The following is a 72,089-nucleotide window of genomic DNA, read 5'->3' as shown; positions in this document are numbered from 1 at the left end:
TAAAAACCTATAGTTACTTTCTTAACTTGTCGCTTTTCATTGGATGAATTGATAGGTATATCACAGTCGTCTCATTGTTTCATCTTTGTTTGCCTCAGTCTTTATGAGCTCCATTTTTGCATCTGCTATGGGCAGTGCACTTGTGATCATGTCCACGTAGGCGTTCACTTTTTCATCCATTGTGGTGTTTGCGGGCTCACTTGGGTCAACAGCTCTGGACAACGTGTCTGCTGTATACATCAGCTTACCCGGTGTGTACGCAACATTCAGTTCATCATAGACTGTCTCTCTTTCACTTTCCACAACGAGGACTCTCTTTACCAGGTTCAGTCTCTCACAGGCTTTTAAACCTAGTATGGCTTGCACATCCTTTGGCACCACGATTAATGCTAGCGTATGCTCTCTGTCCTTGTGTGTTACTTTGACAATGCATTTTCCTTTCACTGGTATATCAGTACCTGAGTATCCGGTCACTTTCACTTGTATTCCATGTAACTTTGGTCTGGGTCTAATTCTCTTAAAATCGGTCTCTGATATCACATTAACTTGTGCTCCAGTATCCAATTTAAATGGAATGTGTATGTCGTTCACTTTTAGTGTCAACAACCAGTCTCTTTCTTCTCTTTTGTTTTCAGACACAACATCTACATAGAATTCCTCTATGTCACTTGCATCTACTGCATGGACCTTGCTTTGTTGCACTTGGTTCTTGCAGCAACGGGCATAATGGTTGTTCTTGTTGCAACTATAGCAAGTTTTACCATATGCTGGACACTTTCTTGGTGGATGCTGTGTACCGCATCGACTACATGACTTCCGATTGTCCCTTTCATTTTCGTTTGCTGGCCACGTCTCTTTTTTCACATTGGCGCTCTCTTTGGTAAACGGTTTGTATCCGTGCTTTCTCACTGCATCCACGTTGCAGCTACTGTCACTGAACAGCTCCTTTGCCTGCAACTTCACAGTCTCTGTAACCCTACACAGTGCTATGGCTTTTCCCAGGTCTAGATCTTGCTCTCTTAGCAGCCTTTCCCTTAGATCATTATCTGGAATACCACACACCAGTCTGTCTTTTATCAGCGAGTCTGTGAGTCCCCCAAATTCACACGATTTGCTCCGGTTTCTCAGTTCAGTCACATACTGATCAATAGTCTCGCCGATTTTCTGTGCACATGTAAAAAATTTGTGCCTCTCAAAGGTCACGTTGCGTTTAGGTATGCAGTAGGCCTCAAACTGTTCCATTATTTTATCTAGCTTCATTTTGTCTCCATCAACGGCAAATATGAAATTATTATATACCTCCAGCGCTGCATCACCCACTACATGTAAAAACACGGACGATTTCTGTTTATTACTTTTATCGTCAGCTCCGATTGCTGATAAATACAACCCTACATGTTGTTTGAATCTCCTCCAATTTTCAGCCACATTACCGGTCAATTGAAGCGTCGCCGGTGGGTGTAAACCTTCCATTTTTTCACTTCATTAGCTATTCTCTAATGGTAAGCAACGATGTTCTCTTCTGGCTTGCTAATATGTGGAGAGCTGATTTCGCTTACTTGCCACAACTGCTTTCACTGTCCCATCAAGTTGCTAACTTCAGATTTTTTCTCTTTCAGCCACTTCTGACATCATGTTTTGATTTCTTTTTGGGTTCAATAAAGACTCATTTCTGAAAGAGAATGTTGTTTAATCTAAAGTCTTGTTCAAGACTTTCTACAGCTTTTTACAGAACACACTATGCTGTGATGCATCTAGAATGAAACTGAAAGTAAAACTTCTCTGGACTCTTTGTCTCTCACATGACCTCTGCTGGTCAGGCACAAGTAATCAAAAACACAGACAAATATGCTGTAAGGCATAAGTAATCAAACACAGACAAATATCATCACTATTTGCTGATATCCTTACATACTCCTGCTCCTATCTTCTATGTTTCTGTGTTTCTATGGGCATTCTACCTACATAAGCATAGACAGTGAATGTCAGCTAATCCCTGTGGGGAACCTGGCACCTCTCCATGCAGAGCTATATTTCGTATAACGCACAAATTAGAGTAGGCAAACATCTGGGATCATTATGATTCGTGCAGCTACTGGAGGTCAAGATATATTAAGCACACAACTCGATTGTCCCAGTACACGGACTCACTGTTGAGATTGTCGGACTAATTCCATTGGTCAGGCTCTCCTGGTTCAGAGCGATGTTCATCTGGAGAACAGGCCAGGATTTCAGGGGACATGCAGTCCCTGATCAGGCCCGCGATTTGCCAGCGAAAGTTCCCTGCGGGCACCACTCCATGCCAGGAGCTCTCGGACACGGGATCAGCACTTGTTTGTTTTTATGAAATCAGGAAAAAAAAACAGAAAGCCACATAGCAAAGAAGCTCGACACCATCCAGGACAAAGCAGCCCGTTTGATTGGCACCCCATCCACCACCTTAAACATTCACTCCCTCCACCACCGGCGTACCGTGGCTGCAGTGTGTACCATCTACAAGATGCACTGCAGCAACTCACCAAGGCTTCTTTGACAGCACCTCCCGAACCCACGACCTCTACCACCTAGAAGGACAAGGGCAGCAGGCGCATGGGAACACCACCACCTCCAAGTTCCCCTCCAAGTCACACACCATCCTGACTTGGAAATATATCGGCCGATTCTTCATCGTCGCTGGGTCAAAATCCTGGAACTCCCTCCCGAACAGCACTGTGGGAGCACCTTCACCACACGGACTGCAGCGGTTCAAGAAGGCGGCTCACCACCACCTTCTCAAGGGGCAATTAGGGATGGGCAATAAATGCTGGCCTTGCCAGCGATGCCCACATCCTATAAACGAATAAAAAGAAAAGCTGCTGAGTATGTTGTGAACAGGAGACATCATTAAACCCAAATTGGGCAAAACTGAAATCATTAACTCACCATAGGGAGGGAGTCATGGCTACGGCACCCCAGGACGGGTCATTGATTAATTAAAGATTCAATTTCTGCAGTAACGGGCTTCATCAATTGGGACGCTGATTTTGCAAAGTGAATATCCATCATAATAAAGTTCGAGTGGTTCTACCTCAGGAGATGATTCTGGCAGTTTTCCATCTACTGCTTTTGTCTTAGGAATTCTCGGGGCGTTAGTAAATGTCAAACACTGGCTCACTACTGGTTTCTTGTTCGTCCTTCTAGTGAAAGTTGATTGACAGTTTTCCCAATTAAAGGAACTGAGCAGGTTAGAACACCTTCCATCACATAAAAGCAGCCACTGGAGGTGTTTGACGTGTATCACCTCATCTACACAGAAGAAAGATGCTTGTTCCCTTCACCCCTCCCCACCCACCCTTTACTAGAATTGGCCACTTTTATTTCTTTGAATCTGAAAAGACTGAGAAAAGGATATTGAGGCTGCCCAGTTTCCACTTTAGACCCATAACTGCACATCTTTACTCGTTGGGCTGGATTTTGCCAGCTGCGAGGAGGCGGGGATGGAGGCGGGACTGCCGGTCAAGTTGCAGGATTTGGGGGCAGCTGGCAAGCCTGCCCCCCAACCCGCCTCCGTGCCCTCTTGCCAGGAGGTGGGAAGCCGTCCTACATAGAAACATAGGAGATAGGAGCATTTGCAGCTATCTTCAGTCAGAAGTGCCGAGTGGATGATCCATCTCGGCCTCCTCCTGAGGTCCCCAGCATCACAGATGCCAGTCTTCAGCCCATTCAATTCACTCCACGTGATGTCAAGAAATGGCTGAAGACACTGGATACTGCAAAGGCTATGGGCCCTGACAACATTCCGGCAATAGTACTGAAGACTTGTGCTCCAGAACTAGCTGCGCCCCTAGCCAAGCTGTTCCAGTACAGCTACAACACTGGCATCTACCCGGCAATGTGGAAAATTGCCCAAGTATGTCCTGTCTACAAAAAGCAGGACAAATCCAACCCGGCCAATTACCGTCCCATCAGTCTACTCTCAATCATCAGCAAAGTGATGGAAGGTGTCGTCGACAGTGCTATCAAGCGGCACTTACTCAGCAATAACCTGCTAACTGACGCCCAGTTTGGGTTCCGCCAGGGCCACTCAGCTACTGACCTCATTACAGCCTTGGTCCAAACATGGACAAAAGAGCTGAACTCAAGAGGTGAGGTGAGAGTGACTGCCCTTGACATCAAGGCAGCATTTGATCGAGTGTGGCATCAAGGAGCCCTAGCAAAACTGAAGTCAATGGGAATCAAGGGGAAAACTCTCCATTGGTTGGAATCATACCTAGCACAAAGGAAGTTGGCTGTGGTTGTTGGAGGTCATTCATCTCAATCACATGACATCACTGCAGGAGTTCCTCAGGGCAATGTCCTAGACCCAACCATCTTCAGCTGTTTCATCAATGACCTTCCCTCCATCATAAGGTCAGAAGTGGGGATGTTCGCTGATGATTGCACACTGTTCAGCACCATTCGAGACTCGTCAGATACTGACGCAGTCCGTGTCCATATGCAGCAAGACCTGGACAACATTCAGACTTGGGCTGACAAGTGGCAAGTAACATTCGCACCACACAAGTGCCAGGCAATGACCATCTCCAACAAGCGAGACTCTAACCATCTCCCCTTGACATTCAATGGCATTACCATCGCTGAATCCCCCACTATCAACATCCTGGCGGTTACCATTGATCAGAAACTGAACTGGACCAGCCATAAAAATCCAAAATACTGCGGATGTTGTTATTTCAGCCATATAAATACTGTGGCTACAAGAGCAGGCCAGAGGCTGGGAATTCTGCGGCAAGTGTCTCACCTCCTGACTCCCCAAAGCCTTTCCACCATCTACAAGGCACAAGTCAGGAGTGTGATGGAATACTCTCCACTTGCCTGGATGAGTGCAGCTCCAACAACACTCAAGAAGCTCGACACCATTCAGGATAAAGCAGCCCGCTTGATTGGCACTCCAACCACCACCTTCAACATTCACTCCCTCCACCACCGGCGCACTGTGGCTGCAGTGTGTACCATCTACAAGATGCACTGCAGCAACTCGCCAAAGCTCCTTCAACAGCACCTTCCAAACCCGCGACCTCTACCACTTAGAAGGACAAGGGCAGCAGACGCATGGGAACATCACCACCTACAAGTTCCCCTCCAAGCCACACACCATCCTGACTTGGACCTGTATCGCCGTTCCTTCACTGTCGCTGGGCCAAAATCCTGGAACTCCCTTCCTAACAGCATTGTGGGTGTACCTACACCATATGGACTGCAGCGGTTCAAGAAGGTGGCTCACCACCATCTTCTCAAGGGCAATTAGGGATGGGCACTAAATGCAGGCCTAGCCAGCCAGCGACGCCCACATCCCATCAATGAATTTTAAAAAAGGAGTAGGCAATTCGGCCCCTCGAGCCTGCTCCGCCATTCAATGAGATCATGGCTGATCATCCAAATTCAGTACCCTGTCCCTGCTTTCTCCCCATACCCCTTGATCCCTTTAGCCTTAAGAAATATATCTAACTCCTTTTTGAATATATTTAATGAATTGGCCTCCACTGCCTTCTGTGGTAGAGAATTCCACAGGTTCACCACTCTCTGGGTGAAGAAATTTCTCCTCATCTCTGTCCTAAATGGCTTACCCCTTATCCTTAGACTGTGACCCCTGGTTCTGGATTCCCCAGCCATCAGGAACAGCCTTCCTGCATCTAGTCTGTCTAGTCCTGTTAGAATTTTATAAGTTTCAATGAGATCCCCTCTCATTCTTCTAAACTCCAGTGAGTATAAGCCCAATCGACCCAATCTCTCCTCATACGTCATTCCTGCCATCCCAGGTATCAGTCTGGTGAATCTTCGCTGCACTCCCTCCATGACAAGAACATCCTTCCTCAGATAAGGCGACCAAAACTGCACACAATACTCAAGATGTGGTCTCACCAAGGCCCTGTACAACTGCAGCAAGACATCCTTGTTCCTGTACTCGAACCCTCTCGCTACGAAGGCCAACATACCATTTGCCTTCTTAACCGCCTGCTGCACCTGCATGCTTACCTTCAGCAACTGGTGCACAAGGCCTCATTGCACTTCCCCTTCTCCCAATCTATTGCCGTTCAGATAATAATCTGCCTTCCTGTTTTTGCCACCAAAGTGGATAACCTCGCATTTATCCACATTATACTGCATCTGCCCAATCACCCAACCTATCCAAATCATACTGGAGTTTCTCGGCATCCTCCTCACACCGCACACGCCCACCCAGCTTTGTGTCGTCAGCAAACTTGGAGATATTACATCTAGTTCCCTCGTCTAGATCAATTATATATATTGTGAATAGCTGGGTCCTAGGACCGATCCCTGCGGTCCTGCCCCGGGTCTCGTTTCCTCGAGGCAGGAAAGGGATTAAATCCTATTAACTGCCTGGTAACAGGTAGTTAACAGGCAGAAAATAGGATTATCCCTATTTTCAGCTCCAAAGTGCAGGCTTCCCGACCTCGGAGAACCCCGCCAGGGTGTAGGAGATGAGAAGGAGGCCTGCGGGGATCGGAGGGGTCTGAATGTGAGATATAGAGGTGAGTGATGGGCGCAAGTGTGGAGTGGTAAGTATGTAAGGTGAGTGTTAAGTGTTATAAAATGTTCACTTACCTTTGTTTCTGCCTACAGCCTTCAGCCGCTGTGGCTCTGGAGACCTGGCATCTTCATTGTAGACTTCACAGTCTGGCTGTTGGATCCTCTGAACCAACAGCCAGGTGATTTCTGCAAAGTTGAAAGGTTTGATGAGTCCTGAACACAAGGGCTCATCAAACTACATAGAATGTCAGTATTTGACAGCGTCACAGAGCTGTCAAACACTGACATTTCTTCTTTCAAAAAATCTTGACAGATGGCACGTCAGACGTTGACGTGCTCTGTCAGTGACTTCCCCCTAACTGGCCAGCTGAGCCCGCAGGGTGGGCTTAACAAGGTCAATCAGGGGAAAATCTCGTTGGTTGGCCAGAAGCTGATGGAGGTGGGATTGAAAGCCGGCAAGCAGTAGTCCCGCCTCCAAAAGCTTCCCATTGACAAAATCCAGCCCTTTGACTTTAACAACAATAACTTTTCTCACTGATGCTGCTTTGCTGATTACGGATGGCTAAAGCACACAAATGAACACAATCAAACAGGACCGTGTATTGCTGCCTCCTGGACCTCCCCCACAGTAATCCCCCCCCCCAACTTCATCCTAACCCTAGTGCGGCTGTGAATCGCACCCAGGTGATGACAGACTGACTCTACCGCCCAGTCCTTGTGGATTGATCATTTGGAAAATGCCTGAGAAGATCAGGGACTTGTTGAGGCTACAACCAGAAGAAATATTCCAAACGATAGCAAAATACTGCAGATGCTGGAAATCTGAAATAACAACAGAAAATGCTGGAAAAACTCAGCAGGCCAGGCAACATCTGTGGAGAGAGAAATAGAGTCAACGTTTCGGATCGAAACCCTTCTACAGAACTGAGTGAAAAGGCAGGAAATGAAACAAAAGGCAGTTTGGGGGCTGGGAAATGGGGGAGGGGATGAAAGAAGAGACATTAAGAGATATTCAAGGTGGGACGAGATGGTAATAGGACAGGTAAAGAAACAGACAATGGCTCTAGATGAAGTGTGAAATGCGCTGGCAGAGTGAGAGACAGCTGCCATGTGGGAGAGAGAAAAAAGAAGGAAAAGGCACAAACCAAAAGTGTGGATAAAAAATATAAAAATATAATAGGGGCCGAGGTTATGATCTGAAGTTGTTGAACTCGATATTGAGTCCGGAAGGCTGTAACGTGCCTAATCGGAAGATGAGGTGCTGTTCCTCGAGTTTACGGTGAGCTTCCGTGGAACAATGCAAGAGGCCGCAGATGGTGAGGTCCGAGTGGGAATGGGGCGGAGAATTAAAGTGACAGGTGACCGGAAGCTCGGGGTCACCCTTACGAACTGAACGGAGGTGTTCCGCAAAGCGGTCACCCAATCTACGTTTGGTCTCCCCAAAAATTCCAAAGCCTGATTCGTGGACCTAACTTGCTTGCAGCAGGCTGCCTGGCACCTCAGCAACACTCGCCACACAACCTTGGCACAAACCCACCAGAATAATCGCTCAGAGGGCATGGGCATGTGACACCCTCACTGCGCTTTGAATCAAACCCAGGTCTAACTTCAAACTAAGCCACACTGCAAGGCTCCATCCCGGTCACACAGCATCTTGTAACTGCACATAGGAATTGCTAGGCGAACAAAGACCAAGGTCCATCTAATTAGCCTTCTTCCATCCTGGTGGTCGCATGATACAACAATAATGGAGTTGTTGACTAACCACAGCCATCAATCTCTATCAATGAGTCTACAAGAGACCCAGACATGAGGCAAGGAACCCCCCCCCCGCCGTGGTGGAGAGCTTTGGAAACTCTTTCTTCTTACGCAGTCCGTCGGAACCGAGGATGACTTGCTTCCACACTAAAAATGAGTTCTCAGGTGACTGATGAGCCCAATGCGGGACCTACAAGTGGGGCAGACGGTGGTTGAAGGGGCGGGTGTGGGTGTGGGGTGCTTGGGTTGATGTGCGCTCCTTCCACTGTTTGCGCTTGGCTTCCGCTTGCTCCCGACGGAGAGACTCGAGGTGTTCGGCGCCTTCCCAGATGCTTCTCGGTCCAAAGTCACCCGTTCCTCCCGAGCAAGCTACACTCACCACACGTCATGTCTCAAATTATTCATATGCTAATTTGCATTTGAATGAGTCAACACTAACTGCTTCCGTCGCCTCCCTAGGGAGCCTGTTCCACAGACTGACCACTCACTCACTGAAATATTGTTTCCGCAGATTAGTTCTGAATTTATCCCCCTTCAAATTCACTGTATAAATTTAAATATTCTGAATATAACTCTGTTATGTATCACAAGGTTCTGTAAACCAAGAGCAATTTCATCACCATTTTGCTATTGACACAGAGGAAACGTTTCCCTCCAGAGTCTTTTAAAATTAGATTGTGCGAAGCAGATTCCAATTGCTGATTACTGTTGATAACAGGATTATTCCATTTGTGAATGGGTACTGAGCACGCTGATGAAAAGCAAAAAGATTAAATTTAATAGCCTCTCGGATTTGCATATGATGTCAGCTATTTCCTTCTGTCGCATCAGACCTTGAGAATGTAACCTGGCAACAGGTGGCTGCAGAAGGGAAAAAACTCCAACGGCTGCACACAGGAGATGGGAAACACATCCATCTTTGAAACCTTGTTTTTTTACAACGCAGAATGAAATTATAAAAATGAAATTGGTGCCAGAACCGAGCCGTATCGACCAGATGTTCTGTGCTTAGTTGTTGGAATCTGGCATTCGAGATCTCTGCGCTCCTCCCCATTCTGGCCTCTTGCGCATCCCCGATTTTAATCGCTCCGCCATTGGTGGCCGTGCCTTCAGCTGCCTGGGCCCTAAGCTCTGGAATTCGCTCCCTAAACCTCTCCGCCTCTCGCTCCTCCTTTAAAACCCTCCCTAAAGACCTACCTCTTTGCCCTAATATCTCCTTTTGTGGTTCCGTGTCAAATTCTCTTTGATAATCGCTCCTGTGAAGCGCCTTGGGACGTTTTACTACGCTATACAAGTTGTTGTTGTTGTTGTTCAAAACAAGAACAGATACACTTTTAGTTAATGGGCCAGTAATTCCGGTCCCAATGCGTGAGTACGGACGGGGTACTCACGCGTGGGCCCGTTGGAAGTGCCGGATTTCAGCATGCACAGCGCATGTGCGGGAAACCGACATTTCCTCTAAGGGGTTCAGAGGTCCAACGCGTGCGCGCAGGACTCTGCGCGCACGCGTTGAACTTCCTTCTTTTTGACAGGTTTGCGCGTGTGTAAGGGCCTCTCCTTTTTACGAATGTAAAAAGGAGATGTAAGGACTTCATTCTTTAAGGTAAGTGGTCTATTACTTAAAATTATAACTTTTTCCACAGCTTTATTGTTTTTAAGGACTTTACAGTAAGTTAAGTGTAGTTTTAGACCCGATTTAAAAAAAAATTATTTTTTTCAAAAATTTGATTAATTGTTTAAAATAGTTTTTTAAAGTTATTTATAGTTTATTTAATTATTGGGATGTTTTTTAAAATTTTATTTAAAGTTAAACTAGTCTTTTGGGCGCCCGTACTTTTCATGAGTTTGACAGTTCTTACTATCAAACTCATGAATGAAGTTTCCCCTCCCCTGATTGGCTGCACAGTGCTCACCTGATCCCAGCCGGCACATCGCACTAACTACGCCGCTGGATCAGGTAAGCACATCGTGCCGACAGCTGAACCGGGCCAGTGACAGGAATTCCTAGCAGGCCCAGGCTTCAGATGTCGGCGCGCCGGGTGAGTGCACATCGGGGGCTTGTACGCGCGGCAAGCCCCCGATCCTAATTTCTGGGCCAATAATTAATAGTCCTCCTTTGACATTAGTCACGGCAGTTCAAAGGAACAGGTTTGATAAGGGCTGCGGATTATGTATTATTCTGCTGCGATGGTGGATCTGTGTGTAATGGTGTGTCGCTTTCAGGCCACAAGGCTTAATTGCTGTAAGTAACCACCTCTTCGCAAGAGGGTGGATCAACTGGAAAATCGTGAGCATCGTGAATCAGGAGTGCTGACCTCTCCACTCGATTCTTTTATCCACCCTCTCAGTATTACATAGTCTACAGCACTGAAACAGGCCATACGGCCCAACTGGTCCATGGCCGCATTTATGCTCCACACGAGCCTGCTCCCATCTCACCTTATCAACACATCCTTCTATTCCTTTCTCCCTCATGCACTTCTCCAGCTTCCCCTTAAATACATCTACGCTATTCGCCTCAACTACTCTTTATGGTAGAAAGCTCCATGTTCTACCCACTCACTTGATGAAGAATTTTCTCCTGAACTCCTTATTGTTTTTGATGTGCCTCAATGAATCCGAGACTCGACGTTAACGGAGCAAAGCAAGGCTTTTATTAACTCAGAAAGTAATACACATTGGAGAAGTGTCTCTCATCCAGAGATCTGCTGTACTGCTGTGAGACACGCTGGGGCTTGCTTAAGTAGGGGCCAGGTATGGGCGGAGCCCTACACACAATACAATACAGGTAAGGAAATGAAACTGAAACTAAACTAAACACAGGGAATACAGCGTGCCTGATGAATGGCATATTTCATCACAGTTTTCATAGATTTGCTGACTTATTTCTTCCTCCAATTCCCTTCCACTATTAGGTGCTCTGTAGAATAGCCCTATTAGCGTAATCTGTCCCTTAATCGTTATCTCAATCCATATGGATTCTGACTCTATCCATTTCGAATCAGTAAGCAAGGCTCTGAGTATGGAAAATTAACCCACGTGTTTTACTCTCCACCACCCAGTCCTCAGAACCTTACTTTAAGCAACACTTTGCGGTCGTATGTGTGCAGACATGCATTAGTCTCAGTGACACGGGCAGCACTCGTTTATTGTTTAATGTAAGTAGATTTCCTGCGGAATCGCTCATGGGGGGGCAGCATAAAGAGTCAGACTTGGATCAGGTCAGGAAGAAGGGAGGTGTGGGGGGTGGTGAGGGAAGACTTCTGGGGCGGAGCGGCAATGAGGGGGACTGAGCTTTTCCATACACGGAGCCCGGAAATATTGGGAGTGAAGGCAAAAGTGAAAACCACTGCTTCTGGGATTGGAGCAGAATTGAAGCCTTAGTCGCCTAGGGAGAAGCGTAGGCTGGATCTGGGGTAGTGGGTCAGGAAAAAAACCACACGGCTGCTTAAACAACTTTCAACAAATCTTTTGAGTGATTTGATTGGTTTGCGTCATGCTATTTGCTGGTTACAAGGTTGCCATGGCTCCGTGATATTACCCTCACCTCTGAGTCAGAAAGTTGTGGGATGTAAAAGATCCCGCGGCACTATTTCGAAGAAGAGCAGGGGAGATCTCCCCGGTGTCCTGGGGCAGATATTTATCCCTCAACCAACATCGCTAAAACAGATTATCTGGTCATTATCACATTGCTGGTTGTGGGATCTCGCTGTGCGCAAATTGGCTGCCGTGTTTCCCACATTACAACAGTGCTGGACTTCAAAAGTACTTCATTGGCTGTAAGGCGCTTTGGGACGTCCTAAGATCATGAAAGTCATTATAAATGCAAGTTCTTTCTTAGTAATTGGAGCTCTTCATACCAGCTGTGTATGGCTTCCTTATTGTCTAGGTTATAAGTGCCTTGGAACGTTTTATTGCATTAAAGGTGCTACAAAAATGTAAGTTGTTGTTTGTTTTGCATCTACTCAATGGGATATTTGAGCTGATTAGGATGCTAATTAGACAGACAGCAGCTCGTTGAGCTAATCGCTATTTTTGGCCAACATTCACTTTGAGATGTGGGGTCTTATAAACATTTTGTTTAGATTTCATCTCTGTTATGTTCATTAATAACTAGACATTCTTATTATGAACAGCTAACTTCTAGCTAGACATTTATTCAGTACACGTTCTCTAGGTACAGCATCTGTAGAGATTCAGCATGTGTGCTTCTGTGTGCAGGCTTCCATCTTGACTACTGCCTTCTGGGTAGCCTAGTGCATCATGGGTAGTGTAGTCTTAAACACATACAACTAAATATACAGCTCTACGGCTCCATCTAGTGTACCACTCTAGAATGACATGTTATTGATCATTACAATCTCCACGATATCGGGCAGTGCTGTGTGTGCCCGCACACAAGGGTGTGCATGCATGTGTATGTTAAGTGCATACGTACCTGAGAGTGAGTGAGTGTGTGTTTGTGTGAGAATGAGTGTGTGTGTGTGTGCATGCGTGCGAGTCTCCATGACACAAGGCAGTGCACCCTTGATAGAATCATAGAAACTACAGCATGGAAGGAGGCCATTCAGCCCATCAGGCCAGTGCCAGTTCTAGCTCCTCAGCTGGAGCTGTCTATTCTAATGCCCTTTCCTCATATCCTGTTTTATTCTTCCTTTTCAATGTTGTTATAGTCTCTGCCTCAGTAGCCTTTGGGATGAAACATTCTACATTCCAATAACCTTCTATGTGGAAAATGTATTAACTCCCCCTTTCATTCTTCTATCAATAATTGTAATTTATTTAAGATTTGCCAATGATATAAGAGGCTAGAAAATTTTGAAAGCCTCTTACTTATTATTCAGTCTCTGACACGGGATAGTGCTGCACATGTGTATGTGTGTATGTGTTACTCGTGTGTTAACACAGGCTATTTTTGCTAGTGTCAGCGATAAGAGGCTGTACCGTACATGTGTGTGATAGAGTCTCGAGGAGGCAGAAAAGTGCATGCCTTGGCATATTTCAAGCTCAGAGGGAACAGGAGAAGAATATTCAGAGGAGCGATGACCAGAGGGGTATTGAGTAAATTAATGAAAGACAAGAAAGTTTGCAGTAGAGTTGGAGAGGTAGAGGCTAGAGATGAGAGAAGGATTGCTATCAGATGATGAGCTCGTATCCTGGCTCTGAGTGCTGGGCATGTAGAGAGATGGCACTGAGATACCCTACAGTACAATACGATACTACACTAAAGAAGTGTGAATTGTCAGACCTTATGTGTGTGGTGTAGATAAAAGAGTTGATTGAAGAGAGAAAATATTCATGTGGTGAAGCAGAAATACCCATCCAATCAAACCCACAGGACAATCTTTGCCATCAGCTCCCTCTAATGCAAAAGCATAATTTATCAAACTCCCACAGACCACACACTTATCGTTTTGTTGATTTGAAAAGTTCAAAACTACAGTGAATTTTTATTGCATTTTTCGGTAACTTTTTTTCCCCAAAAATACAAGTTTTGGCAGGGGCAGCTTTACCTGACGTGTTGGGGATACTCAGAAAGCATGGAGTTGTTTTTTAATTTATCGCCCTTGTTCCTCAATCATAGATAAGGGAGTGAGAGAGAAAAGCAATCTGAGGGAGAGTATCAAATGTGAATAAAATTCTAACCATTCAATGCCGTTGAGATGGCTTGGCACATGGGGCAGGGGTGGACGATGTTAACTTGTCCCAACTGGTGTGAACAGGATGGTGACACTTACTTTTGTTGGCGTCTCCATTACAGCCACTGCCAGCATTTATTGCCCATCCCTAATTGCCCTTGAGAAGGTGGTGGTGAGCCGCCGCCTCGACCCGCTGCAGTCCTTGTGGTGAAGGTGCTCCCACAGTGACTTTGTGTAGCAGTTTGGTGGAACTGAGTGGCTTGCTAGGCCTTTTCAGAGGGCAGTTAAGAGTCAACCATATTGCTGTGGTTGAGGCAAATAGCATAGATGCATTTAAGGGGAGGCTAGACAAGCATATGAGGGAGAAGGGAAGAGAGGGTTACGCTGTTAGAGTTAGACGAGGAAAGATGGGAGGAGGCTCGTGTGGAGCATAAACGCCGGCATGGACTGGTTGGGCTGAATGGCCTGTTTCTGTGCCGTATATCCTATGGAATCCAGGTCCTAGAAATGAAAGGCCAGTCTCTATAACTCACTCTGCCACCCAGTTCCCAATGGGATCTTCAACGCTCACCTGAACCACAAATCCTTTACGAAAAGCTTCATTGTAAAGCTTGGCCATTGGGGAAAAAAAGCCCTTCGTAAATAAAAAAAAACCCTAAAGCTTTCTAGAGCAGAAAGGAATCGATAGCTACAGCCAAAGACAGAATTGTTTTCTGATCTAGGGATGATTGAGGCACTGTAAAATGTTGCAAGAGTTTTTTGGGCATAGCTAACTTCGGAGATGCATTCTCGTGTTTAACGTACAGTACTACTTTTTTACTAATACTAATTTCTTTCAGTTCCTCATTCTCACTAGATCCTTGGTTCTCCACTATTTCCGGGAGGTTGTTTGCTTCTTCTTCCGTGAGGACAGATACAAAGTATTTGTTTAATTTCTCTGCCATTTCCTTATTCCCCATTATAATTTCTCCTGTCTCAGCCTGTAAGGGACCCACATTTACTTTCGCTTATCTTTTCCTTTTTACATACCTATAGAAGCTTTTACAGTCTGTTTTTATGTCTCTTGCTAGTTTACTCTCATATTCTATTTTCCCTTTCTTCATCAATTTCTTGGTCTTCCTTTGCTGAATTCTAAAATCCTCCCAATCCTCAGGCTTACTGCTCTTTTTGGCAACATTATAATCCTCATCCTTTAATCTAATACTATCTTTAACTTCTCTTGTTAGCCACGGTTAGACCACTCTTCCTGTGGGGTTTTTGTGCCTTAAAGGAATATATATTTGTTGTAAATTATGTACAGTAATTGCTAAAACTTGCTCTACCTGCATTAATTATTGGGTCAGCACTCGACAAGACTGTTATAACCTGGGATCAGGATTTCAATCCAGCCATATATAGGGTGACAGTCTCCTCTTTCTGTGGCTCCTGGGTGTCCTAAGTGAGATGAATTTGGCCAGTCTCAGTCTAGTTGACAGTATTTCCTACAGTCGCCACACTTCCAGAGGTTGCTCTTTAAATGCAAGCTCTTTCTTTCTTCTTTTAGTTGCTATAGTGGGGCCGTAGAAATAAAAGACAACCTCTAATTTGTCACTAACTCCAAGTCACACAGACAGAGTTCAAGGATGGCTGTGTAGGAAACAGAAAACTCACACTGATCAAAGGAGATGCTCTTCTGACCGAGGTCTCCATGTTTTTGCCTCACGTTACCCGAGGAAGCTTCTCCTGCCTTATGTTGAGACTGGATCCTCCGCTCACCCCCCACCCCTCCCTGAGAGGCCAGTCTCGTAATCACAGCTCCGCTGCTCTTTGGGATGCTCTGCCTTGGGCATCTTGCTTTGCTTTTAACAGCATCTTGAAAACCCCAAGGGGCCAATTTTCACGGCCTCCGCCGGGCGGGAGCGGGGCGGGAGCACGCCGGCAGCTGCAGGGTTGAACCTCCTTCCCCTGATCCGCCCGCCACCATTTTGTTTTGGTGCCTTCACAACGGGCAGGCCAGGTGCCCCGCCTGCATCAGACGGGAGCCTACTTGTAATATGCAAATCGGGGTGCCATGACGTACTTAGGACGTGTCGCAATTTTGAGGTGCCAGCGGGTGGCGCGTGCTCCGTACCCACCCCGTCCGTTGGTACCAGACATAGAGCAGCCGAACCAGCAGTCCTTAAAGGGACGCTGCAGGCCGCTCAGGGAAACGGGCAAGGTAAGTTTTTTAAAACTTTCTTTCTAAAATGATTTTTGTGGGGCCAGGATTGAATAGTCCACCTGCTGCCAGCCCCTCCTGCGATTATCTCCTGCTCTCGAGTGAAGTAGAGGGTGATAACCCTCAGCTCAGGTAGAATGGTAGCATCTCTTTTTTGTTTTGTTTTTCCATACCTTTGCACCCTTCCCTTGGAGAACAGTGCAAAGCTGTGGAAGGATTTGCAGGCTGATTAACAGTCTGGCTTGCCGGGACTGTCTGGAGCAGATAGTTGAACCACGGGCCCTTCTGGCTCAGAGGCGGGAATGCCGCCGCAAAGCCACACGTGGGGCTGAATTTTGCCGGCGCTCAGAGGACAGGTTCGGAGGCGGGTCCTCTGTCAAAATCAAAAAAGATTGACAGCGGGGCCGGTATCCCGCTCTAAACCCGCCTCCTTGCGAGTTTCCCTAGTGCCGGTTCGGCCTGCGCTTTGCAGACACGGCACTAAGCGGCGGGTCATGCAATTGTGCTAGTTAGGAGGGTGTTTAAAGTAATGAAATCACCATTTTACCAGGTACAAAACTTTTCTCCAAGGTTTCCACGAGGTTCCAGTCGCTCGGGGATCACACCAGGTAAGTATGTCGGGTTCTGAACAACTCTCCATTTCTTTGACTAGGTGACAGCTGAAAAAGTGGTCTAAAAGTTACCATTTTACAGCTGGTCACTTTCCAATGTTAGAAGCTGGAGCATTAATGATTTGGAACCCGCTTTTGAGCTTTATGCACTTTTGAAGTGTTTGGAGTAATCTTTCTATCCACTGTCACCTCCTGGAACAACCTATCCCAACATTGACATGACTTCGATCATCTCAACCTCACCTGCCATCTATTCCATCAGCATCAGTGCCCTTGAAAAATCTCACCTTGGTCCTCAGAATCCCAACACAATCAGCCCAACACCAGCATCACCGGGTACACCAGCAGCACCAACATCCACACCAACCTTCTCCGCAATCAACTGATGCTGCCCTGCACACAGGGCATCATCATCCGAGCACATTGCTGCGCGGGACGCCAGGGATGGCCTTACCATCTCCAGATTTACTTCACTTAACACTGAACACCCTGGCTGCCACATGATGCAACAGATTGGCACCACCCCACACCAGCACCATAAAGCATCCCTACAATTTACAAGCCATTCCTTTCACACTCATCACCATGTGGGGGTGGGGGGAGGAGTGTTCTTAGTTGGTATGCTTGCAGTAGGATGAGGGTGAGTATGAGGGGTGGCTAGTGAGATGGCAAAGTGATAATGTAGATAGAGAGGGATGGGTGGCGGTGCAAGGTAAGTTGGTGTGATTAAGGATGTGCAGGAGTAGGGTAGGGAAGGCAAAGTGATGGGGATGTGATGAGTGGCACAGCAGGATGAGGTGGAGTGTGGCTTTGCAGTAACATTTCGTAATCTACTGAGATCATTGAAAGGTTTGCGCCACTGCAGCCTGGTCCTCCTGACAACATCCCTGCTTGTGCCCTCCTGTGCAATGTGCAACCAGGCTGCGTTGGTCTCCTGGGGCGGTCTCTTTCGCTTATTGGAAAGGAAGAGAACCTCCCTACGTGTTGTGACTCCTTCCATAAGCATATGGAGGGAGTCATGGGAGAGCCTGGGTGCAGCCGTGCACCTCTGTGCAGAGCTTGTCAGTGTTTGCAGCACCTCAATGCTGTAGAACACTGACAGCACAACTGTCAAAATGAAGGTGGCCATGGTCCCTTTAAGGAAAACCGGCTGATGACGCATCATCAGATGATGTCATCAGACCCACTTGATGCTGGTTTCTTTCCGGTTTCCAGACCGCTGGGCTCTCGGGAAGCAGGAGCGGCAGGGATTCTGTTGGGGGAAGCCAGCCCTGCCTTCTTATAAGAACATAACATAAGAAATAGGAGCAGGAGTCGGCCATTCGGCCCTTCGAGCCTGCTCCGCCATTCAATGAGGTCATGTCTGATCTTCTATCTCAACTCCACTTTCCCGCCCGATCCCCGTATCCCTTGATTCCCTTAATATCCAAAAATCTATCGATCTCTGTCTTGAATATACTCAACGACTGAGCCTCCACAGCCCTCTGGGGTAGAGAATTCCAAAGATTCACCACCCTCTGAGTGAAGAAATTTCTTCTCATCTCAGTCCTATGATGCATACGCCTTCGAAATGGGGTGGGTGGAAGTTTTGTCCATCCTAGGCTCTGGTGAGAATTGCCAACAGTGCTTATTTGTGGCACTGCTAGGTCCTGCCTGATTTTTCACCACGACGGGTCCTCCCTCTACCCCTATTTGCCCCCACCACCTGAATATTTCTCTGCCTTCTCCCGGTGTGGTGGATCTCGACACCCACCCAGAGCCACTTGAAGATGAGGGTGAGTGGGTAGACTTGGGTGTCCAGGATTCCTCACTGCTTCCGCCAAAGCTTCACCTCACAGGTTTTGAAATTCCTGGGGCTGAAGAGGGTGGTATTTACGGCCGGCGGTGGCACGGGGGAACATGGGCCATATCCCGGCTCCGTCAGGATTCCGCCCCACTGGACCCTTTAAATTCCAATCCGAGGGAGCCTTTCTTCCTAGGAAGGTCTTCCTAACTCCTGCCCCGCCCTGGCAGGGAGGCAAGTTGGAAGACATTCCTGAACTTCCCCAGGAAAATCCCTTTCTTCGCGCCCTTTGAAAGGCCTCAGCGGAAATCCCGCCATTTGAGACCCTTATAGATGACCGCTGGTTATGTAAAAGAAAGACTTGCATTTCCATAGCGCCTTTCACAACCACCGGACGTCCTAAAGCGCTTCACAGCCAATGAACTACTTTCTTTGAAGTATAGTCACTGTTGTAATGTAGGAAACAAAATTGAGGGATAATCAGAGGCCAAATCATAAGTAGGACAAGAAATCAGAAGAACTGGTTCTAGTTGAAGTCATTCTCTACCATCATTGAACAGTGGCACAATCATTCACCCTAGTGGAGTCTCCACAGTACTTCGCTTCCTGTGTTGCAAGTGATTGATTAGAACACTAGGATTTCATAGATTCCTTAACTGCTCAGTTTAACAAAAACCGTTTTTAATGAAGTCTAGACATTCTAGATCATCTCTGATCTCTTGCTGCTTTCAACACAAAATGTTTTTTAAACTGATGAAAGGACTTTCATACCAGTCATTTATCATTTACTAGAACTAAGCCTTGGTATGGCCAATGGGGCTTCAGTCTCCTTCTCTCACTCCCTCCACCCCCCCACCCCCAACCCCTTTCTCTCTCTTTAGGAGCAATTTTAACATAGCCCGCCCATCGGGAAACTGACGGGATCGCGAGCAACGCTGGTTTTACACCTTGCCCGATTTTACTCTCCACCGGGCTGACAAAGACCCATCCAGCCTAATCCCACTTTCCAGCTCTTGGTCCATAGCCCTGTAGGTTAGGGCACCTCAGCTGCATATCCAAGTACTTTTTAAATGCAATGAGGGACCAAGATCCTTGCAACTATCTCAGTAGCTGACGTTCTATAAGATAGGAATCATTACTGTAGCTCTCCTCTGGACTTTTCCAAGGCCACTATATCACCCACTGTAGGGGACCAAAACTGAATATTCCAGATGCGTTCTGACCATCGATCTATAAAGTGACAAAATGGTGTCCTTTGATTTATACTGAACGGTTCTATTAATACAGGAGATCAAAAAGAGGGGCAGCGTTAAGGATAATTACATTGTACACTTTAGGCTGCCTTCTGTAAGGATTCACATCTGATACAGATAGAAAGACTTGCATTTCTATAGCGCATTTCTATAGCGCCTTTCATGACCACCGGATGTCCCAAAGCGCTTTACAGCCAATGAAGTACTTTTTGAAGTGTGGTCACTGTTGTAATGTAGGAAACACGGCAGCCAATTTGTGCACAGCAAGATCCCGCAAACAGATAATCTGTTTTTAGTGCTGTTGATTGAGCTATAAATATTGGCCCAGGACTCCCCTGCTCTTCTTCGAAACAGTGCCGTGGGATCTTTTACGTCCACTTGAGAGGACAGACGGTTCCCTCCTCCAAAAGGCAGCACCTCTGACAGTGCAGCACAGAACTGGAGTGTCAGTCTAGATTATTGTCCTCAAGTCCCCAGGAGTGGGAGTCATAAAGTTATACAGCACAGAAATAGGCCCCTCTGCCCATCATGTCTGCGCCGGCCATCAAGCCCTGTCTATTCTAATCCCATTTTCCAGCATTTGGCCCGTAGCCTTGTATGCTGTGGCGTTTCAAGTGCTCATCTAAATGCTCTTGAATGTTGCGAGGGTTCCTGCCTCTACCACCCTTTCAGGCAGCGAGTTCCAGATTCCAACCACCCTCTGTGACTTGAACCCACAACCTTCCAACTCAGAGGAGGAAGTGCTGCCCAATGAGCTGGCACATAATTGGACTTCGTCGTTCAACACCGCCTTCAGTGTGCCAGTGCAGCCTTCGGTCGCCCAAGGAAGAGAGTGTTTGAAGACCAGGACCTCAAACCCGACACTAAGCTCATGGTCTACAGAGCAGCAGCGATACCCGCCCTGCTGTATGCCTCAGAGACATGGACCATGTACAGCAGGCACCTCAAAGCACTGGAGAGGTACCACCAATGCTGCCTCCGCAAGATCCTGCAAATCCATTGGCAGGATAGGCGCACCAACATCAGTGTTCTTGCTCAGGCCAACATCCCCAGCATCGAAGCTTTGACCACGCTCGATCATAGAAACATAGAAGATAGGAGCAGGAGTAGGCCATTTGGCCCCTCGAGCCTGCTCCGCCATTCAATGAGATCATGGCTGATCATTGAAATTCAGTACCCTGTCCCTGCCTTCTCCCCATATCCCTTGATCCCTTTAGCCTTAAGAAATATATCCAACTCTTTCTTGAATATATTTAATGAACTGTCCTCCACCGCCCTCTGTGGCAGAGAATTCCACAGGTTCACCACTCTCTGGGTGAAGAAATTCCTCCTCATTTCAGTCCTAAATGTCCTACCCCTTATCCTTAGACTATGACCCCTGGTTCTGGACTCCCCGACCATTGGTAACATCCTTCCAGCATCTAGTCTGTCCAGGCCTGACAGAATTTTATAGGTTTCGATGAGATCCCCTCTCAATCTTCTAAACTCCAGTGAGTATAAGCCCAATCGACACAGTCTCTCCTCATACGTCATTCGTGCCATCCCAGGTATCAGCCTGGTGAATCTTCGCTGCACTCCTTCCATGGCAACAACGTTGTAGTGTCCGAGGATCAATAATACTCAGACTGCAGGAGAACAATAAAACAGGTATTTACTGAACAGAGAGTAATTCAAGACTGAAGTACAGAAGCCTGCTATGGCTTTATATGCAGGGGTGGTCACTGCCGGTACTGCAGTATAGAATCAGTTCTTCTCTTAAAGGTACATACACAACAATTCCTCCCCTTTTAGATAAACAGTACATAACATTCATTTAACAACTAAATAATAACTAATTACAATTACAATTTTCTCTGTACTATATACATCAACTGAAATAATCATTTATAAGTTCAGTCTTTGAGGAGGCTTCCTGATCCTGACTGGATAACGTCTTTCTCGAGTATCCTGTTCTTGCGGCGGAGTTGATTCTGGCTCATTGTCATTAGTTGGTTCGTCAGCTTCCAATATCACTGCTTCTGAGGTAGACGCAATCTGTACTTCGGGTTGATTACCAGGTGCACCTGCTCGTGGTATGGGTTTGGCTTGTTCCTGTGACTCTAGAATCTGGTCAGCATGGCATCTCACGATGCTCTCTCCAACGTCCACTGTGTACATTAGTGGTCCCTGCTGTGTGCATATCGTTCCTGGCTGCCATTTTTCTGTTCGGTAGTCGCGGGCCAAGACTGGCTGCCCTATCTTGAAGCTCCTGGTTGGCTTCTCATTTATGTGCTGGAATTGCTTATCCTCAACATCTCCTCTTATGTTTGGTTTGAGCAAATCCAGGCGACATCTTAGCCTTCGGTTGAAGAACATTATGGCTGGAGCTTGGTTGGTGACTGCATGTGTCGCATTCCGGTAAGCAAACAAGAAATTATCCACCTTGTGTTGTAGTGGTATGTCGTCATTATGCATTGCCTTTATGGCCTTTTTAAAGATCTGAACAAACCTCTCAGCCAATCCATTTGTGGCTGGATGATATGGGGCAGATGTGTAATGCTTCACCCCATTATTCCTCAGAAACCTCCGGAAATCCTCTGACACAAACTGTGGCCCATTGCCGGAGCAAATCTGTTCTGGCAAGCCATTCCTGGCGAAGATGGTCCGTAGGACTGCAATAGTTTTCTCCGTGGTGGTGGAGGACATTTTGATGACCTCTGGCCATTTTGAATGGGCGTCCACAGCGATTAGCAACATTGAGTCCATAAATGGACCAGCAAAATCAATGTGTACCCGTTGCCATGGAGATGAGGGCCACTCCCATGGATGTAGCGGGGCCTGTGGTGGAGCGTTTTGGACCTTCTGGCATCCTGTGCATCTCTTGGTCATATCCTCGATTTCTTTATCGATTCCCGGCCACCACACAAACGCCCTGGCTAGGCTCTTCATTTTTACCCCACCCAGATGACCCTCATGAAGCTCATTGAGCACTCTATCTCTCAACTTGGGTGGAATTACCACTCGGGATCCACACATCAAGGTCCCCCGGCACACTGACAGCTGTTCTCTCCTTGGCGAGAATGCTGGCAACAGTGAGTCGCCATGTGCTGGCCATCCCTTCACCGTCAAATCATAGACCCGAGAGAGTGTCGGGTCATTTCAGGTTTCCTTCTCTATACTTGAGTTTGTAACAGGTAGACATTCGACTATGGTCGCATGGAATATCTCAACAGGGTCCACTGCAGGTGCTTCCTCTACCGTAGGCAACGGTAGGTGCGACAGCCCATCAGCGTTTCCATGCTGTTTCGTACCCTTGTACTCTATGTCGTACTGATGTGCCCCTAGAAAAAGTGACCATCTTTGCAGCCGTTGCGCCGTCATCACCGGAACGCCCTTCTTTAGGTTAAAAATGGAGACCAGGGGCTGATGATCAGTCAGTAGGGTGAATTTCTGCCCGTGCAGATAGTGATTGAACTTCTTCACCCCCCACACCAGGCTGAGGGCCTCCCTGTCAATCTGGGCGTAGTTACGCTCGGCTGAGGTTAACGAGCATGACGCAAAGGCTATTGGCCTCTCTGAACCGTCAGGGAATTTGTGTGACAGCACCGCTCTGATGCCGTAGGGAGACGCATCACATGCTAACCGAATTGGTAGTGTTGGATTGTAGTGGGCCAATACTTCTTTTGAAGTGATTAGGCATTTAAATTTCTGAAAGGCACGCTTACACTCATCACTCCATTTCCATGTTACTCCAGTTTGCAGTAGGGCGTTCAGTGGGTGCAGAATTGTAGATAAATTCGGCAAGAACTTATGGTAGTAGTTCACCAACCTGAGGAACGACCTCAGTTGCGACACATTTTCCGGTGCTGGAGCCTTGACTACAGCCTCAATCTTGTCCGGCGACTTATGCAACCCTTCCTCATCAATCATGTGGCCACAATACGAGATTTGTCTCCTGAAGAACTCGCATTTGGGGCGGTTGGCTCGTAGCCCATATTCCTGTAATCTCGTGAGCACCTGCTCCAGGTTGGAAAGGTGTTCACTGTCATTTTCGCCCGTAACCAGGATGTCGTCCAAATAACACTGGGTCCCCGGGATCCCTTGCAGGACTTGTTCCATCGCCCTCTGCCAAGAAACCAGGGCTGATGCTACCCCGAGTACCAGTCGATTGTACTGGTAAAGGCCTTTGTGAGTGTTTATCGTGAGGTATTTCCTAGATGCTTCTTCCACCTCCATTTGTAGATACGCTTGGGCCAGATCAATCTTTGTAAAGCGTTTCCCTCCAGATAGTGAGGCGAAAATATCTTCTATCCGTGGAAGTGGATATTGTACTGTGTGCAGGACTGGGTTCACAGTTACCTTGAAGTCCCCACAGATGCGAACCTTCTTCGGTTCCCCAGGCGTGCTGCTCAATGATTTCTTCATTACAGGAACGATGGGTGTGGCCCACTCGCTCCAGCCCACCTTGGACAGCACACCCGAACACTCCAGACTCTCCAGCTCTGCTTCAACGGCTGGGCGGATCGCGTAAGGCCTTAAAAAAATTTGGGTTTGCGTTATCTTCGATTTTTATCATTGCCGTTACTCCTTTTAGAGTCCCAAGTCCTTGTTGGAACACCTCTTTCGCGTCAGTTAGAATTTTTGACAGTCGTCCAGGTGTGACGTCATCATCCTTTTTATCAGTCACAGTTAGCGCCTGAATGGAATGCCAATCCAATTGTATTTTTTGGATCCATTCACGTCCCAATAGTAGTGGTCCTCCATCCGGTAGTATATAGATACAGTTTCTGTGTTCCCTTGCCGTTGTATTCAACTGGCACCCTTATTTTTCCTCTGGGGTAGACTTTTTGCCCCGTGTATGTCTTCAATACAATGGACGTGTCCTTCAAGGGTATGTGTGAGAATAGCCGCTCATAGTCTCGTCGATTCATGACAGTTAGGGCTGATCCTGTATCCAATTCCATCTTTACTTGGGACCCTGCTATCATGAGGGTGACCCAAATGGTTCGGTGATCCTCCTTTGCGATCATGTTGTGTAACTTTAGACAACTTAGTCTCCTGCTCCCGGAGTCATTATCACTCTCCTGATCTTCCGAACTACTGTCTGTCATTTTTTTTACTTTCTTGTACTTTTCCTTAGTAGTTCTTGTAGTGTTGGTTTTCTTTCCCGACCTGCAGACTCTTGCTATATGCCCCATTTTCCCGCATTGCCTGCATACTTTGTCCTTAAACCAGCAGTCCTTCTGATCATGGGTTGTTCTGCCGCAGCGATAGCACTTTTCTGCTCCATACGCCATTTCGTTAGCGCTGTATTCTTGTGGTTTCTGTTGTATTTCCGCAGCTCCACGTGCTGCTGCTTCGTAGGATACTGCCACGCTGAAAGCCTGTTCTAGCGTCAGGTCCTTTTCCGAAAGTAGTCGTTTCTGGGTTCCTTCACTCTGGAGCCCGCAGATAAACTTATCCCGTAAGGTGTCTGCCAGTCCTGCTCCGAACTGGCAGTGCTTCGATAACTTGCGTAGTTCCGTAAGATAGTCAGCATTGTTCTCATCTTTGTGCTGGTTTCTTTTATGGAACTTGAAACTTTCTGCTATCAGCAGCAGTGTAGGGTTTAGGTGTTCCTGTAAGATATTAACAATCTCTTCAAATCTTTTCTCCATTGGTTTAGCTGGGGTAATTAAATTCCGCAATAGGCCATACGTTCTCGCGCCCATCAAATTTAATAATACCGACGCCTTCTTTCCATTGGCCACCTCATTGGCATTGCAGTACACTTCAATTCTTTCCACATACGTGGTCCAGTCTTCTACCTCGTTGTCGAAAGCAGTGATACTGCCACTCTTCGGCATCTTGGGTGATTTAAAATGGCGCCTCCCGCGCTTTTTCTTCTTCCCCAATGTAATAAAATGGCGCCTCCCGTGCTTTTCCTTCTTCCCCTTGCTGCCACGCTGCTCCTAGCGTTCTACAGGGTAATGGCGGCGACTCGCGGCTTCGGCGCGTCTCACTTTTCCTTCCCCGCGTTCTATCCTCTCCACGCTGCCCTGTTCTTGAGCACCGACCGCGCCCTGTGCGCTCCACCCTCTCTCTCTCTCTTCCTCCCGACGACGCTGCACGGCCCCTTTGCAGAGCCGCTCGATCGAGCCCGAGCCCGCCGCAGTCCGGAAGGGTCAGCGCACTACCTGCTACCAGCACGACTTGCTGGAACACCTCGACTGGGGAGCCAGGCCCAGCTCTCCACAGCCTCCCCTGCAACTCTCCGATGGATCCCTGGGCGGTTGCCCGCAGTCGACGCCCGCCGTTCTGACTTCGACCTCCAAGAAGCTTCTCTTCAGGGAAAAGATCCCCGTGAGGTGATGCCGTACTGCAGGTGAGTTCAAACCTGCCCGTCGCCAGTGTAGTGTCCGAGGATCAATAATACTCAGGCTGCAGGAGAACAATAAAACAGGTATTTACTGAACAGAGAGTAATTCAAGACTGAAGTACAGAAGCCTGCTATGGCTTTATATACAGGGGTGGTCGCTGCCGGTACTGCAGTATAGAATCAGTTCTTCTCTTAAAGGTACATCCTCAGATAAGGCGACCAAAACTGCACACAATACTCAAGGTGCAGTCTCACCAAGGCCCTGTACAACTGTAGCAAAACATCCTTGTTCCTGTATTCGAACCCTCTTGCTACGAAGGCCAACATACCATTTGCCTTCTTAACCGCCTGCTGCACCTGCATGCTTACCTTCAGCAACTGGTGCACAAGAACACCCAGGTCTCTCTGCACTTCCCCTTCTCCCAATCTATTGCCATTCAAATAATAATGTGCCTTCCTGTTTTTGCCACCAAAGTGGATAACCTCACATTTATCCACATTATAGTGCATTTGCCATGTTTCTGCCCAATCACCTAACCTGTCCAAATCGTACTGGAGTTTCATGACATCCTCCTCGCAGCATACCCTCCCACCCAGCTTTGTGTCATCTGCAAATTTGGGGATATTACATCCAATTCCCTCGTCCAGATCATTAATATATATTGTGAACAGCTGGGGTCATAGGACCGATCCTTGCGATACCCCAATAGTCACTGCCTGCCACTCGGAAAACGACCCGTTTATTCCAACTCTTTGCTTTCTGTCCGCCAACCAGTTCTCTATCCAAGTCAAAACCTTGCCCCCAATCCCATGTGCCTTAATTTTGCATGCTAATCTCTTATGCGGGACCTTATCGAAAGCCTTCTGAAAGTCCAAATACACCACATCCACTGGTTCTCCCTTATCTATTTTACCAGTTACATCCTCAAAAAATTCCAGTAGATTAGTCAAGCGTGATTTACCTTTTGTAAATCCATGTTGACTTTGTCCGATCCTGTCACTGCTTTCCAAGTGCTCTGCTATTACATCTTTTATAATGGACTCTAGCATTTTCCCCACTACTGATGTCAGGCTTACCGGTCTATAATTCCCCGCTTTTTCTCTGCCACCTTTTTTGAATAGTGGGATAACATTAGTTACCCTCCAATCCATGGGTACTGTTCCAGAGTCTATCAAGTTCTGGAAGATGACCAGCAATGCATCTACTATTTCTAGGGCCACTTCCTTAAGTACCCTGGGATGTAGATTATCAGGCCCTGGGGATTTATCGACCTTCAGTCCCATCAATTTTCCTAACACCATTTCCCTACAAATACTGATTTCTTTCAGTTCCACCCTTTCATCAGACCCTATGTTCCCCGGTATTTCTGGGAGGTTATTTGTGTCCTCCTTTGTGAAGACAGAACCAAAATATGTATTTAGTTGGTCTGCCATTTCTTTGTTCCCCATTATAAATTCCCCCGATTCTGACTGCAAGGGACCTGCGCTTGACTTCACCAATCTTTTTCTCTTCACATATCTATAAAAGCTTTTACAGTCAGTTTTTATGTTCCCTGAAAGCTTACTCTCATATTCTATTTTCACTTTCTTAATTAATCCTTTTGTCCTCCTTTGTTGAATCCTGAACTGCTCCCAATCCTCAGGATTATTACTTTTTCTGGCCAATTTGTATGTCCTCTCCTTGGATCTTATGCTATCCCTAATTTCCCTTGTTACCCACGGTTGAGTTACCTTTTTTGTTTTATTTTTGTGCTAAACTGGGATGAACAACTTCTGTAGTTTATCCATTCGGTCTTTGAATGTTTGCCATTGCCTATCCACCATCACCCCTTTGAGTGCCATTCCCCAATCAATCCTACCCAACTCGCTCCTCAGACCATCGTAGTTTCCTTTATTTAAATTGAGGACCCTTGTTTCTGAGTCAACTACTTCATTCTCCATCTTAATGAAGAATTCGATCATATTATGATCGCTCCGACCCAAGGGGCCTCGTACAACAAGATTGCTAATTAATCCTTTCTCATTACATAATACCCAGTCTAAGATGGCCTGATCTCTGGTTGGTTCCTTGACATATTGGTCCAGGAAACCATTCCGTAAACACTCCAGGAATTCCTCCTCCACAGTATTGTTACCAATTTGGTTAGCCCAATCTATATGTAGATTAAAGTCACCCATGATGACTGCTGTGCCCTTATTGCACGCTTCTTTAATTTCCCTTTTAATGCCATCCCCAACCTCCGCCTTACTGTTTGGAGGTCTATATACCACTCCCACTAATGTTTTTTTCCCCTTAGTATTTCTCAATTCTACCCATACAGATTCCACATCATCAGAGCTAATATCCTTCATTACAATTGTGTTAATCCCTTCTTTAACCAGTAATGCTACCTCACCTCCCTTTCCTTTTTGCCTATCTTTCCTGAATATCGAATACCCCTGGATGTTGAGTTCCCAGTCTTGGCCTTCCTTGAGCCACGTTTCCGTAATCCCAACCAAATCATATTCGTTTACCTCTATTTGCGCAGCCAATTCATCCACCTTATTACAAATGCTCCTCGCATTAAGACACAAAGCCTTCAGGCTTGTTTTTTTAACGTTCTTAGACCTATTAGAATTATTATTTACTGTGGCCATGTTTGATTTAAACCGTTGATTTCTCTGACTGCCACTTTTGTTTCTCTCCTTCCTATCTTTTGCTTTCATCCTTGTTTCCCTTTCCTCTGTCTCCCTGCTCAGGTTCCCAACCCCCTTCCATTTTAGTTTAAACCCTCCCCCACAGCACTAGCAAACAAACCCCCTAGGACATCGGTTCCAGCCCTGCCCAGGTGCAGACCGTCCGGTTTGAACTGGTCCCACCTCCCCCAGAACCGGTTCCAATGTCCCAGGAACTTGAATCCCTCCCCCTGGCACCATTCCTCTAGCCATGTATTCATCTGAAGTATCCTTCTATTTCTACTCTGACTAGCACGTGGCACTGGTAGCAATCCTGAGATTACTACCTTTGAGGTCCTGTTTTTTAATTTACCTCCTATCTCCCTATATTCCGCTTTTAGGACCTCATCCCGCTTTTCACCTACATCGTTGGTGCCTATATGCACCACGACAACTGGCTGTTCACCCTCCCCTTCCAAGATGTTCTGCAGCCGCTCGGAGACATCCTTGACCCTTGCACCAGGGAGGCAACACACCATCCTGGAGTCTCGTTTGCGGCCGCAGAAACGCCTATCTATTCCCCTTACAATTGAATCCCCTATTACTATAGCTCTACCACTCTTTTTCCTCCCATTCTGTGCAGCAGAGCCACCCCTGGTGCCAGGAAGTTGGCTGCTGCCTTCCTCTGATAAGCCATCCCCCCCAACAGTACTCAAAGTGGTGTATCTATTGGAGAGGGGGATGGCCACAGGGGACCCCTGCACTACCTGCCTGCGCCTAGTACTCTGCCTGTTGGTCACCCGTTCCCTTTCTTCCTGTCCAACCTCTCCCGGTGGTGTGTCCAACTCCCTAAATGTGCTATTCACGATGTCCCGAGCATCGTGAACGCTCCAGTATGCATCCAATCACAGCTCCAGCGCCGCAATGCGGTCTGTCAGTAGCTGCAGCTGGGTGCACTTCCTGCACACGTAGTTGTCAGGGACACAGGAAGTGTCCCTGAGTTCCCACATATCGCAGGAGGAGCAGATCATGGGGCCGGGCTGTCCTGCCATGATTTACCCTTTAATTAATTGAGTTTAAATTAAATCAATCAATCCCACTAATTACACTACAGTTAAATAGTTTTACCAACAGTCCCCGCTACACCAGAGAGACCTTAGAAACTATAAACCAGAGTTAAAGTTTAAAAAAGAGAGAAATACTTACCAACCAATCACTTACCTGCTTCCTGCTGACGTCACACTTTGATTACTTTTTACCTCTCTCCCCTGCTGCTGAATTGGTCGGGCCTCGTTCACTGCCGCCAATGCTGCTCTCTCCCAGGTCCAGGTCCAGGCTCTGTGGTCGGGCCTCGTTCACTGCCGCCGATGCTGCTCTCTCCCAGGTCCAGGTCCAGGCTCTGTGGTCGGGCCTCGTTCACTGCCGTCGCTTTTAAGCTCTGCCGCCGATGCTGCTCTCTCCCAGGTCCAGGTCCAGGCTCCGATGGACGGGTCACATTGTCCGTATGCCCGATACGAGACTCCCAAAACAAGCGCTCTACTCGGAGCTCCGGCATGGCAAGAGAGCCCCAGGTGGGCAGAGGAAACGCTTCAAGGACACCTTCAAAGCCTCCTTGAAAAAGTGTAACATCCCCACCGACACCTGGGAATCCCTGGCCCAAGACCGCACAAAGTGAAGGAGAAGCATCCGGGAAGGCGCCGAACACCTCGATTCTCTTCGCCGGGAGCAAGCGGAAGCCAAGCGCAGGCAGCGCAAGGAGCGCACGTCAACCCAAGCACCCCACCCACCCGCCCCTTCAACCACCGTCTGCCCCACCTGTGACAGAGACTGTAGGTCCCGCATTGGACTCAGTCACCTGAGAACTCATTTTTAATGTGGAAGCGAGTCATCCTCGGTTCCGAGGGACTGCCTAAGAAGACGAGAACATAATTGGATGGTAGAATCCATGGGGAGAGGAAGGAAGGAAGGAAGGGTTAACATCACCTGACCTGCTGAGTGTTTCCAGCATCTTATTTCACATTTGCAGTATGTTGCATAATTGGATGGGTTAGGACACCGGCCTTTTACCCTTGGGATCTGCTTCTAAGTGAAGCTGAGCTGAAACAAAAGCTTTCTTTCTAATGACTGCTGAGGTGTCGAGTAAAATAAGATTTGTTAGTCTCAGCAGTAGTAGCCCATAACATGGTGCTAATTAGACAATCTCCTTCAGAAAGGCAGGTGTGGAAATGAGACATTGCAGTATACATAAAGGCCTCATCACACAGGACTGCCAATTAGGCAACTGGATATTTGTATCTGACGAGATGATTGGAAATACAGATCTAAATTATCCAATTGGATATCTGGAGCTCCGCCTCCCTCCTGCCAGGTTAAATAGTAACAGCAGTGTCAGCCGTGGCTCAGTGGGCAGCATACTCTCGCCTCCCAAGTCAGACGGTTGTAGGTTCAAGTCCCACTCCACGGGACTTGAGCACATAACGATAGGCTGACACTCCCAGTGCAGTGCTGAGGGAGTGCTGCACTGTCAGAGGTGCCGTCTTTCAGATTGAGAAGTTAAATCGAGTCCCCCGCCTGCTCTCTCACGTGTACGTAAAAGATCCCATGGCACTATTTTGAAGAAGAGCAGGGGAGTTCTCCCCAGTGTCCTGGCCAATATTTATAGATACATGGAAGATAGGAGCAGGAGTAGGCCATTCGGCCCCTCGAGCCTGTTCCGCCATTTAATGAGATCATGACTGATCATCCAAATTCAGTACCCTGTCCCTGCTTTCTCCCCATATCCCTTGATCCCTTTAGCCTTAAGAAATATATCTAACTCCTTCTTCAATATATTTAATGAATTGGCCTCAACTGCCTTCTGTGGTAGAGAATTCCTCAGGTTCACCACTCTCTGGGTGAAGAAATTCCTCCTCATCTCTGTCCTAAATGGCTTACCCCTTATCCTTAGACTGTGACCCCTGGTTCTAGACTCCCCCGCCATCGGGAACATCCTTCCTGCATCTAGTCTGTCTAGTCCTGTTAGAATTTTATAAGTTTCAATGAGATCCCCTCTCATTCTTCTAAACTCTAGCGAATATAAGCCTAATTGACCCAATCTCTCCTCATACGTCATTCAACCAACATAATAAAAACAGATTATCTGGTCATTGTGGGAGCTTGCTGTGTACAAATTGGCTGTTGCATTTCATAGAAACATAGAGATAGGAACAGGAGTAGGCCATTCGGCCCTTCGAGCCTGCTCCGCCATTCAATGAGATCATGGCTGATCTTCGTCTGAGATCTTAGCTGATCTTACCAGTTCAGTACCCCGTCCCCGCCTTTTCTCCGTAACCCTTAATCCCCTTAGCCTTCAGAAATATATCCAATTCTCTCTTGAAAATATTTATTGAATTAGCCTTCACAGCCCTCTGTGGCAGGGAATTCCACAGGCTCACCACTCTTTGAGTGAAGAAATTCTTCCTCATCTCTGTTTTAAATGATTTGCCCGCTATTTTTAGACTGTGGCCCCTGGTTCTGTGCTCCCCTGCCATTGGAAACATTCTCTCTGAATTCAGCCTGTCCAGGCCTGCCATAATTTTATATGTTTCGATGAGATCCCCTCTCAATCTTCTAAACTCCAGTGAGTACAAGCCCAAACTATTCAATCTCTCCTCGTAGGTCATTCCCGCCATTCCAGGTATCAGCCTGGTGAATCGCCGCTGCACTCTTTCCATGGCAAGAACATCCTTCCGCAGATGGGGCGACCAAAACTGTACACAATACTCCAGATGCGGTCTCACCAGCACCTTGTACAGCTGTAGTAAGGTATCCCTATTCCTATTTCCCACATTACAACATTGATGACACTTCAAATAGTACTTCATTGGCTGTTTTGAGACATCCGGTGGTCGTGAAAGGCGCTATATAAATGCAAGTCTTTCTTTTTACAGGAAAGAATGCAATATAGGGTGTAAAAGGACGTTAATTTACTATAATACAAAAGCAAAATGGATGCTAGAAATCTGAAATAAAAACAGTGAATGCTGGAAACACTCAGCAGGTCAGGCAGATCTAGAATCATAGATTGATACAGCACAGAAGGAGGCCATTCGGCCCATCGTGCCTGTACCAGCTCTTTGGTGGAGCTCTCCGATTAGTCCCACTCCCCCGCTCTTTCCTCATAGCCCTGCAAATTTCTCCTTTTCAAGTATTTATCCAACGGAGGGGGAAACAGACTTAACGTTTCAGGTCAATGACCTTTCATCAGAGATTTAACAGTTTATACGCAAATATAAATCCAGAGGAAAAGGTGGTGCGGGGAGGAAAGAACAAAAGGGAAGGTCTGTGATAGGGTGGAGGGCAGGAGAGATTAAATGACAAAAGGGATGACGGTGCCAAGGCAAAAAGGGGGTAGTAATGGGACAATAAAGAAACAAAAAATGGGTCGAGAGGAGGTGTAAATGGCAACAGCAGAACCATTACCAGAACATAAGAACATAAGAAATAGGAGCAGGAGTCAGCCATTCAGCCCCTCGAGCCTGCTCCGCCATTCAATAAGATCGTGGCTGATCTTCGACCTCAACTCCACTTTCCCGCCTGATCCCCATATCCCTCGATTCCCCTGGAGTCCAAAAAATCTATCGATCTCAGCCTTGAATATACTCAAAGCACCTGGTGCCTGGAAAAATGGGAGCGGTGGTTATGATCTGAAGTTGTTGAACTCGATGTTGAGCCTGGAAGACTGTAAAGTGTCTAATCGAAAGATGAGGTGATGTTCCTCGAGTTTGGGTTGAGGTTCCTCTAACCCGTGCTGTACATGGCCTGGGACTATTTGATACTGACACACTCCAGAGACTTGAGCACAATAATCTAGGCTGACACTCCAGTGCAGTGCTGATAGAGTGCTGCACTGTCGGAGGTGCCGTCTTTCGAGGCCCCGTCTGCCCTATCAGGTGGACGTAAAAGATCTCACGGCACTATTTCGAAGAAGAGCAGGGGAGTTCTCCCCGATGTCCAGGCCAATGTTTATTCCTCAACCAACATCAAAAAATCAGATTATCTGGTCATTATCACATTGCTGTCTGTGGGAGCTTGCTGTGCACAAATTGGCTGCCGCGTTTCCTACATTACCTGAGTGGTGACTACACTTCAAAAGTACTTCATTGACTGTAAAGTGCTTTGGGGTGTCCTAAGGTCGTGAAAGATGCTAAATGCAAGGCCTTCTTTCCAGGCACTGGGAGTTGCAATGTTCCTCATGTTGCTGTGACGCTCATCGAGTGGCTCAGGACCCACCTGACTAGACAGTAGACGTGCTGTTACATGCTCTCATGGGCCATCGCAGTTGGCTGGGATTCGGTTCTGTTTTCCCGCTTTTCAGAAACATAGGAACAGGAGGAGGCCATTCGGCCCCTCGAGCCTGTTCTGCCATTTAATGAGATCATGGCTGATCTGTATCTGAACTCCATCAACCTGCCTTGGTTCTGTAACCCTTAATATCCTTACAACAACAACAACTTGTATTTATATAGCGCCTTTAACATAGTAAAACGTCCCAAGGCGCTGCACAGGAGTATTATAAGACAACAATCTATCAATCTCAGTTTTGAAATTTTCAATTGACCCCCCAGCCTGAACAGCTTTTTGAGGGAGAGTGTCCCATATTTCCACTACCCTGTGTGTGAAGAAGTGCTTCCTGATATCACCCCTGAACGGCCTGGCTCTAATTTTAAGGTTCTGCCCCCTTGTTCTGGACTCCCCCCACCAGAGGAAATAGTTTCTCTCGATCTACCTTATCAACTCCTTTAATCATCTTAAACATCTCAATTTTTGCTGTCTAGTGAGAGACAGCAAGAGGGAATACTACTGGGGGCAGGATTCTCCCAACATCCATAAAGCAAGTAAAAGAGACCTGTGAAAACTAAAAGAAAGAAAGACTTGCATTTCTATAGCGCCTTTCACGACCACCGGACAACTCAGTGCTTTACAGCCAATGAAGTACTTTTTTTGAAGTGTAGTCACTGTTGTAATGTAGGAAACGTGGCAGCCAATTTGTGCACAGCAAGCTCCCGCAAACAGCAATGTGATAATGACCAGATAATCTGTTTTTAGTGATGTTGGTTGAGTGAGAAATATTGGCCAGGGCACCGGGGAAAACTCCCCTGCTCTTCTTCGAAATAGTGCCATGGGATCTTTTAAGTCCACCTGAGAGAGCAGACGGGGCCTCGGTTTAACGTTTTACCCGAAAGACGGCACCTCCGACAGTGCGGCACTCCCTCAGCACTGCACAGGGAGTGTCAGCCTAGCTTTATGTGCTCAAGTCCCTGGTGTGGGACTCTGAACCCACAACCTTCTGACTCAGAGGCGAGTGTGCTGCCCACTGAGCCACGGCAGTATTAGCTGTGTTGTTTATTTTCGGTCCTCAATTCTGTGGGGAAAAGTCTGGCATCTACCCAGTTGACATATTTGAATCAGACATTTGTTGTCTGGCAATTATAGGCACAGAGCCATGTGGCCCAGTGTTTTCCAGTAATTCTCAGCAGTCCTTTGCTCAAGGCCATTCTCCAGCCTTCACATATAACACTTCTGAGGATCAAAAGCTAGTGAATAACACGGCTCCATGAATAGAATATTATTAACTTCCCCATTCCTTCACACCTGAAAAAAACGATTTGGAAATGTCTGTCAATGTGAATTCCATATTACGTTCATCCTACATGAGTTTGCTCTTCCGTATCTAACAGTGAAATGTCAGTATTACCTCTTTATATCACACACTGCTTTTTAAGAATTAATTACCGTTATAGACCTAGCTGTCCTTGAGAAGGTGGTGGTGGGCCACCGCCTTGAACCGTTGCAGCCCGTGTGGCGAAGGTGCTCCCACAGCGCTGTTAGGTAGACTGTTCCAGGATTTTGAACCAGCGCCGATGAAGGGACGGACGATATATGGCCAAGTCGGGATGGTTTGTGATTTGGAGGTGGTGGTGTTCCCATGCGCCTGCTGCCCTTGTCCTTCTGGGTGATAAGAGGTCGCGGGTTTGGAACGTGCTGTTGTAGAAGCAGTGTAGTCATTGTTGTTATCGAGACAAATGTGGCAACCAGTTGGCAGTCAAGGTCCCGCAAGCAGCAATGAGACAAGTGAGCAGATAATCTGATTTTTTTGTGGTGTTGGTTGCGGGCTAAGTATTTTCCAGGAGATCTCTCCTCCCTTAGTAGGATCTGGAGTGGGGCTTGAGCCCACACTCACTTGATTCAGAAATAAGAGTCATACAACTGAGCCAAGCTGACACTTGTGCAATTGTGGAAGTATAATTCAGAGAGTGTAGAACAGAACTAATCCAAACACCCCAGCCCACAGGGGCCAGTGATATGAATGGGATGATGACATTAAAAAGACATTGCCTATCGACAGTAAGACCACTCCCTATTAGTGGGAGCAGTAATGTGTATGTGTGGTAAAACCACCAATGAACTCCTGTACAAATGAATAACTGTCTTTAAAGCGATGTTACAGCACCTATGTCCGTTTGCTGAGTGTAAACAAGCTTTCTGTAAAAACCCTGAAACAACGCGATGATGTCATCACGTTGGTCACGTGGTGCCCCGAGTGGCGGGAAACGTGATGACGCCATGACGTCAGAGGTGGGAGGTTCTGAGTTCAGACCTCGTGGAACAAGCTACTGTATAGACCTGTTTGCTGTTGCTCCTGCATGTTTTTGTTTTGTTCACCAGTTTAATTAAATTCAGTTAATTTACTGAACTGACTCGACCTCAGTGATTTAGATAGGAATCCGTTGATTCCTACATTGGTGACCCCGAAGCTTCGCGGACGATTTTTGCGGAGGCAAGCTCGAGAACAAGATGGATGTGAATGCAGCGAGTTTGAAGCTCCCTCAATTTTGGGAACAACAGGCAGCCTCCTGGTTCGTTCAAGCGGAGGCTCAGTTCCAACTGCGAAACATAGTGCTGGATCAGACCCGTTACCTTTATGTGGTCTCCGCACTGGACAGCTCGACGGCTTCCCGCATTATCAGCCTGCTGGAGACCTCGCCCGTGGAGAACAAGTACGAAACGCTCAAGGCGTGCCTCATGCAAGTATTCGGTCTCACAAAGGCGGAGCGCGCACGACGCTTGCTCGCACTCCCCGGGTTAGGCGATGCTAACCCTTCCGAGTTGATGAGCCACATGCTCACCCTCCTCGGGTCTGAGCCGCAGTGTTTTATATTTCGTGAACTGTTCCTGAGCCAGCTCCCTGAGCAGGTATAAGCAGCCCTGGCCAGGTCGATGGCTACGGATGGTGTGGCGCTCGCGGCCGAAGCCGACACTATTTACGCGGTGATGCAACAGTATTGTGCCACCTCGACACGCCCCGCCTCCAAGAACCCCGCCTCGGCACCTCCACAGACCGGCCTTTGCTACTACCACGCCCGTTTCAGTCAGAAAGCCAGATGCTGCTGACCCCCGTGTAAATTCGTGCCGCCGGCACCGAGAAAGCAGCAACACCGATTGCACGACCGGAAGGGAAGCCCCGAGGTCGGTTTCGCCTCCACAATGACAGTTGGTGATTCCGGGAAATTGTTGTACATCACCGACTCCATTTCGGGCCAGCGTTTCTTATGCGACACGGGCGCTCAGTACAGCATCCTCCCCGCTTCGGTTCTCGACGTCCAATCTGGGCGGCGCGGTTCTCCACTACAGGCCGCCAATGGCAGCGCCATCCGTACATACGGGAAGCGGCGTATCCGATTGTGTCTCGGTGGCCAACTCTTCCACTGGGAGTTTATCACCGCCACGATACCACTGGCAATCCTCGGTGCCGATTTTTTCTGCACGCATGACCTACTGGTCGACGTACGTAATCGCCGCCTGATCCATGCCGCCTCACAAGTCCCCATCCCCTGATTTCAGGGCTCCGGCGCGACCCATGTGGTTGCCCGCACCGAGTCGCCGTCCGACGAATTCACCCGCCTGCTCAAGGAATTTCCGGAGCTCGCTCGACCCACTTTCTCTGCGACGACCGTCAAACACGGTGTTGAACACCACATCGCGACGACCGGCCCCCCGGTTTACGCCCGGGCTCGGCGATTAGAGGCCAGTAAACTCGAGGCCGCGAAGGCGGAATTCGCCACTATGGAGCGGTTGGGCATCGTTCGCCGATCTGATTGTCCCTGGTCGTCTCCGCTACACATCGTGCCAAAGCCCGGCGGTGGGTGGCGGCCCTGTGGTGATTATCGGCGCCTCAACGAGGTCACAACTCCAGACCGGTACTCGATACTGTATATTCAAATGTTTCCGCCCATTTGGCCGGCACGTCATGGTTCTCCAAGATCGACCTCGTCCGCAGATACCACCAGGTGCCCGTCCACCCTCAGGACGTCCAGAAAACAGTGTTGATTACCCCATTTGGCCTTTTTGAATTTTTACGGATGCCTTTCGGGCTTAAAAATGCGGCGCAAGCATTTCAACGCCTCATGGATTCGGTGCTCCGGGATCTCAGATTCCTTTTTGTATACCTCGATGACATCCTCGTCGCCAGCGCGTCCAAGGAAGAACACCTACGTCACCTGCGCGTCGTTTTCTGCCATCTCCAGGAGCATGGCCTTATAGTTAACCCAAACAAGTGCCAATTTGGACTGAGGCAGATCGATTTTTTGGGCCACCGCATCACCACGGAAGGGGCACTGCCACTCAGGGCGAAAGTGGCAGCCGTCGCTGCGTTCCCACGGCCGCAATCCATCAAGGCGCTCCAAGAATTCCTCGGCATGGTAAACTTTTACCATCGCTTTGTCCCCCGGGCCGCCCAGCTCATGCGGCCGCTCTACGAGGCACTCCGAGGGAAACCGGGGAAAGAACCGGTGATCTGGTCGTCGGTCATGGACCGTGCATTTGGGGACACGAAGGAGGCCCTCGCCAATGCGACGATGTTAGCGCACTTGCTGCCCGGCGCCACCATCGCGCTCACGACAGATGCGTCGGACTACGCCGTCGGCACCGTGCAAGAGCAATGGGTCGACGGGGCATGGCAACCGCTGGCGTTTTTTAGCCGCCAGTTACATAGTAATGAACGTAGCTATAGCACATTTGACCGAGAGCTGTTGGCGTTGTTCCTGGCCATCCGCCACTTTCGTTTTTTATTGGATGGACGCCAATTCGTCGCTTTCGTGGATCACAAGCCCCTGACGTTTGCCATGGCCAAGACGACTGAGCCGTGGTCGGCCCGACAACAACGTCAACTCACTTTCATCTCCGAGTTTACCACCGACATCCGTCACGTGGCCGGCAAGGACAACGTGGTTGCCGACTGCCTTTCGCGTGCGGCCGTCCAGGCCGTCCAACTGGGTCTTGACTATTCACTAATGGCGGTCGACCAAGCGGCTGACCCGGAGATGCACGCTTTCCGTTCCGATTCGTCCGGCCTGCGGCCAGTGGACGTACTTTTCCACTCAGACGGCACATCCTTGCTCTGCGATGTCTCCCTGGGAGACCCACGCCCGATCGTTCCGTCATCCTGGCGCAGGAAAGTCTTCGATATCATGCACAACCTCGCCCACCCGGGTGTGCGGGCGTCACAGAAGTTGTTAGCATCCAAGTTTGTCTGGAGGGGAATGCGAAAAGATGTGCGCGACTGGGCCAACACCTGTGTCGTGTGCCAGAGAGCGAAGGTGCAGCGCCACGTTAAAGCTCCTGTCGCCGTTTTCGAGGTACTGGAGCGGCGATTCGATCATGTTCATATCGACCTCGTGGGCCCACTACCACCGTCACAAGGGTTCACGCATCTGCTGACGATCGTCGACCGTACCACCAGATGGCCGGAGGCCATTCCATTGACGTCCACCACCTCCGCGGACGTCGCCCGGGCTTTTCTTTCGTCCTGGGTTGCCCGTTTCGGCGTGCCGTCGGACATTTCATTGGACCGCGGGCCGCAGTTCTCCTCTGCTTTGTGGAACACCGTGGCTTCAGAATTGGGTGCCAAGCGCCATCGCACCACGGCTTACCACCCGCAGGCCAATGAGTTATGCGAACACTTCCATCGTTCTCTGAAGGCATCGCTGCGGGCTACCCTCCAAGGGACCGCGTGGATGGATAAGTTGCCATGGGTAATGCTCGGGTTGCGCACGGCGCCTAAAGAGGACCTGCAGGTGTCAGCTGCTGAACTGGTCTACGGCCAGCCGCTCAGGGTCCCCGGCGAGTTTCTCCCGTCGCTGACGCGTCCGTGGTCTGCCACTGAACAACTGGAGGCTCACCGAGCCGCGGCGCACGCTTTCCGGCCCATTCTGACTTCACAGCATGGACTGCCTGCGTCACATGTTCCGCCAACACTCATGAGGGCTAAATTCATTTTTGTACGGCACGATGCCCACTGTAGTCCCCTCATGCCTCCATACACGGGCCCCTTCTGGGTACTGAAGGCGGGTGCCAAGAGTTTTCTGGTAGACGTCGGCGGGACGCCCGACTACATTTCCGTGGACCGCCTCAAGGCTGCGCACCTGGACCTCGGCCCGCCAGTCGAAACAGCGCAGCCGCCGCGTCGTGGGCGACCACCCGCGGCCGCTACGCCTGGCCCATCGGCCCCGCGGCCCAGCTCCTCTCTTGCACCATCCATTCCTCTCCGGGAATATCGGAGTCGCTCCGACAGGATTGTCTGACCTCCTCTGCGATTGACTTTGATGATTAAAGACACTTCTGGGGGGGCGCATGTGGTAAAACCACCAATGAACTCCTGTACAAATGAATAACTGTCTTTAAAGCGATGTTACAGCACCTATGTCCGTTTGCTGAGTGTAAACAAGCTTTCTGTAAAAACCCTGAAACAACGCGATGATGTCATCACGTTGGTCACGTGGTGCCCCGAGTGGCGGGAAACGTGATGACGTCATGACGTCAGAGGTGGGAGGTTCTGAGTTCAGACCTCGTGGAACAAGCTACTGTATAGACCTGTTTGCTGTTGCTCCTGCATGTTTTTGTTTTGTTCACCAGTTTAATTAAATTCGGTTAATTTACTGAACTGACTCGACCTCAGTGATTTAGATAGGAATCCGTTGATTCCTACATATGCATGTTTCTTTGTAGAGCACTTACTGATCTGATACTCCCGCCCTTTCTTGGTCTTTCTTCTCGTCTCTACAACAACTTGCATTTATATAGCGCCTTTAATGTAGTAAAACATCCCAAGGAGCGATCATCAAACAAAATTTGACACCGAGCTACATAAGGAGATATTAGGACAGGTGACAAAAAGCTTGGTCAAAGAGGTAGGCTTTACGGGACGTCTTAAAGGAGGAGACGAGCAGCTCAAGGCATGGCTGCCAATGGTGGAGTGATTAAGATCGGGGATTGGCAATAGGCTAGAATTGGAGGAGTGCAGAGATCTCGGAGGCTTGTAGGGCTGGAGAAAGTTAAAGAGAGAGGGTTTAATATTTAAAAGTTTAATATTTACCAGTGGGGCTGGGGGAGTGTGAGCGAGAGAGTGATCAGACAACCTGCTCAACTGGATTCTACTATGACATCTTTGTGACCTGCAGCAGAGAAGGATAGGAGGTGACTATCCTAAGTACAAGCAATGGGTATGGGAAAGAGCATGGTACCAAACGTGTAGTGCAAGTAAGGAGACTAAATGTGGCTGCTAGAAGTTTCAAATGAACTGTGTTGCTAATCCGAACAAATTGCTAGTCTCAGTGTTGACCACTTCAGATTCCTGATGTGCAACTGTACCGATGTCAAACCTAGTATTACATTTATCCAATCAATGGTTTCAGGTAATACAGCTTTCTTGTCAGTTTCAAGTACCATTCAGAATTGATGAGAGGTGATCTAATATCTTGAGGCCCACGAAAACCTCTTACGAGTAAGTGGTGTAATTGTGTTCGACACATTGCTAACACCGGATAATAAGCTGTGCTCATGACCGCTGGTCTAACCTCACCCAAAGCACAGTGATTCTCGAGAGTTTTCTGTTCTTTAATTAAGTTAAATGCATTTACAAGCATGATCTGGATTGAAAACTGGACAAGATGTTTAAAGCATTTTATGTTGTGATTGGTAACTAATTAGTTCAGTGATTTAACAAGGGTTTATTAACCTTTAGCAGCATATCTCCATCATGGGTATGTACCAAGTATGTGGCCCACACGCAGAATTATACAGTGAATAACTAATGGGTGAGAGAAGTCGCAAGACACAAGGGTCAGGACATGGTTGTAAGAATGATAATTAAGGCATTACGTTACTGAGTAATTTTCTTCCCCCTTCCCCCTGACTCTAAACATACAGTGCCCACTTTGAGATAGCAGAGGGCTGCTGCCTCCCGATGGAACTGTACATTGACGTGAGCTATTGGCCCAGAAATTCGGGTCTCCACGGGTGAGTACGCACAGGGTACTCACCCGTAGGCCCAATGGAAGTGCCGGTTTCCTGCATGCACTGCGCATGCGTGGGAAACCGGCACTTCCGTTCCCCTGAACGAAGGGGTTCAGAGGTTGAACGCGTGCGCAGGAGAGGCTGCGCGTGCGCATCGAACTTACGTTTTTTTTGCGGGTTTTCCCGAGAGGGTAAGTCTGCAGAAGTTAGACATGTAAAAAGCAGGCGCAAGGCCTGCTTTTTACAAGGTAAGTGGTGAATTAATTAAAATTAAAACAATTTTTCCACAGGTTTATTATTTTTAAATACTTTAAAGAAAGGTAAGTTTATTTTTAGCCCTGTTAGAAAATAAAATAATTTTTTTCAAAAATTTAAATTATTGTTTAAAATAGTTATTTCATGTAATTTATAGTTTATTTTAAAAATGTGATGTTTTTAAAAAATTTATTTGAAGATTTAGTGCTGTTTTGGGGCCGTAGTATTTATAAGTTTTGACAGCTCTTCCTGTCAATCTTATGAATGGAGCATTCCCTGCTCTGATTGGCTCCCCATGGCCCACGTGATCCCAGGGGACGCATCAAACTAACTGCGCCCCTGGGATACACAAGCACTGTGCGCCAGCAGCTGGACCAGGCACCGGATCGGAATTCCATGGGGGCCCACAGCTCAACGGCCGGTGCGCTAGGTAAGTGCAGATCGGGGGCTTACACCCGCGGGAAGCCCCCGACCCGAATTTCTGGGCCATGACCTTCAGGATGGGAGGGGTAAGAGCAAAATTTGGAAGAAAAAAACATAACCGTCTGTTTATTTAAGAAAATAACATATTTTAGAGTCATTGTAAAGGGAATCAGAATACCGGGCACCAATGAAAGGCTCCGTTTCTGAAGATTATACTTGTCTTGGAGGCGGTGCAACGAAGGTTCACTAGATTGATTCCTGGGATGAGAGGGTTGTCCTATGAGGAGAGATTGTGTAGAATGGGCCGATACTCTCTGGAGTTTAGAAGAATGAGAGGTGATCTCATTGAAACATATAAGATTCTGAGGGGGATTGACAGGGTAGATGCTGAGAGGTTGTTTCCCCTGGCTGGAGAGTCTAGAACCAGGGGGCACAGTCTCAGGATAAGGGGTCGGCCATTTAAGACTGAGATGAGGAGGGATTTCTTCACTCAGAGGGTTGCGAATCTTTGGCATTCTCTACCCTAAAGGGCTGTGGATGCTGAATCGTTGAGTATATTCAAGGCTGAGATCGATAGAATTTTGGACTCTAGGGGAATCGAGGGATATGGGGATCAGGAAGGAAAGTGGAGTTGGGGTCGAAGATCAGCCATGATCTTATTGAATGGCGGAGCAGGCTCGAGGGGCTGTATGGCCTACTCCTACTCTTAATTCTAATGGTCTAAGGCACCACACCTGAGGCAGCAGTGTTAGTCCCCTGTGCTGTTGAGGTCCTGATCTCAGTGCTCCAGTGGCCAAGGAAGAGGAGGCCAGGAACTTTATCATAGGAACGACGGAATGATAAAAGGGTTAAATTATGAGGACAAGTTGCATAGATTAGGCTTGTATTCCCTTGAGTCAAGAAGATTAAGGAGTGATCTAATTGAGGTATTTTAAGAGGATGAAAGGATTCAAAAATGGGCTTGAGCAAAGCACCGCTGAGAATTGCACACTGTACCACATGGTGCTGGAACATGGCTCTGTGCCTTGGATTATCACGCGATAAATGCCTGATTCAAATATGCCACCTGGGCAAATGGCAGGCTTTTACTGCAGAACCGAGGAGAGAAAATAAACAACACAGCTAATGCTGTTGTAGTTTTCACAGATCTCTTTCACTTGCTTTATGGATGTTGGGAGAATCCTGCCCTCAGTAGCATTCCCTCTTGCCGTCTCTCGCTAGACAGCAAAAATTGAGATGTTTAAGATGATTAAAGGAGTTGATTGGGTAGGTAGAGAGAAACTATTTCCTCTGGTGGGGGGAGTCCGGAACAAGGGGGGCATAACCTTAAAATTAGAGCCAGGCTGTTCAGGGGTGATGTCAGGAAGCACTTCTTACACACAGGGTAGTGGAAATACGAACATACGAATTAGGAGCAGGAGTAGACCACTCGGGCCCTCGAGCCTGCTCTGTCATTCAATAAGATCATGGCTGATCCGATTACTCCACATTCCTGCCTACCCCCGATAACTTTTCATCCCCTTGCTTACCAAGAATCTATCTACCTCTGCCTTAAAAATATTCAAAGACTCTGCTTCCACTGCCCTCTGAGGAAGAGAGTTCCAAAGACTCACAACCCTCTGTGAGAAAAAAATTCTCCTCATCTCTGTCTTAAATGGGCGACCCCTTAGTTTTAAACAGTGACCCCTAGTTCTAGATTCTCCCACAAGAGGAAACATCCTCTCCACATCCACCCTGTCCAGACCCCTCAGGATACATAGATACATAGATACATAGAAGATAGGAGCAGGAGTAGGCCATTCGGCCCTTCGTGCCTGCTCCGCCATTTAATGAGATCATGGCTGATCCTTTAATTCAGTATCCCGTCCCCGCCTTCTCTCCGTAACCCTTAACCCCTTTTGCCCGTAGAAATATATCTAATTCCCTCTTAAATATATTTAATGAGCTGGCGTACACTGCCCTCTGTGGCAATGAGTTCCACAGGTTCACCACTCTCTGAGTGAAGAAATTCCCCCTCATCTCTGTCCTAAATGGTTTAGCCCTTATCCTTAAATTATGTCCTCTAGTTCTGTTCTCACCCGCCAAGGGAAACATTCCTTCTGCATCCAGTCTGTCTAGACCTGTCAGAATTTTATACACTTCTATGAGGTCCCCTCTCAATCTTCTAAACTCCAGTGTGTACATCCCTAAACTACATAGTCTCTCCTCATAGGTCATTCCCGCCATTCCTGGTATCAGCCTGGTGAATCGCCGCTGCACCCCCTCCATGGCAAGAACATCCTTCCTCAGATGAGGCGACCAAAGCTGTACACAGTACTCGAGGTGTGGTCTCACCAGTGCCCTGTACAGCTGCAGCAAGGTATCCCTGTTCCTGTATTCTAACCCTTTTGCTATGAAGGCCAGCATACCGTTTGCCTTCTTGACCGCCTGTTGCACCTGCATGCTCGCCTTCAGTGACTGGTGTACAAGAACACCCAGGTCTCTCTGTACTTCCCCCTCTCCCAATCTATTGCCATTTAAATAATAATTTGCCCTCCCGTTCCTGCACCCAAGGTGGATAACTTCGCACTTGTCCACATTATAGTGCATCTGCCATTTATCCGCCCAATCGCCCAGTCTGTCCAAATCGCTCTGGAGCTTCCTGGTCTCTTCCTCTGAGCCCACCCCACCTCCTAGTTTAGTGTCGTCTGCAAATTTGGAAATGCTGCATCCGACTCCCTGATCCAGGTCATTAATGTAAATTGTGAACAGCTGGGGGCCCAGGACAGATCCCTGTGGTACCCCACTTGTTACTGCCTGCCATTCAGAAAATGAGCCGTTTATTCCAACTCTCTGTTTTCTATCTGACAGCCAGTTCCCTATCCACGCCAAAACTTTCCCCTTTATCCCATGAGCCTCAATTTTCCATGCTAATCTTTTATGTGGGACCTTATCGAAGGCCTTTTGGAAGTCCAGGTACACCACATCTACTGGCTCTCCCCCATCTATTCTACCAGTTACTCCCTCAAAAAATTCCAATAGATTAGTCAAGCACGATTTACCCTTTGTAAATCCATGTTGACTCTGTCCTATCCTGTCCCCATTTGCTAAGTGCTCCGCTATTTCATCCTTAATGATGGACTCCAGCATTTTGCCCACAACTGATGTAAGGCTTACAGGTCTGTAATTACCTGCTTTTTCCCTACCCCCCTTTTTGAATAGTGGGGTAACGTTAGCTACCCTCCAATCCATCGGCACTGTTCCCGAGTCTAATGAATTCTGAAAAATCATCCTTAGTGCATCCGCTATCTCTAGGGCCACCTCCTTCAGTACCCTAGGATGCATGTTATCAGGCCCTGGGGATTTGTCCACCTTCAATCCCTTTAGCTTCCTTAACACCATATCCTTAGAGATATTGATTTGCGTCAGTTCCTCCTTTGCCAATGTCCCTATTTTTCCCGATATCCCAGGGAGGTTTTTTGTGTCTTCCTTCGTAAAGACTGACCCAAAGTATGCATTTAGTTGATCTGCCATTTCCTTATTTCCCATTATATATTCCCCCGTATCTGACTGCAATGGACCAACTTTGGTTTTCACCAGTCTTTTCCTTTTGATATATTTATAAAAGCTTTTGGAGTTAGTTTTTATATTTTCCGCCAGCTTGTTTTCGTAAGCTATTTTGCCCCTCTTGATCATGCCCTTTGCCCTCCTTTGCTCTATCTTAAACTGTTCCCAATCTTCCGCTCTGGCGCTTTTTTTGGCTATTTTATACGCCCTATCTTTGGATTTTATGCTGTCTCTAATTTCCCCTGTTATCCACGGTTGAGTCACCTTTTTAGATTTCCTTTTATGCCAGATTGGTATACACAATTTTTGCAATTTTGTCATTCTATCTTTAAATGTTTGCCATTGTTTATCTACCTCCAGTCCTCTCAGGAACGTTGTCCAATCAGACCTACTCAGTTCCCGTCTCATGGCATCATAATTCCCCTTGTTTAAATTCAGGACCTTAGTCTCTGAGTCAATTTCTTCGCTCTCCATTTCGAGTGAGAAATCGATCATGTTATGATCGCTCTGACCCAAGGGTCCCCGTACAACAAGATTACTGATTAGTCCCTTCTCATTGCACAGTACCCAGTCCAATATAGCCTGTTCCCGAGTTGGTTCCTCGACATATTGATCCAGATAACCATCCCTTAAACACTCAAGGAATTCCTCCTCCTCATTATTTTTACTGATTAGGCTAGTCCAATCTATATGTAAGTTAAAGTCACCTATGATGACAGCTGTGCTCTTATTGCACGCTTCTCTAATTTCCCTCGTGATGCCCTCCCTAACCTCTATTTTACTATTTGGAGGCCTATATACCACTCCTATTAATGTTTTTCGCCCCTCGCTATTTCTTAGCTCCACCCATATAGATTCTGTATTAACTGAGTTAATATCCTTCCTTTCAATTGCATTTATCCCCTCTTTTACTAGCAATGCTACCCCTCCTCCCTTTCTTTTTTGTCGATCCTTCCTAAATACTGAATACCCCTGTATGTTAAGCTCCCAGCCCTGCTCACCCTGCAACCATGTTTCCGTAATCCCAATTAGATCATAATTATTAACCTCTATTTCCACAGCTAATTCATCTACCTTGTTCCTGATGCTTCTCGCATTAAGGTATAAAACCCTCAGGCTTTTTTTATGCTCACATTTTTTATGAATTAGTTTGGCCCTTTGTTTTTTGTTCCTCACCCTTTTACCATTTATTTCTGTCTGCCTTTCACTTTCCTCTATTTCACTACATAGGTTTCTAGCCCCCTGCCATACTAGTTTAAATGCTCCCGAACTGCTTTATCAAAAATTACCCCGAGAACATCAGTTCCATCTCTGCACAGGTGTAGACCGTCCCTTTTGTATAGGTCACACCTACCACAAAACTGGTTCCAATGCCTCAAAAATTTAAAACCCTCCCTCTTACACCACTGCTCAAGCCACGTATTTAGCCTAACTATCCTGTTCTCTGTACTCTTACTAGCACGTGGCACTGGTAGTAATCCAGAGATTACTACCTTCGAGGTCCTACTTATATAAGAACTACTTTTTAGCTTGGCTCCTAACTCCCTAAATTCTACTTGTAGGACCTCTTCCCTTTTTTTAGCTACGTCGTTGGTACCAACATGTATCACGACAACTGGCTGTTCCCCCTCCCCCTCCAGAATGTTCTGCACCCGCGCCGAGACATCCTTGACCCTTGCACCAGGGAGGCAACATACCATCCTGGAGTCTCGGTCGCGACCACAGAAACCCCTATCTATTCCCCTTACAATCGAATCCCCTATTACTATAGCCCTGCCACTCTTTTTCCCTCCCTTCTTTGCAACAGAGCCAGTCATGGTGCCATGAGCCTGGCTGCTGGTGCCTTCCCCCGATGCGTCACCCCCCCCGACAACAGTACCTAAGACGGTGAACCTGTTGCTAAGGGAGACAACCCCAGGGGATTTCTGCACTACCTTCCTGCCCTTGCTCTGCCTTTTGGTCACCCATGTACTGTCTACGCTGGCCTTAACCTGCGGTGTGACCAACTCACTAAATGTGCTATCCACACCCCTCTCAGAATCGTGGATGCTCCAAAGTGAGTCCATCTGCAGCTCAAGGGCCGTCATGCGGTCCCACATGAGCTGCAGCTGGACACACTTCCCGCACACATAGTCGTCAGGGACACAGGAAGCGTCCCTGATTTCCCACATGTTACAGGAGGAGCATGACACAGGTCCGAGCTCTACTGCCATGACTTAACCCTTATATTACTTTTTAATTTTCTAGTTTTAGTTTATTTATCGACTTTTGTTTTCCCGAAGCTTACTTAGACCAATGTATACTGTACTCCTCTTATTCCTTTTTAAACTAACCAAATCCCACTAGTTTTGATTTTACTTTCTAGGAAGGTTTGAGGAAAGTACTTACCAGTTAGTCTTACCTCCCTGGTCTTTCGCTGACTTCCCGGTCTTGTGTCCCCTTGGTCCTACGCCGACTTCCCGCTCCTCCCGGTTCCTGCCCTGCTGAAAAGAAACTGAGACCAAAAAATTTGTGACCTCTGTTTTTAGACAGCTGCTAAAAGACTACTAGGTTAGAGGAGGAGGGTGGGTGGGGTTTCCTACTCTGTAGGAACTCGGGTTTAAGCCACCACCCTCCTTAAATACCTTTCACCTGGGTGCTTCCCACCAGGTCCGCTTCTGAAAAAAAGCTCACGAGCTGGACTTCCGCCTCAGCTGTTTTTTTAAATGGCTTTTTAACTCTCTCCTTCCCTGAGATTGGAGAGGCCTACCTGGGCCTCTGGAGCCTCTTGTAGTCGCTCTGCCGCTCAGCTCCGCCTCCACCCGCTGCCGATGCCGCACTGGGGCCTACCTGGGCCTCTGGAGCCTCTTGTAGTCGCTCTGCCGCTCAGCTCCGCCTCCACCCGCTGCCGATGCCGCACTGGGGCCTACCTGGGCCTCTGGAGCCTCTTGTAGTCGCTCTGCCGCTCAGCTCCGCCTCCACCCGCTGCCGATCTTATATGTTTCAATCAAGTTACCTCTTACTCTTCTAAACTCCAGCGGATACAAGCCTAGCCTGTCCAACCTTTCCTCATAAGACAACCCGCCCATTCCAGGTATTAGTCTAGTAAACCTTCTCTGAACTGCTTCCAGTGCATTTACATCCATAAGGAGACCAATACTGTACACAGTACTCCAGATGTGGTCTCACCAATGCCCTGTATAACTGAAGTATAACCTCCCTACTTTTGTATTCAATTCCCCTCGCAATAAACAATAACATTCTATTAGCTTTCCTAATTACTTGCTGTACCTGCATAGTAACCTTTTGTGATTCATGCACTAGGACACCCAGATCCCTCTGCATCTCAGAGCTCTGCAACCTCTCACCATTTAGATAATATGCTTCTTTTTTATTCTTCCTGCCAAAATGGACAACTTCACATTTTCCCACATTATACTCCATTTGCCAGACCTTTGCCCACTCACTTAACTTATCTATATCCCTTTGTAGCCTCCTTATGTCCTCTTCACAATTTACTTTCCTACCTATCTTTGTGTCATCAGCAAATTTAGCAACCATACCTTCATCCAGTTCCTATGACATTAAAATCGGAGCTGAATCCTGATAGCCAGCTCAGAGACAGCAACCTTCAGAGAGGTCTGGGACCACACGAGCCAATCACAATTGATTCAGTTGATAAATGGCCCAGATTGAACAAAGGGGCCTTAAGCGATTTCGGATCTACAAAAATAAGCTGGACATTTATATTTTGCACTATGGCCCATAGAGGACTTTAAAATTATGAAAGAGTTTGATAGGGTAGACGTAGAGAAGATGTTTCCGCTTGTGGGCGAGACCAGAACTAGGGGCCATAAATCTAAGATAGTCACGAATAAATCCAAAAGTTTTTCCTCATGTCACCGTTGGTTCTTCTGCCAATCACCTTAAATCTGTGTCCTCTGGTTCTCAACCCTTTCGCCAATGGGAACAGTTTCTCTCTATCTACTCCGTCTAGACCCAACATGATTTTGAATACCGCTATCAAATCTCCTCTCAATCTTCTCTGCTCTAAGGAGAACAATCCCAGCTTCTCCAGTCTATCCACGTAACTGAAGTCCCTCATCCCTGGAATCATTCTCGTAAATCTTTTCTACACCCTCTCTAAGACCTTCACATCCTTCCTAAAGTGCGGTGCCCAGAATTGGACACAATACCCCAGTTGAGGCCAAACCAGTATTTTATACAGGTTCATTATAACTTCCTTGCTTTTGTACCCTATACCTCTATTTATGAAGCCCAGGATCTCGTATGCTTTTTTAACCGCTTTCTCAACCTGCCCTGCCACCTTCAATGATTTGTGCACATATACCCCCAGGTTTCTCTGTTCATCCTTTAGGGTTGTACTCTTTAGTTTATATTTACTCTCTTTATTCTTTCTACCAAAACGTATCACTTCACACTTTTCTGCATTAAATTTCATCCGCCACATGTCCGCCCATTCCACCAGCCTGTCTATGTCCTCTTGAAGTCTATCACTATCCTCCTCACTGTTCACTATACTTCCATGTTATGTGTCATCTGCAAATTTTGAAATTGTGCTCTGTACACCCACACCCAAGTCATTAATATACATTAAGAAAAGCAGTGGTCCTAGTACCGACCCCTGGGGAACACCACTGTATACCTTCCTCCAGTCCGAAAAACAACTGTTCACCACTACTCTCTGTTTCCTGTCACTTAGCCAATTTCATATCCATGCTGCCACTGTCCCTTTTATTCCATGTGCTTCAACCTTGCTGGCAAACCTATTATGTAGTACTTTATCAAATGCCTTTTGGAAATCCATATACACCACGTCAACCACATTGCCTTCATCAACCCTCTCTGTTACTTCATCAAAAAACTTGATCAAGTTAGCTAAACACGATTTGCCTTTAACAAATCCGTGCTGGCTTTCCTTAATTAATCCACACTTGTCCAAGTGACTGTTAACTTTGTCGCTGATTATCATTTCTAAAAGCTTCCTCACTAACGAGGTTAAACTGACTGGCCTTTAGTTGCTGGGTTTATCCTTACACCCTTTTTTGAACTTTGCAATTCCCTAGTCCTCTGGCACCATCCTTGTATCTAAGGAGGATTGGAAGATTATGGCCAGTACCTCCGCGATTTCCTCCTTAATCTCCCTCCGCATCCTAGGATGCAACCCATCCAGTCCTGGTGACTTATTAACTTTAAGTTCAGGCAGCCTTTCTAGTACCTCCTCTTCATCAATTTTTATCTCATCCAGTATCTCCACTACCTCCTCTTTCACTATGACTTTGGCAGCATCTTCTTCCTTGGCGAAGACAGATGCAAAGTACTATTGCCCTCTGCCTCCATGTGTAGGTCTCCTTTTTGGTCCCTAATCAGCCCCACCCCTCCTCTTATGACCCATTTATTATTTATATGCCTGTGTTTTGACGGGCTAACTTGTTTTAATAAAATATTTGGCTAGTATTCAGCTGGTCATCATTTTTAAATCTTTTCTGGCAAATACAATCATAAGAACATAAGAAAGGACAGAGCAAGAAAGGGTAATTCCATTCATTAAGCAGCTTCCTTCCACACACCCTGTATAATCCGCACCCTGTATAATCCGCACCCTGTATAGCCCGCACTCTGTATAGTCCGCACCCTGTATAGCCCGCACCCTGTATAGCCCGCACCCTGTATAGTCCGCACCCTGTCTAATCCGCACCCTGTCTAATCCGCACCCTGTCTAATCCGCACCCTGTATAGTCTGCACCCTGTATAGTCTGCACCCTGTATAGTCTGCACCCTGTATAATCCACTATTTAATTTTATTTTTGGCCAGTTGGGTGTCAGACATGCACAATACCCAGCACCATACTTCAGAATCTCCACATCAAACTTCTGAGAAATGCACATAAGTTCAATTTCCATCTCCCTGATTTGGAGTAAGGACAGACCCCATAAGGACAGACCTCATTCCCTGACCCAAGAGAACTTAAGAACAGGTTAGCAAGTGTTGAGGCTGATAGACTGCTAAATATGTGTAGGGAAACTGCCAGCACTGGAGAATTTTAACTATGAGGAAAGATTGGATAGGCTGGGGCTGTTTTCTTTGGAACAGAGGAGGCTGAGGGGAGTCTTAATTGAGGTGGATAAAATTATGAGGGACTGAGATAGAGTGGATAGGAAGGACCTATTTTCTTTAGCAGAGAGGTCAATAACCAGGGGGCATAGATTTAAAGTAATTGGTAGAAGGATTAGAGGGGAGTTGAGGAGAACTTTTTTCACCCAGAGGGTGGTGGGGGTCTGGAACTCACTGCCTGAAAGGGTGGTAGAGGCAGAAACCCTCATCACATTTAAAAAGTACTTGGATGTGCACTTGAAGAGCCGTAACCTGCAAGGCTACGGACCAAGAGCTGGAAAGTGGGATTAGGCTGGAGAGCCGTTTTTCAGCCGGCACAGACACGATGGGCCGAATGGCCTCCTTCTGTGCCGTAAATTTCTATGATTCTATACTGCTGGAAAAGCATGCCATTTACCAGCACAGAACACTGGCAGGCTTCCCACTGCTTGGAGTTATCTAGGGTTTAATGAGAAGGTTCCTTGTCCGTAGTAACAGAAAATGCCACAGTCCACTCTCGTCTTGGTCCCATCAATGAGTAAGGCTGGGGAGGTGACCAATCATCAACAGCAAGTGACGTACTTCAGGCATGCCTGGCTCAGCTATCATAGCCTGCTCGTAAGAATTGACTTGGTTCCAATCTCCCATTGCTAGGCATGTCTTGTTGAAGACAAATTGTGTTTACCTCCTCCCCAAGAAGGATAATAACGAGTTGGCCTTCTACCGTATCACGGATTCTAAGAAGAAACTGGCCATGTCCCTTGAAGAATGCCCATGCTCTCCAATTTGTCAGACTGGGGTACAAGACTGATTACTCAACAAGGCGAGTTTAATTAAATAATCGTCTCACAGCCAAGCTCAGTGGAACAAGAGCCTCTGGCTTCTCACAAACAAAGTTGTCTTCCAAATATAAGATGCATACTGTTAAAATGATAGCAATGTTGGTGCACGAAAAATAGCAACGCAACAGGGCAAATTAGTTTATAGTCAAACCCAGAACTCAATCAAGAGCCAGACAAGGCAATGCCACAGCTGCTCTTTCTGATGATAATGAGTCATGTTGGGTTTTTTTGTCTTGATTTTTTAAAGCATGCTTTGGGTATTTTTAATTAAATTACAACAGGAGCCAGCGTCCAGAATATGGAAAATCCTTGATTGAGTAACAGCAAATATTTATAATGGCATGAAAGAGTAATTGGAACAGCAACACAGAACAAATCTGTTTAACCAAATTACACACACACGCGCACAAACCACACACGGTAATTGTTCCCTCAATCAATAAGCACCACTTCAATATGGAGTTTAATGATGCTGAATGGAATGAAAATTGATTGATTAGGGTAAGGAAGAATAACAAGATGTCCAAATTGATTCGATAAATTGCAAGGATTTCCAACTAGATAATGGAATATTGTCGTGCTGAAAATAAGACACATAGGCCTAGAAATTGAGTGGGCTTAGCGCCCATTTTGCGGCGCTAGAGGGCATTGCGCTGGACTTACAGCCGGTTTTGAAATTGACTAGGGCCCAACATCGGCGTTACACCGGTAGCGCTGCGCCGGCACCGATGACGTCGTCGGTGTGCGCAGCGTCCCGGTTGCCGTGGTGACGGGCCCCAGCGCCGAAATTCAGTTGCGGCCGCCTCGCCCGTGGCAGCCGCAACTAAGACTCTGGCAACAGAGTCTTGCACGACTTTGCGCCGGCGCATAAAGGTGGAGCGGCGGCCGGCCGCTTTCCCGCCGGCCGCCTGCCCGCTCCTCCCTTCCCGGACTCCCCCACCCCCCCCCGCGGAACAGATGCTTCTCGGCTGCGAGCCCGGCACTTCCCCGAGGTGCCGGGCTCATTTTTGTGAAGATTTTACCGGCCAGCGGGCGGGTGCAGGCAGCTCCTCCTTAACTGAAGGAGGAGGCCTGCACTTCCCGAGCCTGCCGCACCGCATCGGGCGCCGCAGCGCCGGAATAGCGCCGCAATACGGCGCGAAGCGCCAGTTTTCAGGCGCAAACAGCCTTCAGTAGCACCGGCAGCCGTTTGGGCGCGGCGCTACTGAATTTTTGGCGCGCACAGCGCGACTTAGCACCGGCGCTAAATTTCCGGCGTTAAGCCCCGGCGCAGCGCAACCTCAATTTCTAGGCCATAATACCAAATATGGGAGATATTATTAATCAAGAACATCTACGAATCTGCAGCATGAAAACTTCAGATTAACGTGGAGGAAAATGTTAGAATCATAGAAGCTTACAGTACAAAAGGAGGCTATTCAGCTTGTCGTGTCTGTGCCGGCTCTTTGAAATGGCAATGGCCCATTGATTAGCCATGTCGAGTTGTTTTCCGAAATTAAATGCTGACTTCTAGTTAAAGGGCGACTACCTTTGTGAAACAGTATGGGGGGGGGGAGGACTCTTTATTATTAAGAAAAGAGCCATGGGTCATTTTCATTGTGATGGTAATATTTGTATTGATATAGTACCTTCAGCTGCTTCATCAATGACCTTCCCTCCAACATAAGGTCAGAAATAGGGATGTTCGCTGATGATTGCAGTGTTCAGCGCCATTCACAACTCCTCAGAAAATGAAGCAGTCCGTGCCCGCATGCAACAAGACCTGGATGATATTCAGGCTTGGGCTGATAAGTGGCAAGTAATACTCGCACCACACAAGTGCCTGGCAATGACTATCTCCAACAAGCGAGAGTCTAACCACCGCCCCTTGACATTCAATGGCATTACCATCGCCGAATCCCCCACCATCAACATCCTGGGGGTCACCATTGACCAGAAACTTAACTGGACCAGCCACATAAATACTGTGGCTACAAGAGCAGGTCAGAGGCTGGGTATTCTGTGGCGAATGTCTCACTCCTGACTCCCCAAAACCTTTCCCCCATCTACAAGGCAAAAGTAAGGAGTGTGATGGAATACTCTCCACTTGCCTGGATGAGTGCAGCTCCAACAACACTCGAGCAGCTCGACACCATCCAGGACAAAGCAGCCCGCCTGATTGGCACCCCATCCACCACCTTAAACATTCACTCCCTCCACCACCGGCACACCGTGGCGGCAGTGTGTACCATCTACAAGATGCACTGCAGCAACTCGCCAAGGCTTCTTCGGCAGCACCTCCCAAACCCGCGACCTCTTCCACCTAGACGGACAAGGGCAGCAGGCGTATGGGAACACCACCACCTCCACGGCTATTTGCCCAACTACTGCCCAGCGACTGCCTGTGAAACTCTTATGCCCAGTAAAACAAGCGTAGGGCCTTTTACCAGCCTAAGAGTTTAAATAAATATTAAGCTAAAACATTTTTAATTATTCAAACATAAAAAAACCTTTTAAATTATTTTCGGTTATTTTTAGTCCCTCTAAAACGTCTAAATATATTGTTTTAAAAATCAAATTTTTGTTTTAAATGTTTAATTTAATTGTATTTGAATTAATTTTGAACATGTAATGATATATTGTTATTTAACTGGTGTGTAATTGTGTTTTTAGTGGATTCCTATTCATGCTTATGGGAATTCCGTACGTAAAGTGTCCGAACCTCCGGGACCATCAGTTAGGTTCATACTTTCATTGAGGTTCGGAGGCAATCACCCATGAGAAACTTCCGACCGCAAATTCAGGCCCTATGTAACTGTGAAATGAAGTAGGGTGATCCCATCATATGGACATGTACATGTTACGTGTTTATATGGTAATTTTATTACTTTTACCTTATAAAATCTGGGATTTGCAACATCCAAGCACAGGGCAATGCAGCTTTATTCAAGCCTCCTGACAACATTCTTGAAATATTTGGGGCTGGATTTTCATTCAGAAGTCGGGAAGGAGGCGGGACTACAACTTTCGGGTTGTAGTCCCGCCTCCATCGAGATGCGGCCTATCCACGCGATTTTCACTTGATTGACCTTGTTGAGCCCACCCAGCGGGCTCAGCAGGCCAATTAAGGGCCACCCGGCAACAGGTGACGTCACAGACTGAAATTTCATCTGTCAAGACGTGTTGACAGATGAAATATCAGTGTTTCACAGCTGTTTGAAGCTGTCAAACACTGACAGTCTTACTTCTAACCTGAGTCCTTCTACGCAGACTCAGTTAGAAATCTCGCCGGCACTGAAAGCTGAAGGCTGTCACTTTTGACAGATCGCGGCCATTCTGCTTTCTGTGCCGGCTGAATGATGGACTCCCGATACCTGGAGGAAGGAAGGCTGTAAAGGTAAGTACAGGTAATTTAAACATCTTTACACACTTTAGACACACCAAACACACTTACCTTTGCACTCATGCACCCATCACTCACCTGAACACCGACATGTCGACCCTTCCAAGTCCTTCAACCCGACGGCCCGCCTGCTCTAACCTGGCGTGGTTTGGAGCTGTCGGGAATCCCACACGGCAACCTCCAAAATAGGGATTAGGCTGAAAACTACCTGTTAACAGGCAGTTAATTGGCACTAATCCCTTCCCGCCACGGGTCGGCGGGTCCCAGTGCGGGGCGGGTACCCGCCTCCTTTGAAACTTACATGGAGGCGGGTTTTGGGCGGGATGGTGTCGGGACCCCCGAATTCGGGATTTTAGCCCCCCGCACGCCTAAAAGCCCGCCTCACGGCACACTGAAAATCGACCCCTTAGTTTTTGCATAAGAAGTATTTTGAAATATCAATCCCACCTCTACAGGGATTCCTGTCCTTTAAGGTGTCAGCTGTGGCTCAGTGGGTAGCACTCTCACCTCTAAGTCAGAAGGTTGGGGATTCATAGTCCCACTCCAGAGACTTGAGTACAAAATCCAGGCTGACACCCCAGTGCAGTACTGAGGGAGTGCTGCACTGTCGGAGGTGCCGCCTTTTGGATGAGACGTTAAACCGAGGCCCCATCTGCCCTCTCAAATGGATGTAAAAGGTCCCATGGCACTTTTTGAAGACGAGCAGGGGGGTTCTTCCCTGTATCCTGGCCAATATTTATCCCTCAACCAACATAATTAAAAACAGATTATTTGGTCATTATCACATTGTTGTTTGTGGGAGCTTGCTGTGCGCAACTTGCAACAGTGACTTCACTTCAAAAAATACTTCACTGACTGTAAAGTGTTTTGTGACATCCTGAGGTCGTGAAAGGCATCATATAAATACAAGACTTTCTTTTCTTGTCCTGTAAACCGAGTCCCCGTCTGCCTCTAAGGTGGACGTAAAGGATCCCACGGCACTATTTTGAAGGACGGTCTCCTGGCCAATAGTTATCTCTCAGCCAACATCAACAACAACAACTACTTGCATTTACATGGCGGCTTTAACATAGTAAAACGTCCCGAGGCGCTTATCACTAAAACTGATGATGTGGTCATTATCACATTGCTGTTTGTGGGAGCTTGCTGTGCGCAAATTGGCTGCCACTTTTCCCACATTACAACAGTGACTCCACTTCAAAAAGTACTTCATTGGCTGTAAAGCGCTTTGGGACGTCAAAGTGCTGAGGTTGTGAAAGGTGCTATAGAAATGCAAGTTCTTTCTTTAAGGAAAAAATGTCAAAGTTGGATATGGATTAGAAAAGCTGCGACTGTTTTAGGTTGCTGGTTTTTTTTTTGCTCAATTTTGAAGAGTTTGACAGGACAGCACAGCACTCCCTTTGGACTGGACTGCAGTGCCAGCCTCGATTTATGCACTCAACTCACAACCTTCTGACTCAGAGGCAAGACAGCTGCCTGCAAAGCCAGGCTGACACATGTAGAGTCTCTGCTCTCTCCCGGGCCACTCACTCGATGTAGGTAACAAAAGAGAGTTGGGCACGTCTGGTGTGGTAGCTCTCCTTCCTTGCTGCATTTTGACAGAGCAAGGATTACAACACAACAACAACTTGTATTTATACAGCGCCTTTAACATGGTTAAATGACCCAGGGCGCTTCACAGCAGTGTTATAAAACAAAATTTGACACCCAGCCACATAAGGAGATATTAGGACAGGCGACCAAAAGCTTGACCAAAGAGGTCGGTTTTATGGAGCATCTTAAAGGAGGAGAGAGAGGCGGAGAGGTTTAGGGAGGGAATTCCAGAGCTTAGGGCCCAGGCAGCTGAAGGCACGGCCGCCAATGGTGGAGCGATTAAAATCGGGGATGTGCAAGAAGCCAGAATTAGAGGAGCACAGAGATCTCGGGGGGTTGTGGGGCTGGAGGGGATTACAGAGACACGGGGGGGGGGCGGGGGGGGTGCGGCGAGGCCATGGAGGGATTTGAAAACAAGGATGAGAATTTTAAAATCAAGGTGTTACTTAACCGGGAGCCAATGTAGGTCAGCGAGCACAGGGGGTGATGGGTGAACGGAACTTGGTGCGAGTTAGGACACAGGCAGCTGAGTTTTGGATCACCTCTAGCTTGCGTAGGGTGGAACGTGGGAGGCCGGCCAGGAGTGCGTTGGAATAGTCTAGTCTAGAGGTAACAAAGGCATGGATGAGGGGTTCAGCAGCGGATGAGCTGTGAGGCAGGGGCGGAGACGGGCGATGTTACAGAGGTGGAAATAGGCGGTCTTAGTTATGGCCTGGATATGTGGTCGGAAGCTCATTTCAGGGTCAAATTTAACACCACAGATAAAGTGTGTAGACACAGGCTGCTGTGTACAGGAAAGGCCTGATTGTCATCTGGGATCAGAGCCCAAGAACTCCTGTCACGGCATGCGTCGGAAACAGTCCATGGAGCAATAGGTTGCAGCCCTGCTGAGACACTCAGCAGATCTGATAGATAACATTTCACACAATAACCATCAGTAGAGCTATGACAGACATCATTCAGTGAGCTGTTAACTGTATTTTAACCTGAGCTCTGTTCATATAGCAGAAGCAGAGGAAGTTCAGGTTAATGGCTATGTTCATTTGCAGGTGGTGCCACAGTTTCATTGCAGTTGAAGCAATCTGGGACAAAGGGAGAGGAAATGAAACCATATTCATAAACCTTTACATTTAAAGAAAGAACTTGCATTTATATAGCGCCTTTCACAACCTCAAAGCACTTTCTAGCCAATGAAGTGGCTGCAGAGTCTACCATCTACAAGATGCACTGCAGCAACTCGCCAAGGCTTCTTCGGCAGCACCTCCCAAACCCGCAACTTCTTCCACCTAGAAGGACAAGGGCAGCAGGCGCATGGGCACATCACCACCCCCAAGTTCCCCTCCAAGTCACACACACCATCCTGACTTGGAAATATATCGGGCCGTTCCTTCATCGTTGCTGGGTCAAAATCCTGGAACTCCCTCCCTAACAGCACTGTGGGAGTGCCTTCACCACACGGACTGCAGCGGTTCAAGAAGGCGGTTCACCACCACCTTCTCAAGGGCAACTAGGGATGGGCAATAAATGCTGGCCTTGCCAGCGATGCCCATATCCAAATAACTAATAATAATAAAAGCGCTTTTGAAGTGTAGTCACATTTATAATGTAGGAAATGCAGTAGTCAATTTGCGCACAGCAAGATCCCACAAACAGTAATTAGATAAGTGAGCAGATCATCAGTTTTCTAGGTATTGGTTGAGGGATAAATATTGACTTGGAGAATTCACCAGCTCTTTTTCAAATAGTGCCATGGCATCTTTCACATCCATTCGAGAAGGTAGTTGGGGCCTCGGTTTAAGAACTCATCCGAAAGACGGCGCCTCTGATAATGCAGCTCTCCCTCAATGCTGCGATGAAGTATCAGCCTGGATTATGTGCTCAAGTCGCTGGAGTGGGACTTGAACCCACAACCTTCTGAATCAGAGGCAAAGGTGCTGCCCACTGAGCCACAGCTGACACTTTAGATATATAGTTATTTTACATCAGGAAGTATCTACTAACAGAATTCGCATGGCTTTACAGAGTTGGTGGGTGGGTACTGTCAATAAAATGAATAGGGAATGCAGTAGTCAGGGACAGCATTTGCCTTGTGAAGAGCCCTGTGCAAAGGTTTGGTTCAGGGGCCCCTACTCGACAGTGATACTAAATACTACCTACTTTATAAAAAGGCCTGAAATAGAAACAGAAAATGCTGGAAACACTCAGCAGGTCAGGCAGCATCTGTGGAGAGAGAAACAGAGTTAACGTTTCAGGTCGATGACCTCTCGTCAGAAAAGGCCTGTTTGCAACAGACTGGCACTAAGGTTATGTGAGTGTAGCCTGCTTTGCCATGTCTTGTACTGTGCACAGCGTGATTTACATGCAGTGTGACGGGGAGAGCACCAAGTGTTTTGTTTAATAAAACTGATTAATTGTCGATGCATACAATCCCAGGGAAAGGGGCATGTTGAAATACCACTTTGACCTTTAAATCCTTCTATCACTTTATACACAGCATACATATTGCATTAACTCATCGGTCTCAATATTGTAGCTTTGACAGATTCCATAAACTTTAAAGATTATTGAGAATATAAGAAGATTTAAAGTAATGCTCAGGGAATATTGCTCCTGCGATTGTCAAAAGAATATGATCAGGCTGTTATAACAGGATCATTGCCACTCAGTCTGTGTGCATTACTGTGAGAATCCATGTGTTGTGGATTTAATTTACTGTAGTGTATGGAATATTGATACTGGAGTATGGTGTGCAGTTTTGGTCTCCTTACCTAAGAAAGGATATACTTGCCATAGAGGGAGTGCAGCGAAGGTTCACCAGACTGATTCCTGGGATGGCAGGACTGTCGTATGAGGAGAGATTGGGTCGACTAGGCCTGTATTCACTCGAGTTTAGAAGAATGAGAAGGGATCTCATTGAAACGTATAAAATTCTGACAGGGCTAGACAGGCTGGATGCAGGGAGGGTGTGTCCCCTGGCTGGGGGGATCGAGAACGAGGGGTCACAGTCTCAGGATATGGGGTAGGACATTTATGACTGAGATGAGGAGAAATTTCTTCACTCAGAGGGTGGTGAACCTGTGGAATTCTCTACCACAGAAGGCTGTGGAGGCCAAGTCACTGAATATATTTAAGAAGGAGATAGATAGATTTCTAGACACAAAATGCATCAAGGGGTATGGGCAGAGAGCGGGAATATGAAATTGAGATAGAGGATCAGCCATATTGAATGGCGGAGCAGGCTCGAAGGGCTGAATGGCCTACCCCTGCTCCTATTTTTCTATGTTTCTATGATAGCTTTTATTTGCTTATTTTTGGTCCAGGCTTCTCTAGAAATTGCCGACTCATACTGGGGTACAATTTTATGGAATTATCTCTGCAGGGCCTCATATTCTTCATGAAGCTATGAAGGCTGTCAGACTATTCCCTTGTGGGTGAGGGAAAGAATGCCGATTAGCCCCAATTCTGGTCTCTTGTGCATCTCGGGCTTCCTTGGCCCCAACATTGGTGGCTGTGCCTTCACCTGCCTGGGCCCTAAGCTCTGGAATTCCCTCCCTAAACTTCTCCAACTGTCTACCTCTCGCTCCTCATTTAAGACCCTCCTCAACACCTACCTCTTTGACCAAGCTTTTAGTCACTTGGCTCGGTCAATGTTTTTTGCGTCCAAGCCCTGCCCATCCCTGATCCTGACATTGACTGGATAATGTTCAGGAATGGGGTAAGCTGTGTGGGTTTTTTTTCTAGTCCAGGGGCAGAGGTCAATTGTAACAGCTCCACTGTTGACCCAGCCCAGAGCAGCTAACTTGGAGATGGTGGGCAGTTTTGGTCTCCTTACCTAAGAAAGGATATACTTGCCATAGAGGGGGTGCAGCGAAGGTTCACCAGACTGATTCCTGGGATGGCAGGACTGTCGTATGAGGAGAGATTGGGTCGACTAGGCCTGTATTCACTAGAGTTTAGAAGAATGAGAGGGGATCTCATTGAAACGTATAAAATTCTGACAGGGCTAGACAGAGGCTTGGAAAAGTAATGCCCTGTTTGTTCACTATCAACTGGAGTTAATCTGTTGCCTTGAGTTTTTGTAATACGGATAAATAATGAAGGGCTTCTTGAGTTGTGGTGCGGTCCTGGAGTGGGGCTTCCTCAATGCAATTATATTCCTATAAACATGGAATTATATTTGTGGCTGAATACTGATAAGCTCTTCCTTGTCCTGTATAAAGCCTAGTACACTCGGCCTAAACTCCCTCTCTGTGTTTGTAACTAATTGGTCAGTGCACTCACTCCACTGTTCATCGTTGTAACAAAGCCATCGACCCATTTATTTTAACCAAGAAATTTTAGCGGAATGCTTCAATTCCTTACAAAGTTAAGACCTGTACTGAAGTCTTGGTGCTTCCCTCGTGGACATCCTAGACTCTATAAAAAGGAGGAGCGGGTGCTATCTTTGTAACCTCCTCCAGCCTTACATAAGAACGTAAGAAATAGGAGCAGGAGTAGGCCACTTAGCCCCTCGAGCCTGCTCCGCCATTCAATAAGATCATGGCTGATCTTGGGCTCAAAGCCACTTCCCCGCCTGCTCCCCATAACCCTTCACTCCCTTATCTTGCAAAAATCTGTCTATCTCCACCTTAAATGTATTTAATGACCCAGCCTCCACGGCTCTCTGGGGCAGAGAATTCCACAGATTTACGACCCTCTGAGAGAAGAAATTTCTCCTCATCTCAGTTCTAAAAGGGCGACCCTTTATTCTGAATCTGTGCCCCCGAGTTCTAGATTTCCCCACGAGGGGAAACATCCTCGCTGCATCTACCTTGTCGAGCCCCCTCAGTATCTTATATGTTTCAATAAGATCACCTCTCATTCTTCTAAATTCCAATGAGTACTCTGCGCTCTTCCAATTCTGGGCTCTTGAGCATCACCGACTTCCTTTGCCCCACCATTGGCAGCCCTGCCTTCAGCTGCCTGGGCCCTAAGCTCTGGAATTCCCTCCCTGAACCTCTCTACCTCCCTCTCCTCATTTAAGACCCTCCTCAGCACCTACCTTGGTCAAAGCTTTTAGTAACTTGGCTCGGTCAACAACCAGGCTTGGTGCACCAAATGGCCCTTTTCTCAATCTCTGCTTATGTTTTCATATCTAAAGTTTATCAGTATATGTTATTTTCATTAAATAGGGTAGATTTTGACTTTGTGCCATAGTGTAAAACAGGTGACAGCAAAATTGGCAGCAAAGTCAAAATCTACCCCGCTAACGTTTGGGAGGTAGAAAGTTTGGGTGACGTGCATTAGGGAGCAGGTCAGGCAGCTCGAAACAGAGATACAAGAAACAAAAGGAGGAGAGAAACCGGAGAATGTCACTTTTCCAGTCGGGCCTTTATGCTGACGGAGAGAGGAGACTCTCACCCCGTCAGCAGATTTCAAACCCAGGTCTTAAAACTGAACAGATGATCTCTGAAACAGGTGCCTTGTCTCGCAGTACATTTCAGTTTAATCACAAATAAAAGCCTTTTGTATAAAATCTTTAAAAAAAACCCACATAGGGTTGCCAACTCTGGCTGGATGTATTCCTGGCAGTTTCATGACATGACCTCCTCCATCCAACAGCCTCGCACCCACCCCCCGCCAAGCATTGGTCACCCAACATGTCCATTCTCGCGGTGCAACGCCTTCCCCCCCCCGGCCAATTGGCAAGTGAACAGACTCTTCCATTACCTGATTGGATGATTCTTGACCGTCAGTCAAGGAACCTTTTCTTTCCCAACTCCAACATTGTTATAACTGTTGAAAGAAAATGTATTTTGTCTAAATCCCCAATGATTTTCCTCCCGAGGTTTGCTCCCAGCAGAGTCCTGGAGATTAATCTTCAAGTCCTGGAGGCTCCGGGGCAATCCTGGAGACTCAGAAACCCTACACCTCACATCGTGATATTTTCCAGTTTTCATACATTTTAAACAGCAGAAATTTGCTTCCTAACAGATTCATTTGATGATCTTAAGGTCCATGAATGATCTCTCTCAAGCACCTGATGAATGTTTTCAAACAGATGGAAACAGGTTTGAAGCTCCTCTCGCTGAGTAATGAAATGTTATTCCAGCTCAGAACATGATGTTAGAGATGTCATGAGTTTGGCAACACAGCAACAACAACTTGCATTCAGATAGTGCCTTTAACGTGGTAAAATGTGCCAAGGCACTTCACACGAGCACAGAATCCTCTGACTTTCCCAATAAAACTATGGCTTCAAGAAAATGGACTCGCAGAGTTGCAACCACTGCAACAAGTGACATTATGCATTTAACCTTATTTCCAATTTTTCAGCAGTTACCGAGAAGGATTGATGATCATACTAAGCTTCTCATTACAACCTGCTGCAAGTGAATTGAGATAAATGGATACCGTGTCAAATGACTGTTGTGTGCTGGCTCACTCCCATTCCATAGTATTCCAGTGGACCCAATCGCTTCCTATTAAAAACATAGAAACATGGGAGCAGGAGTAGGCCATTCGGCCCTTCGAGCCTGCTCCGCCATTCAATATGATCGCGGCTGATCCTCTTATCTTAATACCATATTCCTGCTCTCTCCCCATACCCCTTGATGCCCTTTGTGTCTAGAAATCTATCTATCTCCTTCTTAAATATATTCAGTGACTTGGCCTCCACAGCCCTCTGGGGTAGAGAATTCCACAGGTTAACCACCCTCTGAGTGAAGAAATTTCTCCTCATCTCAGTCCCAAATGTCCTACCCCGTATCCTGAGACTGTGACCCCTGGCTCTGGACCCCCCCAGCCAGGGGAAACATCCTCCCTGCATCCAGTCTGTCTAGCCCTGTCAGAATTTTATACGTTTCAATGAGATCCCCTCTCATTCTTCTAAAATCATATTCATTTATATTGTATGGTGTTCTACTGAATCAAACCACTGCTTCCTCAATCTGATTGTATGGAGTTCCAATGCAGGAAGCCCATCTATTGTATAGATTTCCTGAAGTAAGGATAAGCATCAATTAGAAATTCAAATTGAATCATTGTTTCCCCCCCTCCAATTACCTGGTTTTCAGTGCTCAGTTCACTGATGACAGCAGCATATATTAGGAATCGTTATTCTCGTAAAACATGTTGCTCTGTTTTCTGTTGGTTTCTGTGTGGATTGAATTGCTAAATAAATGTTCAAATGCGCAAATTGTCTCTGCGGGGTTCAGGCAACTCCTCGTCTCACCACTTTCTGTTCCTTGGCAAGCCAGTGCTCTGGCTATTAGAATACAACTGTGTATGTATTTATTTTGTGCTGGGCAAATTTGGAAATAATCTAATTACAGTAAACACTTTCGTATCCGGCACCGACGGGACCGGATGGTGCCAGTTGATTAAAAATTCCGGATAACAGAGAGGTAGGCAATTTTTAACACAAAAAAAATTAAAACCAGTGACTAGCTCAGCCACCGCGGGAAACTCGGACTTGGAAAAACGAAAAATGGATGGATTCGGCAAGATTACCAGTTATCTATTTTGCCGGTTATTAAAGAATTCCAGTTGGTTAGGTGCCATTTAAACAAGAGTTTACTGTACATAGGATTACATAGGATTTATGGCACAGAAGCAGGCCATGCGGCCCAACCAGTCCTAAGACATAAGAACATAAGACGTAGGAGCAGGAGTCGGTCATTCGGCCCCTCGAGCCTGCTCCGCCATTCAATAAGACCATGGCTGATCTGATCTTTGCCTCAATTCCACTTCCCTGCCCGCTCCCCATAACCCTTGACTCCCTTACCTTTCAAAAATCTATCTCCACCTTAAATATATTCAATGACCCAGCCTCCACAGCTCTCTGGGGAAGAGAATTCCAAAGATTCACGACCCTCTGAGAGAAGAAATTCCTCCTCGTTTCCGATTTAAAAGGGTGGCCCCTTATTCTGAAATTATACCCCCTAGTTCTAGATTCCCCCACGAGGGGAAAATTCCTCTTTGCGTCTACCTTGTCAAGCCCCTTCAGAATCTTATATGTTTCAATAAGATCCCCTCTCATTCTTCTAAACTCCAATGAGTATAGGCCCAACCTGCTCAACCTTTCTTCATAAGACAAGCCCTTCATCTCCGGAATCAACCTCGTGAACCTTCTCTGAACTGCCTCCAATGCAAGTATATCCTTCCTTAAATCAGGAGACCAAAACTGTACGCAGTACTCCAGGTGTGGTCTCACCAACGCCAGTTGTAACAGGACTTCCCTACTTTTATACTCCATTCCCTTTGCAATAAAGGCCAACACTCCATTTGCCTTCCGAATTACTTGCTGTACCTGCATGCTAACTTTTTGTGATTCATGTACCCGTCCATGCCGGTGTTTATGCTCCACTCGAGCCTCCTCCTGTCTTTCCTTATCTAACTCTATCAGCATAACCCTCTATTCCCTTCTCCCTCATATGTTTGTCCAGCCTCCCCTTAAATGCATCTATACTATTCGCTTCAACCACTCCCTGTTGTAGCGAGTTCCACATTCTCACCACTCTCTGGGTAAAGACGTTTCTTCTGAATTCCCTATTGGATTTCTCGGTGACTATCTTATATTGATGGCCTCTAGTTCTGCTCTTCCCCACAAGTGGAAACATTCTCTCTGTATCCACTCTATCAAAATCTTTCATAATTTTAAAGACCTCTATTGGGTCACCCCTCATCCTTTTTTCAAGAGAAAAGAGACCCAGCCTGTTCATCCTTTCCTAATCATTGCAGAGGAGTCTTTCCTTGTGGTGGAGTAATCCCTTATAATGCTAAGTCTTAGGCTGGAATATATGTAACTAATATATCCTTTACCTTACTGGTTCCAATCAAACCATAAGAATAGGGTACCACCAGTAAGTGGCCACCCTTTCTAATACTGATTATAAAACAAACCCTTAAGGGGACAGATTAGAGGCCAGGAATGTTTTTTTTAATGATTTAATTGTGGCCTTTCAATCAACAATTGTATTAACTTGTCTCCAGTAACAATCCAACAGCAACGCCACAAGGGGTAACAATGTAATCTCTGGGTTAACCAGATAAACTGTATTAGGATGATAACTGTATTCCAAAAGGTCACATGGGTAATTGCCATTTTTCACGCGCCAAATCTCCATTGGTGCGTCGCCTCCCGCACCATATCTCCTCCTTGCACACGATCACTAAGGGCTATGGATTTAAACTTGAGCCAACTGCTGATAAATATTCATTTGATTTTTGAAATATTAATTTTACTTGAATAATCATTGCAGCACCAGCTCCACGGTAATAGTCTCAAATGAACAGGAATCCAAAAGTGACTATCCCCAGAGTGTTGACAGTCCCATACATTTTTTTAATGGTTTTCTTTCATGTTTTGGTGTTTGAATTACAGCAAATTACCACATGTCGCTAAACGAACCTTTGGCTCAGTGATAACATTCCCATCTCTGAGCCAGAAGGTACAGGGCTCGAACCCCACTCCAGACAGTCCTGGCCAGCGGAGACCGGAGCTCTGTAATTCTGGGTTGACATCCAGTGGCCAACTCTCCTCCCGGTATTGTGTCAGCTGTGGCTCATGGGGCAGCACTCTCACTTCTCAGTCACAAGGTTGTGGCTTCACTCTAGAGACTTGAGCACAAAAATCTAGGCTGACACTCCCACTGCAGTACTGAGGGAGTGCCGCACTGTCGGAGGGGCAGTACTGAGGGAGCGCCGCACTGTCGGAGGGGCAGTACTGAGGGAGTGCCGCACTGTCGGAGGGGCAGTACCGAGGGAGTGCCGCACTGTCGGAGGGGCAGTACTGAGGGAGTGCCGCACTGTCAGAGGGGCAGTACTGAGGGAGTGCCGCACTGTCGTAGGGGCAGTACTGAGGGAGTGCCGCACTGTCGGAGGGGCAGTACTGAGGGAGCGCCGCACTGTCGGAAGGGCAGTACTGAGGGAGCGCCGCACTGTTGGAGGGGCAGTACTGAGGGAGCACCACACTGTCGGAGGGGCATTACTGAGGGAGCGCCGCACTGTCGGAGGGGCAGTACTGAGGGAGCGCCGCACTGTCGGAGGGGCAGTACTGAGGGAGTGCCGCACTGTCGGAGGGGCAGTACCGAGGGAGTGCCGCACTGTCGGAGGGGCAGTACTGAGGGAGTGCCGCACTGTCAGAGGGGCAGTACTGAGGGAGTGCCGCACTGTCGTAGGGGCAGTACTGAGGGAGTGCCGCACTGTCGGAGGGGCAGTACTGAGGGAGCGCCGCACTGTCGGAAGGGCAGTACTGAGGGAGCGCCGCACTGTTGGAGGGGCAGTACTGAGGGAGCACCACACTGTCGGAGGGGCATTACTGAGGGAGCGCCGCACTGTCGGAGGGGCAGTACTGAGGGAGCGCCGCACTGTCGGAGGGGCAGTACTGAGGGAGCGCTGCACTGTCGGAGGGGCAGTACTGAGGGAGTGCCGCACTGTCAGAGGGGCAGTACTGAGGGAGTGCTGCACTGTCGGAGGGGCAGTACTGAGGGAGCGCTGCACTGTCGGAGGGGCAGTACTGAGGGAGCGCCGCACTGTCAGAGGGGCAGTACTGAGGGAGCACTGCACTGTTGGAGGGGCAGTACTGAGGGAGCACTGCACTGTTGGAGGGGCAGTACTGAGGGAGCGCTGCGCTGTCGGAGGGGCAGTGCTGAGGGAGCACTGCACTGTTGGAGGGGCAGTACTGAGGGAGCGCCGCACTGTTGGAGGGGCAGTACTGAGGGAGCACTGCACTGTCGGAGGGGCAGTACTGAGGGAGCGCTGCACTGTTGGAGGGGCAGTACTGAGGGAGCGCTGCACTGTCGGAGGGGCAGTACTGAGGGAGTGCCGCACTGTCGGAGGGGCAGTACTGAGGGAGCGCTGCACTGTCGGAGGGGCAGTACTGAGGGAGCGCTGCACTGTCGGAGGGGCAGTACTGAGGGAGCGCCGCACTGTCGGAGGGGCAGTACTGAGGGAGCGCTGCACTGTCGGAGGTGCCGTCTTTTGGATGAGGCGTTAAACCAAGGCCCCGTCTGCCCTCTAAGGTGGACTATTTAGAAGAAAAGCAGGGGAGTTATCCCCAGTGTCCTGACCTATATTTATCCCTCAGCCAACTCGATTAAAAACAGGCGATCTGCTCATTATCACATTGCGGTTTGTGGGAGCTTGCTGTGCACAATTGGCTGCCGCATTTCCTACATTACAGCAGTGACTACACTTCAAAAAAAGTCCTTCATTGGCTGTAAAACACTTTGGGACGTCCTGAAGTCGTGAAAGGTGTTATAGAAATGCACGTCTTTCTTTTCATCATATGGGTTGTGGGAGCCCATAAAACCCTCCTGCTGTGTAGGACGAACCACCTTATCGGCTGGTATAAAGATGTTTACGGCCATAGAAGGAGGGGGTCATATTGTGGTCTAACAGACTTAGTCAGCCTGCGAATCCTTTCACGCCATCCTCCAAAGGGAGGGTGTGAAGATATGAAAACAACAACCGCACATTGCTTTCTGAGTGTTTAAGGTGAAGTGTGACAGCTTGTGTATACTTCAAAGTGACTTGCAACAGATGACCCTGCCAGTTAGCTTCTGCTATATTGCTTGCTGCATTGTTAGCCCCTCGGTTAGTGCCGTATCCTGAGGTTTTTTTTCAGTCAGGTCATTTCAGCTGTGCCTTTTACAAAGAAAGATTTGCATTTCTATAGCGCCTTTCATGACCACCAGACATCTCAAAGCGCTTTACAGTGAGTGAAATACATTTTGCAGTGTAGTTATTGTTGTAATGTGGGAAACGTGGCAGCCAATCTGCGCACAGTAAGCTCCCACATACAGCAATATGATAATGACCAGATAATCAGTTTTAGTGAGGTGGGTTGAGGGATAAATATTGGCCCCAGGACACCAGGGATAACTCCCCTGCTCTTCTTCGAAATAGTGCCGTGGGATCTTTTACGTCCACCTGTGAGTGCAGACAGGGCCTCGGTTTAACGTCTCATTCGAAAGACGGCACCTCCGACAGTGCAGCACTCCCTCAGCACTGCACTGGGAGTGTCAGCCTAGATTTTTGTGCTCAAGTCTCTGGAGTGGGACTGTGAACCCACAACCTTCTGACTCAGAGGCGAGTGTGCTGCCCACTGAGCCACAGCTGACACTTTTAGACGGAAGAAAAGTTTGTAACTATTCCAATATTTGACTTGCTTTTCATGTTTCTGAATCACAGATCTGAGTGACACTGAAATCTACAGGGACTGCTATACTTGCCAATTAGGAGCCTGTGGGAAGCATTAGAGGGAAAGCAATTTAGACAGATAATCTCTGGAAGCTATTGCACCATTCTAGCCATGAGCTATGCTTTAAATTCTGGTTTACAGTTATAGCATTAGGACACTTTAGGGGTGCGTACACAGTGCTGACATTTGCTGACTAGACTGTAGCAGATACTGACTGACGAGTCCTTAAAATTATAAATAGAGAATGGAGGCCATTAATCTGTTGTGGGCGTGGAATGCAAAATTATACACTGGTTAAAATAAGGAGAACTCTGTGCTTAACAGAAACCTAGATGAAGGCAGAATTCTGGCTTGCAGGTGTAATTAAATGTTAAATAGAGGAAGTTACATGTGTTTCACTGAACAGGAAGCAATCCTAACAGGCAACCAACATTTCTGTTTAGTCTGTGTTTTCAAATGTAGTTATGCTGAATAACAGGACACAGACTACAGAAATAATTAAACAGGTCTTTAGTGAGTGAGGGTCAGGGCTGAACTGGGATACACTTTGCTCCGCAGGGTTTATATACCGGTGTGGTCACCACCGGTACTACAATGTACAGGAGCCATCAAAAAGTAGTCCATCACCTTAAGGTATCCTCTTAAGGTGGTACAGGTTACATACACTACAATTTCCAGCTGATTTTAATCCATTTGCTCATTTCTTATAATCAGAAGTGAATGTGTGGATCCCAATACTCACAATGGCGGGAGAGGGGAATAAGGAGACAGTTAAAAAAAATGAATCATTAAGGGACTGAGTAACACAATGGCTTACACACAGTCCTTTCACCATCGCAAAGAATGGGATTTTGTGCCCGACCTCATTTGAATGGAACTAACGTCAGTCAGACTATTAAAATGATGCTGTCCCACATTGAGCAGTTTATATTGGCCAGAAAGCCCTACTGGAAATTTTATGCGCAGTGTGCATTCAAGCAAGGATGCAGCAAAACGGATCCTCACCAAACTACCATGGCAACACTCGCTCATTTCAGATCGGCGCAAATATTTGCGCTGAGCGGAATTGATACTCCGAGGTTTGCCTGAACTGGGAAGGTGTTCAATTCCCTAGTGCTAACATCCCTTAAAGAACTTGCTTTCTTTTTCTAGGGGCATCCCAAAGCGCTTTACATCCAATGAAGCCCTTTCGACGTGCCGTCACTGTTGTAAAGAGCACAAAGAAAGTACATATTATTACAAAGGGAGTGGATTTTTTTTTACAAAACCAGCCAGTGAAAAAGTTTTAGCTCCTGAAAGTCTGAACTGAAGAACTGTTGCTCGCTGTGTTAGATGTTCCACTGACAGTTCAGTTCTTGCTTTTTCATTGACGATGCTGTCAAATTCAGAACAGCTTTATACCCAGAGTGAGAGGTACTGGAGCAAGAGATTAGCACTGCCAGAATTCAACTAATATTCAGTTCCCCATTGACCCAAAACTGTCATCAGTGACAGCTCGATCTTCAAATGCTGCAATGGAAAAAGAGTCAATGAAAGGGAATGCACAGTTTGCTTGCAATCATTAAGCTAATATTCAGAGGCATCTCTCTGTCGGCTTCAGTTATTTTATATCAGTGCTAAGTTAAAATGATTAATGACAGTGTTGCCAAGTAATGAAGTTTACCTACCCTCCGA

The sequence above is a fragment of the Somniosus microcephalus genome, chromosome 26 (assembly GCF_052327205.1).
Source record: "Somniosus microcephalus isolate GS21.2 chromosome 26, FLI_Smic_1.0, whole genome shotgun sequence".
Lineage (NCBI taxonomy): Eukaryota > Metazoa > Chordata > Chondrichthyes > Squaliformes > Somniosidae > Somniosus > Somniosus microcephalus.
Note: the sequence above shows the minus strand (reverse complement) of the source record.